General features: G+C 35.8%; 2 protein-coding genes across 5 annotated transcripts in view; both read right to left on the reverse strand.

Annotated features, from left to right (window-relative positions):
- Window positions 1-17,944: 17,944 nt before the first annotated feature.
- LOC141390657 (sodium-coupled monocarboxylate transporter 1-like) lies at window positions 17,945-52,445 on the reverse strand. Of its 4 annotated transcripts, none has more exons than XM_073963603.1 (10): window positions 52,365-52,445; window positions 38,460-38,868; window positions 37,994-38,153; window positions 37,870-37,935; window positions 37,758-37,809; window positions 20,216-20,283; window positions 19,432-19,586; window positions 18,610-19,243; window positions 18,365-18,543; window positions 17,945-18,226 (listed from the first exon to the last, which is right to left on the reverse strand). In XM_073963603.1, the coding sequence occupies exons 2-10, from the start codon at window positions 38,753-38,755 to the stop codon at window positions 17,986-17,988; spliced, it is 1,851 nt and encodes a 616-aa protein (XP_073819704.1). In that variant the 5' UTR covers window positions 38,756-38,868; window positions 52,365-52,445; the 3' UTR covers window positions 17,945-17,985. The 4 variants fall into 4 exon arrangements, with proteins under 4 accessions (XP_073819704.1, XP_073819707.1, XP_073819708.1 ...); XM_073963606.1 differs by having other exon boundaries at window positions 38,460-38,921; window positions 52,365-52,431; XM_073963607.1 differs by lacking the exon at window positions 52,365-52,445 and adding an exon at window positions 52,010-52,117.
- Window positions 52,446-61,160: 8,715 nt separating this feature from the next.
- LOC141402434 (sodium-coupled monocarboxylate transporter 1-like) overlaps window positions 61,161-72,089 on the reverse strand; it is a 150,895-nt gene continuing 139,966 nt past the window's right edge. The window contains exons 6-11 of the mRNA XM_073983778.1: window positions 62,754-62,821; window positions 62,536-62,690; window positions 62,225-62,474; window positions 61,783-62,163; window positions 61,558-61,727; window positions 61,161-61,494 (exon numbers count right to left, since the gene is read on the reverse strand). Of these exons, the coding sequence (XP_073839879.1) occupies window positions 61,263-61,494; window positions 61,558-61,727; window positions 61,783-62,163; window positions 62,225-62,474; window positions 62,536-62,690; window positions 62,754-62,821 (1,256 nt within the window). The 3' untranslated portion in view covers window positions 61,161-61,262. The remainder of the gene's footprint in view (window positions 61,495-61,557; window positions 61,728-61,782; window positions 62,164-62,224; window positions 62,475-62,535; window positions 62,691-62,753; window positions 62,822-72,089) is intronic.

A 72,089-nucleotide genomic window follows, 5' to 3' on the forward strand; every position in this document is an offset into this window, starting at 1 on the left:
TGACTTTTCTCCAAATAAGTGTTTGCCCAGTCCGACCCCTAATTATTATCCGACCATCACCAAAATCAATAGCCTTCTTCATCTATGAGACCCCCATTAACCCTCAAATCTTCGTGTCGATCCGATCAAAATTGCGACCTGTAGCGTGATTTCAAAAAAATAGAAAAATGGGATGTATTACCGACTATTGCGATATCTCCGTTATTTGGTTACCAACGCCGACCTAGTTTGCATCATTGTAAAGAGGGGATCTTCTACTGTCAGAGTCAGACTTTGCTTTTGGAATGTTTTCAACCAAAGCTGTGATATTCGTCAATATAATTAAAATCGCAAAAATGAAAATTGGGGTTTTATTTGCTTCTATTGTGATATCTTCGTTGTTTGATCACCTACGAGCACCTGCTTTACATCATTAGAAAGGTGATATTTTCTACTTTCATTGTCAGGTTTTGCTTTTGGTATACCCCATACAGAAGCTGAGATATTCACTTTGGAAAAAAACGTTGTCATTTTATCCACCTAAGTTTTTTGCCCTTTCCGACCCCTAAATATTATCCGACCATCACCAAAATCAATAGGCTTCTTCCCCTCCGGGACCCCTATCAACGTGCAAAATTTCGTGACGATCCGATAAAAATTGCGACCTGTAGCGTGATTACAAGGTTTAGATGGACAGACGGACAGACGGACGGACTGACGGACGGACACACATAGCCAGATCGACTCAGCTCGTCGAGACATTCATTTTGGTATATATATGTATGGGTCTGCGACCATTATTTCGATGCGTTACAAACTTTTTGGCCAAAACCAACTTATAATACCCTCCCCACATAGTGGTGTAGGGTATAATAAAACAGACTTTGTGCTGTAAAATATACAATTTTTGTTGTATTGCGTCGCTGCATAAATATACAGAAGTGAGACCAAAGTTTTCATGAATCGGGAAGCTGTTAATGAGTACTTTCATAACATTTACTAAAAGAACGATGGAATTTGTAAAATTAGCGTAATAAAATCAATGTTTTTATATATATTACAAATTATTTTTTACAAATACTTAAATATTCTTAAACTTTTAAAAAAATGTCCAAGTTTTTCCACCTCCAAATTGATTTTGGAAGATAGCTGGGGGACTGAACTAATAAATTGAGAAATAAATTCTTGCTCAAATTTGCCACAATTAAAATAAAGTGGATTTTTCTATTTCAAGATGGGAGAATTTTTTGTAAATACCTGTTGTGATTGTTCGTAGTTTCCAATTGAAATAGAACGGTAATACCCGCATCTATCAACCGATTTTCCTTAAAATTAATATTTAAGGGTTTTAGAGTGTAGAAAACAAGTATGTATAATTTTTTTAGAAAATATGTCCATTTTTTGTCATAGCCCCCACATAAAAGTACCGTCCGATTTGAGATATTTTTTGGATTTTAGCGACACTTTATGACCGATTCGTCTGAAATTTGGTATTTTCACCTCTTGGAAGATATGAATCCTTCGTACCAAAAATTATTAACATAGGTCAATGTTTTGGTTTAGACCCCACACAACGGCACCACCCTGTTTAACAAATGTTGGCAGTTTTTGGTCATTTTGGTCTATAAAACGTAAGAATTGCTGTTTGTACACATTTATTATAAATAATAATTAATTTCAATACTAAATGGACGTTGAAATAGTTTTGGCCAGAATATTTGGATTTGGGACCATTGTGCCTTGATTAAAATAGTTTTCCTCAAGGTCTTCAAAATAGTGGTTTACAACTGTAATTGCATCTTCATTTGAGTTAAACGCTTGCCAGCAAGAAATTTTTTTAGATTTGGGAACAAGTAAAAGTCACTGGGAGCTGAATCAGGAGAAGAAGGTGGGTGCGTTGTCTTGATGAAAAATTATTTTTTTGTGTTGTAAGCCAGGACGTTTTTCTCGAATTTGTACATTTAATTGATCCAAAAGGTTGCAATAGTACTCTGAATTTATTGTTTTACCCTTTTGCAGATAGTCAATCACTAAAATACCTTTGAAATCCCAAAAAACCGTTACCATAAACTTACCAGCCGATTGAGTTCTTTTTTGGGGCACTTCCTCCAGCTTCAGTCGATTGTTTGGATTGTTCTTTTGTCTCTGGAGTATACTGGTGGATCCATGTCTCATCAACAGTTATGAAACGACGTTTAAGATCCATTTTGTTTCGCTTAAAACGACCCAAACAAGCTTGAGAAATGTTCATTCTTATGCGGTTTTGATCGACTGTTAACAAATGCGGCACCCATCTTGCAGAAAACTTTTTCATATGTAGTTCTTCATGCACAATTAAATGGACTCGATCATTTGAGATGCCCATGATATTAGCGACGACCACGTTTAAATTCAGCAACCCAATTTTTTGCTGTTGCATATGAAGAAGAACTTTCACCTAACACATTCACCATATCATTATGAATTTCTTGTCCCGATAAACCTTTTTTGTGTAAATACAATCGAAATTGCTTATAACGTCGTCGTTTATAACGTCATATCGGTTATAACGACCATATCCAAAAGTCCCAAATCTCTGGATATGTCGAAGCTGAAAAATGTCATCTTCTGGTACTTTTATTGCGGTTCTTGAAATAAAGGACGAACAACAGCGAACAAAGATATAACGCTAATTTCTGATGGCTTATAGGGTCTCCAGTGAAAAATTCATCACGCCATAACTCAAAAGTTCCACTCACGGCGGATCTGCCCTTTGGGGTTATGTATGTACTCATCAAGGGCTTTCACCCCCAAAAGGAATTTTCCACCCCCCAAAATTTCGGTTCACAGTGTTATTTACCGGTTTCGAAGAGATTTCATTTCTAGGGACAACGGTATTTTCTTCATTGGGATTTATTTCAGTACAGGGTTGAGAAAGTTGAGCTCTAGGAATAGATGGTTCCAATAGGATATCAATATCCCCAAGCAAAGCGGTTCTGAGATTCTTGATTTGAGATTAATGATATTTGCAATGATTCACACATTCTCGGCCGTTTGGTTTGAGATCGACTACATTCGATAATATTCGTAATAGGAAATATAGAGGCTGTGTTAGAGAATCGTTCTCAATATTACAAACTGAAGAAAATTCATTTTGGCAAGCGTCAGCGCCAAATTTTCTGTCATCAATTGCTTTGTTTTTATTATTAGTTCGTGATTTAGTACAAACATGTTTTTGCCTCCAAATTGCTAGGCACAGTTTCAAAATTATCTATAGATTTTTCTTGGCAAGAGTCTGATAACGATTTTGTATGAATTCTCTTTGATTTCCTTATATCTGGGGCTACATCTTCTGATGGAGTCCGTTCCTCCGCAGGTATTGGTTCGTTCATGTTGAGATTAAAATTATTGAGAATATGAGCAATAAAATGTTTTTTTTTTTTTTCAAAATTGTATAAAATATATCGTCTGCTCCGTCGGAAGTTTCGAAATTTTAATTTTTTTTTGCACAGAAATAATAAAAAACACATCAAGTCATCTGAAAATAATTAGTTTTTGTGAATAACGTTAGTATTCGTTGATTGGCGCAGCACCAAAGTTGACACTTTTTTATGTAAAAACAAGTGAGCAAAGGCTATAGTCGGGACGGGGCCGACCATGTGATACCCTACACCACTACCCCTGTGCATAAACTTTTCACTGGTAAACATTTCTTTTAGGGAATATAATCCGACTACCACCAAAAATAATATGCATCTTTCTCTCTGGGACCCCCATAAGCAACCAAAATTTCGTGACCATCCGATCAAAATTACGACCTGTAGCTTGATTGCAAAAAATGGAAGATTGGATAGATATACCTCTTAAAGAAACAGAGATATTGGCTTTGAAATAAAACTTTGACCTTTCTCCAAATAAGTGTTTGCCCATTCCTACCCCTGAATATTATCCGACCATCATCAAAATCAATAGGCTTCTTTCTCTTTGGGACCCCCATTAACCCCCAAAATTTCGTGACGATCCGATCAAAATTGCGACCTGTAGCGTGATTACAAAAAAATCGGAAAATGGGATGCATTATCGACTATTGCCATATCTCTGCTATTTGACCACCTACGACAACCTACTTTACATCGTTGTAAAGGTGATATTTTCTACTTTCCTTGCCAGGTTTTGCTTTTGATATACCTCTTAAAGAAACAGAGATATTGGCTTTAAAATAAAATGTTGACTTTTCTCCAAATAAGTGTTTGCCCAGTCCGACCCCTAATTATTATCCGACCATCACCAAAATCAATAGCCTTCTTCATCTATGAGACCCCCATTAACCCTCAAATCTTCGTGTCGATCCGATCAAAATTGCGACCTGTAGCGTGATTTCAAAAAATAGAAAAATGGGATGTATTACCGACTATTGCGATATCTCCGTTATTTGGTTACCAACGCCGACCTAGTTTGCATCATTGTAAAGAGGGGATCTTCTACTGTCAGAGTCAGACTTTGCTTTTGGAATGTTTTCAACCAAAGCTGTGATATTCGTCAATATAATTAAAATCGCAAAAATGAAAATTGGGGTTTTATTTGCTTCTATTGTGATATCTTCGTTGTTTGATCACCTACGAGCACCTGCTTTACATCATTAGAAAGGTGATATTTTCTACTTTCATTGTCAGGTTTTGCTTTTGGTATACCCCATACAGAAGCTGAGATATTCACTTTGGAAAAAAACGTTGTCATTTTATCCACCTAAGTTTTTTGCCCTTTCCGACCCCTAAATATTATCCGACCATCACCAAAATCAATAGGCTTCTTCCCCTCCGGGACCCCTATCAACGTGCAAAATTTCGTGACGATCCGATAAAAATTGCGACCTGTAGCGTGATTACAAGGTTTAGATGGACAGACGGACAGACGGACGGACTGACGGACGGACACACATAGCCAGATCGACTCAGCTCGTCGAGACATTCATTTTGGTATATATATGTATGGGTCTGCGACCATTATTTCGATGCGTTACAAACTTTTTGGCCAAAACCAACTTATAATACCCTCCCCACATAGTGGTGTAGGGTATAATAAAACAGACTTTGTGCTGTAAAATATACAATTTTTGTTGTATTGCGTCGCTGCATAAATATACAGAAGTGAGACCAAAGTTTTCATGAATCGGGAAGCTGTTAATGAGTACTTTCATAACATTTACTAAAAGAACGATGGAATTTGTAAAATTAGCGTAATAAAATCAATGTTTTTATATATATTACAAATTATTTTTTACAAATACTTAAATATTCTTAAACTTTTAAAAAAATGTCCAAGTTTTTCCACCTCCAAATTGATTTTGGAAGATAGCTGGGGGACTGAACTAATAAATTGAGAAATAAATTCTTGCTCAAATTTGCCACAATTAAAATAAAGTGGATTTTTCTATTTCAAGATGGGAGAATTTTTTGTAAATACCTGTTGTGATTGTTCGTAGTTTCCAATTGAAATAGAACGGTAATACCCGCATCTATCAACCGATTTTCCTTAAAATTAATATTTAAGGGTTTTAGAGTGTAGAAAACAAGTATGTATAATTTTTTTAGAAAATATGTCCATTTTTTGTCATAGCCCCCACATAAAAGTACCGTCCGATTTGAGATATTTTTTGGATTTTAGCGACACTTTATGACCGATTCGTCTGAAATTTGGTATTTTCACCTCTTGGAAGATATGAATCCTTCGTACCAAAAATTATTAACATAGGTCAATGTTTTGGTTTAGACCCCACACAACGGCACCACCCTGTTTAACAAATGTTGGCAGTTTTTGGTCATTTTGGTCTATAAAACGTAAGAATTGCTGTTTGTACACATTTATTATAAATAATAATTAATTTCAATACTAAATGGACGTTGAAATAGTTTTGGCCAGAATATTTGGATTTGGGACCATTGTGCCTTGATTAAAATAGTTTTCCTCAAGGTCTTCAAAATAGTGGTTTACAACTGTAATTGCATCTTCATTTGAGTTAAACGCTTGCCAGCAAGAAATTTTTTTAGATTTGGGAACAAGTAAAAGTCACTGGGAGCTGAATCAGGAGAAGAAGGTGGGTGCGTTGTCTTGATGAAAAATTATTTTTTTGTGTTGTAAGCCAGGACGTTTTTCTCGAATTTGTACATTTAATTGATCCAAAAGGTTGCAATAGTACTCTGAATTTATTGTTTTACCCTTTTGCAGATAGTCAATCACTAAAATACCTTTGAAATCCCAAAAAACCGTTACCATAAACTTACCAGCCGATTGAGTTCTTTTTTGGGGCACTTCCTCCAGCTTCAGTCGATTGTTTGGATTGTTCTTTTGTCTCTGGAGTATACTGGTGGATCCATGTCTCATCAACAGTTATGAAACGACGTTTAAGATCCATTTTGTTTCGCTTAAAACGACCCAAACAAGCTTGAGAAATGTTCATTCTTATGCGGTTTTGATCGACTGTTAACAAATGCGGCACCCATCTTGCAGAAAACTTTTTCATATGTAGTTCTTCATGCACAATTAAATGGACTCGATCATTTGAGATGCCCATGATATTAGCGACGACCACGTTTAAATTCAGCAACCCAATTTTTTGCTGTTGCATATGAAGAAGAACTTTCACCTAACACATTCACCATATCATTATGAATTTCTTGTCCCGATAAACCTTTTTTGTGTAAATACAATCGAAATTGCTTATAACGTCGTCGTTTATAACGTCATATCGGTTATAACGACCATATCCAAAAGTCCCAAATCTCTGGATATGTCGAAGCTGAAAAATGTCATCTTCTGGTACTTTTATTGCGGTTCTTGAAATAAAGGACGAACAACAGCGAACAAAGATATAACGCTAATTTCTGATGGCTTATAGGGTCTCCAGTGAAAAATTCATCACGCCATAACTCAAAAGTTCCACTCACGGCGGATCTGCCCTTTGGGGTTATGTATGTACTCATCAAGGGCTTTCACCCCCAAAAGGAATTTTCCACCCCCCAAAATTTCGGTTCACAGTGTTATTTACCGGTTTCGAAGAGATTTCATTTCTAGGGACAACGGTATTTTCTTCATTGGGATTTATTTCAGTACAGGGTTGAGAAAGTTGAGCTCTAGGAATAGATGGTTCCAATAGGATATCAATATCCCCAAGCAAAGCGGTTCTGAGATTCTTGATTTGAGATTAATGATATTTGCAATGATTCACACATTCTCGGCCGTTTGGTTTGAGATCGACTACATTCGATAATATTCGTAATAGGAAATATAGAGGCTGTGTTAGAGAATCGTTCTCAATATTACAAACTGAAGAAAATTCATTTTGGCAAGCGTCAGCGCCAAATTTTCTGTCATCAATTGCTTTGTTTTTATTATTAGTTCGTGATTTAGTACAAACATGTTTTTGCCTCCAAATTGCTAGGCACAGTTTCAAAATTATCTATAGATTTTTCTTGGCAAGAGTCTGATAACGATTTTGTATGAATTCTCTTTGATTTCCTTATATCTGGGGCTACATCTTCTGATGGAGTCCGTTCCTCCGCAGGTATTGGTTCGTTCATGTTGAGATTAAAATTATTGAGAATATGAGCAATAAAATGTTTTTTTTTTTTTCAAAATTGTATAAAATATATCGTCTGCTCCGTCGGAAAAGGTCGTAAGTCCCTCTCAATAAATTTTTCAGGAGGAAGAAAAAACATTCCAGCGCTTTCTTTATTAAAGATTTTATTATGGTGGTAAAAGCAGTATTTTTCGTTTATTTATTCCGCTTCAATACCTGTACTTTGTTTGATAAAATTCCATCGCGTTTGGGAGATAATTGGATGTCTTTGGACTTACGACCTTTTCCTTGTACAGTTTTGTATTTTTGTAGGGACTTACGACCTTTTCCTACAATTTACGCACGTTTTTAAAATAAAATATGTATAATTTACAAAACAATGTGGAAAGGGTATTATAAGTTTGTTTTGTTCAATATTCGTGTAACATCGCGAAGTATTCGTTGTAGACCCCCTCCCATTTTTTCATATCTTGATGAGATAAAGCGATCTAGCTATGTGTATCCGTCTATCCATTAATAATTGTAATAAAACTCCAGGCCTCAATTTTGGACCGATCATCACGAAATTTCGTGGAGAGGTCGGGTTCCGACCAGAAGTGACCCCATTAGATGTTGGTTATGACCGAAAGGTGTGAAATAGACCAAACCCACCATTTTTACCCGACTTTGTAGCTGTCCTGTAGATCGCAGTAATATTCCGATCGGAGCGAAATTTTAAGAATGATTTGAGTTTAAGCTTGCAATTTAACATGGTGATGAGATAATTATTAGCGGGTTTAATGGACCAAAACTTTTGTGTGAAATCTTATGTATAAAAGACAATGTGTGTATGTTTGTATGTTCCGCATAGACTCAAAAACGGCTGAACCGATTTTTTTGTTGAAAATTTCAGAGAATATACAAGGAACAACCGAAGTGAAAATAGGCTTTATAGTTTTTGAATTGCGGAGAGGGGGGGCAGGCCCTATTTTTTAAAAAACGCTTTTTTGCAAATGTTATGAAAGTATCGGTCAGAAAATTAATTTGCGAGGCAACGGTTGCTGAATCTCCGACCCTATGTACTTATTCCATGTAATTTTCAGATTATGCACAGGAATGTCCCTTGGTGGAAGTAGGCTAAATAGGTTGAATTTCGGAGAAGCGGGTTAAAACTGCTCTATTTTTCAAATGCGCTATATATAAAACTTACGAACGATTCCGTTTCTCCAATTCTGGGTACATATTTAAGCAATTAGACCCGACCAGACTAAAATTCTAAGTCGGTATAACCATGACCCTCTATCCGTCTCGCAATTTTTAAGATAGATCTTCGTGATTTGGTATAGAAGTCTCAATTACTTCTAGAATGTTTCGTATTGACGTCATCAGAGCTTTCAGAATCACCGTGAAAACTATAGGGAACTAGACCCATGACACCATCGTTTAATTCCATTCCAAATTCATACTGCTCTTTGTTAGCAAAAACCATGATGTCTTCTTAGTTTAATAACATTTCAATCAATTATTATTTTAGAATCATTTAATACTATGAACATTGCACTTACCCGTCCGTGAGAAGGTATTACTTTTTTGAATTCAGAATACAAACTAATCTCGTTATGTGAATGTCCTATGAATGCCCCTAGAGAAACCACAAATGACCAGTTGATAAAGTTATGTAAGATATACGACAGTAAAAACAGTAAAAATTTTGATTTTTTTTTTTTAATTTTCAATATATGAGGTATTTGAACACATACAGCATCCCAATTTGTATCAATGAAAAGGCCAGAAGTCCATCTTTCATAATCAGTTCGCTTATAGAATAGAATAGATTTCTAATGTAAAATTTCGTTAAAATATAGAAATTATCACATTTTTTTTTAAAAGTTTGGTCCACAGGCTCCGCCAAATATCATCCGATCATCATCCAAAAGTGTATGATAGTTCTTTGCATTGTACACCAACCATGGATGCCGTAAAACATTATATCTGAGCTACATTAGCTGTAGTATTCTTTTAAAATATAAATATTCCTGTGGACTTACGACCTTTTCGTACTCAAATTTGTACGTTTTGTGGACTTACGACCTTTTCCGACAAAGGCAAAACATATAGAAAAACGCGACATACTACCATTTTCTTTGTATCATACGACGTGTTTTGACTTGTACTATCATCCTGTAACAAAAACGCGATTTCCAAAAAAAGTGGACTTACGACCTTTTCCGACGGAGCAGACGATATTTTATTTTAAGACATAAAAAATACGTCTATTTGTTTCGAAAACTAAAACGAGAATCCCAACATAAATACAACCGCAGACCAATTAATGTATAGATGAAGAAATCCTTTCAGTGAGTATGTTCGAATTGAGTCTGTTTAATATGCACTCAATTTTTAAAATGACCATAGCTATATATAGCTATTTATTTTGGTAAAATACAATATTTGGGTAGTCTTTGGCCGGATCTACACCCTCAAATAAAAATGTGGAACAAACTTTTGCAATTAACCCGCTAAAATTGTCTCTACTTAACATAAAATTGTTTTAATATCACAACAAGAGGAGATAACTCCTCTATCGATAATTTTGCACAATTGACATGAACTAATTACTGTATAGATGAAGAAATAATCATGTTATGCGCGGCGTTGTGACTCAAACCAAATATCTCAAAATTTTTTCGAAGGCAATTTTTGCGAGTCAATTGCAAGATTTTGTTCCACATTTTTATATGAGGATCTAGATCCGGTCAAAGACTACCCAAATATTGTAGTTTACCAGAATAAATAGTTTCACACTATAAATAGTTATGGCCATTTTAAAAATTGAATGCCTAGAGTAATGAATGTGTAGACGAAGAAATCCTCTCTGTCAAATTCTCTCACTCAATGAGAATTGAGTCAGTTTACGAGATACTCAATTTTTAAAATGGCAAGAACTATACATTTTTAAACTATTTTTGATGGTAATTTGGCCGGATCTACACCCTCATATAAAAAAATCAAAAAAATCTTGCAACCCAGCAAACCAATCGTACCGACACACAGAGGGGAAATGTGTGTTAAAAGTTGATCAAAAGCCCTAGAAAGCTCATTTACAGCCGGATTGATGCAAAATTTTGTACAAAGCATATCTTCTGTACAAGAATTAATCCTATAGAAAATAATGAAAATCGGTCCAGATTTAGATGCAGCTTCCATATATATTCGCATCTGATATGAGATAAAAATTCACCAAAATCACTGAAATTTGACACATGCAACCTGAACTAGCCTAAAAAAAACATTGAGCAAATTTTCAAACAAATCGGTACAGATGTATATATAGCCCCATATACATATATTTCATTCCAAATTTTATTTTTTGAAACTTACTTAAATTAAATTTTTCTCAATTCACATGGGAAAAGCCGCGAATGTTTCTGAATAATGCAAACATATTTGATAGGTAGTGGTTTAGTCAGATAAATAAGAGCCCCGGTTATAAGGCGGAGCAAAATTTAGTGTGAGTAAACCTTGCAATTCTATAAAACAATATTTCCTATTTTAGTTAAGAAAAATTCGATTTTTTCGGAATGGCGCAAATATGCGCAATTTTTTATGACTGAATCTGTTATTTGAGACTCAAGCGCATAAAACATAAGAAGAAACTATGGTCGGGAAACGACGGGGGAAATAGACTTTTTCACTATTGAAATTGTAGTAATCTTAAAAATTATCATAAAAAATTTTCATAAAGAGGATATGTATCACCATTATTAAAGAGCAAATATGTCAAATCAATCTGAAAACTTTAAATGCTAATCTTGTTCGGAGACTGTACAAAAACAATAAATCTTGAAAAATTTAAATTTTCGCGAAAATTATGTCATTTTAATGTTCACCTAATTTCTTAGTTTTCGAAAATTTACTTTTTGTTTTCAGTATGGCTGAGTTCAATTGACTGCTGCATTAATCTTACAAAGTCGAGGATGGTTATAGCAAATGTAGAAAAGAGTCTGGTTGCCGTTTATGAACATTTTTTTCATAAAAAACGATTTTCATATTTTGAGTTTTGAGCAACTTTAGGCCTAGGTTTCCCCTCTGTGCGACATCTTAACGAAATCGGAACAAAAGTCGGACGATAGGTCCGATGTCTGATCCGAAATCGTAACGATATCTTAACGAAAGTTGTTTGAAGTGGTTGACATCATTTCGGAACGAAATGTCGGAGCGACATCGTATCGATTTCGATCAGATTTCGTAACGAAATCTGTACAAGTTCCGATACAGGCGTATGGACTTGTAGGGGTTCTAAATCTACAGAGTAGTTTTAGAGCCGAAATTAATTGTTGTCCAAAGACGAACAACAACACTTTTATCAATAAAGACAACACAACAAGTATTCAGGCGATACTTACGTGTTGCTATTAGGAAACTGGTGGTGTAGGTTAAATGAAACACTAAGTTTAATAGACGCAGGCGGTCTGAACTTTGGTTTTATTTATTTTATAATTCTTTTGCGGCAAAGTTGCTGCTTCTGCTCAAAGCTTTTCAGATGATTGCCAGATTTGACGTTGATGACATTTTATATGGCGCCAATAAATACAAATTGTCGAGATTTTTGACAGTCGTCGGAAATAATGTCACATAGGCTCCAAACCTCGACATGCAGGGCCCCTTGCACTGGTGCAAAATTTAGTAATTGCTGATGGATGTGAAACAATAGGTTATGTCGGCTTCTGGTGCAGTATTTTATAGAACATTATTAAATTTGATTTGTCTCAAGTTTGATAAACAAAACAATTTTCAGCAAACATCTCAACGTCCACTTGTGCATCTTCTTCGTCGCCTTCTCCAGAGTTTGAAACACAGCATATTGTAGCCAAATGTGCAGATCGTCTTCTTTCTTTATAGCCCTCATCCGGAGATTGTAAACACAGTGTGTGTTCTATTTATTTTTTCGTAAGGAGTTCTTGATCCAATTTTTTTTTAGACTCTGAAAAGACTTTCAAGCAGACATATGCACCATACTCCATATGGTATATTAATATAAGTAAAACTCAAGCTTTAGATTCACTTTTCTGGCTAAAGTGAAACCTTTTTTCAAAAATAGGCTCTTGAAAGTATTTCTTTCAGTTCAATTTTCACCTCTAGTAGTTACATTTTTAAGCTTTTCTGGCTAAAGCGTAACCATGTTCATGCTGAAGAAATCAGCTCAATCTTTCCATCTTACCACCTCTAGTGGTTACATATATTCGTAAAAACATTATTTCAATGGAAATTTTAATAAGTCTGTTTTTTATATTAAACGGACACTCTTTGACATTACTGATATTATCCAGTGACATCTCAAAGTGTGTGTTATGCTTTTCAGGCTCAAGCGAAACCATTTTCTGTTAATAAACGATCAATTCTTAAAATCGTTATTAGAATAATAACCACCTATCATATTTTTAAGTGAAAAGTTTCTTGAGGCACCTCTAGTGACTCACTAATAAATTTGTTTTAGTTTTTTTTTAGGATCAATGCAAAACATTAACGATTCTGTTCATTTACATTTTTCTTTTGATTAGCCACCTCTACTGAAATTTTCTTCCGTTGAGGATCTACATTTAAAAGGCTGTTGTCTGCCAACCATAGCACGATGGGGCCAATAGCAGGTTTTCGAGGCAAAAAGTCAATTTTTGAAGTGCACAATTTGAAAAAAGTAATAACGGATTTCGATTGCCAACACTCTGAATCACTAAAAATAAAAAAACAAATCAATCTGGTAACATCACATAGCGACATACTGATCTGGCAATGGTGACATATTTTCTTATGCATCATTTTCCGACATTCATTATAAATAAGTAGTGAAAGCATTTTAGGCGCCAAAAAGAACATTTCAACATTTTTATATTTTTTAAACATGGAAAGCTCTTCAATGGGTATGTAAAATAAGATAGTGTTAACAAATAATAAAAATGTTATGTGTGGTAAATGTATTTTTGAGTTAAGATGTTATGTCTTTTTTTGAGTATTTTGCTTTGTTTTCCATGTGTTCTCTGGAGTATAACTTTTGAGATCTAGGTAGATCTAGGATATTATATATATGTGGTGAAAGGTATTAATGTGTACTATCATTTTGTGAAAAAATTGGCTGCGCCTATCTGCGCCTTTTCATAAAAATCTGATTTCAGATGTCGTAAAACTTAAAAATATGGACATTTTTATGTTTTGGTTGGCGAATAATCGGAAACCCATTAATGTTACCAATTGGATTTCGGAAAAATTTAATAGACGTATATAATAATAATAATAATAATAATAATATATAATTTCAAAGATATCGCAAACTTTGGCTTTTGTGGCGGAATCTTAGCCGATTTTTACTAAATTTGGAACCTTTTTTTATTAACTTATAACAAACCACAGACAAAACCATGAATTTTGAACATATGTATATAGGGGAGCTATTTCTATATCTGAACCGATTTCAATATAACTTGACAAACTTATTTGTAGTCCGAATTCCGTAACATTTTCCAAATTTTATTGTAATTTGATGGAATTTGCATGCTTGGCCAATCATTTTCCTGAAATCGGGCGAACATATATATGGGAGCTATATCCAATTCTGAACCGATTTCAATATGATTTGCCAAAAATGTTTCTAGACCACAATCCGTCACACATTTCAAATTTCATCAAGATTGGACATACATAGCGGAATTGGTGCACCAAATACCTAAAATCGGGCGAAAATATATATGGTAGCAATATCAAAATCTGAACCGATTTCAATATAACTTGGCAAACTTATTTGTAGTCCTAATTCCGTGGTATTTTCCAAATAGCATAAAAATTGGGCAGAATTTGCGTGTTTGGTCCATCAATTGCTTGAAATCGGGGGAACATATATACGGCAGCTATATGTATATATGAACCGATATGAACCAAATTTGGCATATTAGTTTCTAAGCCCATTATAAACATCTGTACAAAATTTGGAAGGTCTAGCTTGCCCCAGTGATTTGTTGCCTCGAAAACCTGTCATTGGCCCCATCGTGCATAGTGGCTAATTGTTTTTTACTTGTTCTTTTGCATCCACCTATAGTGGTGTCATAATTCACTTGATTGAAATTATTTTTAATTTAGATGTCACCTCAAGTGACTTTTACTTCTTTCATATATTCTTCTTACTCGGGTGATTTGCCAAAACCTAACCACCAGTTAATATGTCAACGACACCAGATCCTTTTTGAATCATTGTTCCCACAAGGGACAATAAAATATATGTATTTTATATTATTCATCAAACCTTTCATATACATCATTTTCAACATCACTTTCATCATTTTGTTCCAAATTACAAACACAAGTACCAATACAGTCCAATGAACTTGTACTTTGAAATTAAACAATTGATAAACATACATAGTTTCACATCTCAAATTAATACATCATTTCTGTTATTCAACAATATTCATCTATTGTTTTATGTCTCTTTTTGTTTTGTTTGCCATATTTTTCATATTTCTGTTGTTAGTTATGGGTCCATAGATATACCATCCAAAGATGGAATTTTGAGCTATCATGCTCCCAAGTATATTCCTTCTAGTTCCATTTAATAGAATATATGGTATTAAATCACTGCCTATTAACATATCAACTTGATCCGACTTTAGGAACGTTAAATCAGCAAGTTTTAAGTTGTTAATTTCTCTCATATTTAAATTATTATATGATTTAGAGGGAATTGAACTAGTCAGATTTTGCATTATTATAACATCTGCTGTTACATCTGAGTTCTCCCTATCTCCACACAAAGTTATGCTACACTTTTCGTTACTATGTGCGACCATAGACCCATTAAGTCCACTTATATTAACATTAGATTCTTTTGTTCTAATACCAATTTGTTTTACAATGCTGTTTGTTATGAATGATCGTTTTGATCCTGTATCTATTAAAGCCCTTGCAGTCAAAGTTTTTCCGGCATGTTTGATTTTTACAAGCGCCGTTGGTAACAAAACATCATCATCACTCATTGATAAAAGAGTTTCTATATTAGAGCTTTGAGGTGCATTATTATAAGTACACGGTATGTCATCTGTCGTGTGATATAGTTTGTCTATTTGCCTCCGAACGAGGACTTTGAGAAGCACGTGTTGGTGAGTTCGTACTTGTTGGAAATTGTGTCGCATTTCCAATATGCAACTTTGTGTGATGCTTCTTCTTGCAATATAAGCATCTATACATACTAAAACATTCTTGAGTTGCATGTCCACTTTTCAGACAATTATTACACAAACAATTCTCTTGCGAATATTCAATTCTTTGCTTTACTGACATATTATTAAATCTCACACAGTTCTTTAGTATGTGGTTTTTACCACACATGACACATCCATTAGATAGTGTCGTGTGCGCATTTTGATGCGCTGTAAATTCGTATTCATTGGTCGGAGGTACTTGTCTCCTCAGACTTGGGTAGCTCTGAATGTGATTCGAGCGATTGTTCCCAGAGGGTCAAAGTCTCAATCGGAAGTTTGGTTGAACACAAATAAATTAATATCGGATCCCACTGATCCACTTTTACATTGTGTGCCTTCAAAATAGCTAGACAGTCGCTAACTGTGGATTGAATTCTCTTTATATCTTCACTAGATTCAACCTTTGCTGGCGAAAGATTGAATAAAATTTTCAATTGATTATACACTAATTCTCTTAGATTTTCGTATCGCAATGATAATGCTTCCCACGCTAAGGGAAAATTCTGATCTGATAATGGATAACGATCAACAATTCTCCCAGCTTCACCCTTTGTTTTGTTACGCAAATAGTAAAGTTTTTGCGCTGGCGTAAGTCTGGGATGATTACCATATATGGCCGTAAACATATCTCTAAAAGTTGGCCATTCTTCATAACTTCCGTAGAAGTCTTGAGTGTCACAAGGTGGCACTTTAATACAAATTTCCGACATATCAAAAGCAGCTGAGCTGTGAAATAGTGACGGATTTGTAACTTCGCCTCTAGCGGTATTATTCTGATTTTTATCTTTTCTATTTTTTAAAATTTCTAATAAATTGCCCTTTGTCGTTTGATAAATGTCTCTGACGGACTCAAACCTTTGTTTGGCTTTCAATTTATATTTTTTCTCTTTCTCATCTTCTGTTGCAGTAAAAAAGACACATTCAAATGCACTGCGTACATTGTGCCAATCTTCATCAATCGATTCTATTTTAGTTTCTATTAAAGAATCCGAAAGATCTTTCTCTGGAGTATTTCCTAGTTTTCTGCACGTTTGCATAAGGCTGTCGGTTTCGTATTCAAATTTAGCACAAGTTATTGAATCCATATTGATATTATAAATTTATGAGTTTTTTATGTTATTATTTTTATGTAAATTATTTATCGTTATTATTTATCTGTTTAAATTTATTTCTTATTATTATTTTATAATTTTTTATTATTTATATTATACTATCAAACTATAACTATCGCTTTATTTATGTTAAAATAAAGTGTAATTATTTCGTAAATTGGTTTGTGTTTGTAGTATAATTTCCGTATTCTCAATAAAAATTTACAAGTTCCGATACAGGCGTATGGACTTGTAGGGGTTCTAAATCTACAGAGTAGTTTTAGAGCCGAAATTAATTGTTGTCCAAAGACGAACAACAACACTTTTATCAATAAAGACAACACAACAAGTATTCAGGCGATACTTACGTGTTGCTATTAGGAAACTGGTGGTGTAGGTTAAATGAAACACTAAGTTTAATAGACGCAGGCGGTCTGAACTTTGGTTTTATTTATTTTATAATTCTTTTGCGGCAAAGTTGCTGCTTCTGCTCAAAGCTTTTCAGATGATTGCCAGATTTGACGTTGATGACATTTTATATGGCGCCAATAAATACAAATTGTCGAGATTTTTGACAGTCGTCGGAAATAATGTCACATAGGCTCCAAACCTCGACAAAATCTGAAGAAAATCCTTGGGAAATTCGGAAAGGAAATTTCATTCCGACATTCGTTCCGAAATCGGAATGAAATCGGTACAATATCTGAACTATTTCCGAAAAACCGTTTAGAAATCGGAACGAAATCTGAACGACGTTGCTTCCGAAATTGTTCAGACGTGTCGGACATCCGACATTTGGTTTGCTGGGAATTTACCCAAAAACAAAATGCAATTGAGTGAACACACAGCATATTGGTTGTAAGAGCGACCCCTACAAAAAACAAGCACACTACAATTTTCTCTGTCTATTCTTTTATGTGTCTATGATTGAATGCATATTAAACATACTCTATTCGAACATACTCACTGAGAGGATTTATTCGTCTACACATTTATTAGTCTATGCAATTGACTTTTGCAAACTTGTTTATTTACATATTTAATTTGAGACTTAGCATACAAGAGATTTTAAGCTAATATCTGTTATAATTTATCAATATTTTCAGTCTATATACATGCTGATTTAAGAATTGTTTTAATGAACTTGTGTCTGATCCACAGACATCATAGCCAGTGACTCCTCCTGATTTTCACCTTGACTCGTTCTTATAAATTTTCTTACAAATGGTGGGAAAAGTTGACCATTCATAGTTGAAAGATTGTTACGACCAAAAATCAGAGTTGACAATTGAGCAACCACAATGGAAACGATACATCCAAAGGCAGCATAAAAGAAAAAGGACATTTGATAGATATACTGGACAAAGGTTTTGTAACTGGTAAGAGTAAAAAAAAAACAAATCAGGCAAATTAATACAAATGTTTTAAAATATTTGGATCCTATGAATATTTGGATCATAAATAGATGTGGAATATAGATTTCAGTGCAATAAAAATGTTGGATCTTAACTTACTTAGTATCAATACTGCTGACATTGGTCGGTGTCATTGTTGACTCGAATTCGTAAGTACATCCTTCAGTTGAAAATGGCTTCACCGGATAAACCAATTCACCACTAGCCAAGGCTATTTGGCATTTAACACAAATCCAGGTCATGACAACAAAAGATACAATGCAACCGGATATGGCACTCTGTAAAAGAAAACAATAACAATTTATTTCTGAAAATCTTTCAATTTAACAAGAACTTCTCCTCACCTTAGAATTAATCCATGGCATCAGCAAGCCCATTAAAAATAAACTTAGCAAAGGTCCGCCGGTGACAGATGTTAAGGTGGTATTCAATTGGAGTACAGCTTGACCCATTACCTCAATCAACAACACCAAGGCAACACTCAGCAGACCAATAATAACCACCGTGGAACGCATAATCCACGCTGTTTGCCTTTCACTCAAAGTTGTCTTTACAAATGGTTTGATATAATCCTCTAAACAAACGGCAGCCAATGAATTCAATACCGTCGACATAGAACTAAGTGCAGCACTGAAAACCCCTGCCACGAATAGACCCGCAATGCCAGGTATCAGTTGAAATGTTTCCATTATCATTAAGGGTACAATTTGATCTTTGTTTTTGGCCAATTTAGTAGTCAACGGATTACAATCGTAGTAATTGGCAAATATTACGAGGCCATTGTACATGGTCAAGATATTGATGAGAATAATACCCACGGTAAAATAGATACAGGCACGTTTAGCATCCTTCACGGAGGGTACCGAGAGATAACGTTGTACAATGTGCTGGCTGGCACAATTCACCTGAGTATACCAAAGACTGGAACCCAACAAAATCGATAGCAATGAGATGCGAACTGTGGGGTCTAAGGTTAATCTGAAAAGCGAATTTGAGAGAGTTTCTAAATTTTTAAAGGCGTGGGTACATAAGCGGTCTCGCCTGCTTGCCTTCCTTCTTAATTTTTTTTGTTTTTTGTTACGTCAGAAATTGCTTGCCTGCTTCAAGCAAGCTGAACAGGCGATGCTGCTTATGTACCCAGGCCTTAAATGTCTTTGTTTCCATACTCTGGTGCTTCGATTCTTCCAGTAGCCCAATTACGTTCCCAAACAACTCCCAAGCCACCAACATCTATAGTACCTTTAATAATCACGAATATTATGGCTCCAATCATAATTACGGTTTGTATGACATCGGTCCAAATCACAGCTTTTAGACCACCCTTTAGATTCAAATAAAATGAAAGATAGAATGAAAGTGTGAAAAAGGTAGAAATAAGAAAAACTTTTTTTTTGAAATTTTGTATATAGGGCGAAGATAATTTTAATATTAATTTTTATATACTTTCCAGTTAGGGTTGAGCTTAATGACCTATGATTTTTGCAAGTGAAAAAGGAAACCTTTAGGTAGCAGCTCATCAGACAAATCGGCTGTGGCTTCTCTGTAATCGAACTTTTCATTTCTCAAATGCATGTGGTTTTTTTTTTCAGTGATGAGCTTTTTTCTCATTCAACCTGTATGACTTTCCACGATAAACGCTTTAATCTTAATGGCCTATGATGTTTTGCAAGTGAAAAATCATAGGCCGTTAAGCTCGTCTCTAACGAAAAATTAAATAAGAAGAACTTAGTTTAGTTTTTTTGTTAAACATTTTTGGATTTTTGGGAGAAACCGGAAGTCCTTCTTGCCATAAAACGAAAAAATTCTCATAAACATTTTCAACAACAAGTTGAACAATTTTGTATTCTTTATTTCAGCAATTTCACAAATACTCACATATCTCCATCCCTCCCTTTTACTCACTTTCTCTATATAGATGACTTAACCTACAATTTCAAATTCAAAACTTACCACACAAGTATAGAATATGCAGACTATGCATACTACCGGTGTTATAATATGGATATTGACACCAGTTACTATAAAAAGGAAGAAATGAGGAAGATCAGAAGTTAGTTAGTTTAGGTACTTATTTAGCACGGGATCGAAGAGTCAATATTGTTACGGAATTAAGGTGTGACTTAACAACGTGTAGATTACGATTCGAAAATGTTTTATTGACGTCGTTACTAAGCACAGAGGTTAATTCCCCTAAGCACCCAGCTTTACTCAATTCAGGTTACTGTTTACTTACTTAAGTAACGGTTTTAATTCGCGGTCTGAATTAAAACTCAACTTATCCACCTGCTACTCTCCCGTATTTATACTAGTCTCCTGAATCTAAGAGGTTATACAATGTTCAAGCGAATTTCTAACCATTTGCAATTACACACATACAAACAGACGATTGAATGTAATCACCCAATGGGGCACAGATAATAAATAAAAGAGTAGTAGGAGTTACAATGAATGACGTCAAATGTAGCAAGATTATTATACAAAAACAAATATGAGGGAGAGAATTCAACATAAACAATAACAAAAAACCAAGTGAGCAAAGGATATAGTCGGGACGGTGCCAACTATGTGATACCCTACACCACTGCCCCTGTGCATAAGCTCTTCACTCGTAAACATTTCTCTTAGGGAGATTTTAATGTGTTCACCTTTCTGGCTTTTATACCAAATGACTACTGATTGAAAGCTTTGGATATAATTTAGCACATTAATTTTAAGACCGAATTCAGTGACACATTCCATATTTCACAGAAATCGGATATATATAGCGTGTTTGGTGCAGCAAATACGTGAAATCAGCCGAAAATATATATGAGAGTTATATCCAAATCTGAACTTATTTCGATATACTTTGGCACATTTATTTCTACACCGAATTCGGTCACACATTCAAATTTCTCAAAATCCTAAGTATATAGCGTGTTTGGTGCAGCAAATACTTCAAGTCGGCTGAATACATATATGGGAGATATATCCAAATCAAAGCAATAGCGTTCTTACTATGGCTAAAAAATGATATTCCCCAATTTTCAGCTGAATCAGACAACAAATGAGACCTGTACCACCTTCACCAAAAATTATGAAATTAAAAAATGTTGTGTAGCGTTACATAAAGCTATTTTAAAGGGTTTTTAGTTGAATTAATATGAAATATTGGCACAAAGTATATAATTTCAGTAATTTCAGTAGAGAGTTTACAATGTTTAAGATATAACTTTGAAATTTGGAACATAGTATAATAAATTAGTCTTTTGATGTTTACAATTGAAATGAACCATATCAGAACACGTTCAGTATAGTCCCCATACAAAAATTCCGCCAGGTATTTTGAATATTTTAACCAAATTCTCCAACAGAATTGACGCAATAACTAAAAAATCTTTCAAATGAATATTACCCATATAGGTTTACGTTTTAATGTATCCCAGAATTTTAAACCACAGTAGCTCTTATTTGGCATTTTCGATTCTATTTCAAAGATTTTCAGTATTTCTTGTTATTTAAAGTACATATCCATATATCACGACATTGGGTGACGTAGGGGATGGAAGACACCAAGCAGCGGTCCTGACCGGCTTTAACATGGCAAAGCCCAGGATTTATCTTGGTTCCTCTTTCATCCCAAGTGGACACTGACCTCCCCGTGGTGTCACCTGGGGAACTGCCTTTAACACCCGTTAAAGGTAATGAGCTAACATGTGCCGCGCGTTCACCCATAAGAACGTTAAAAACTTGGGTTTGGGCGTCGAGCTAGTAACCCCCCCTAGAAAAAAGCAGCCTGCTATGAAAAAACAAAAGAAAAGAAAAACAAAACAAACCCCTCTAAAGTTGACGACCCCCGCAAACGTTTTAAGGATCATGATCTGCGAATCTGCACCTGGAATGTTCGCACTCTTTATAGAGGAGGTGCAGTTTACGCGCTGGCAGATGTACTTGAAAAGTACAAGGCCGACATTACTGCCATACAGGAAACACGATGGACTGGGAAAGATGTCACAACAACACCTAAAGGTGACGCACTGTATTATAGCTGCCATGACACAAAACATGAGTTTGGTTGCGGTTTTGTAGTTGGTCAGAGGTTAAAACATCTGGTCTCCAGCTTCACCCTAGTGAATGATAGACTTGCTACAATTCGATTAAAAGCAAAATTCTTCAACATCAGCTTTATCTGTGCTCATGCTCCAACCGAAGACAAGGACGAACAGACCAAAGATATATTCTACGAGCGCTTAGAAGAAACATATGACCGTTGTCCTGCCCATGACATTAAAATTGTTCTAGGCGATTTTAATGCCAAAATTGGAAAGGAGAATATCTTTGGACAAACAGTCTGGAAATTCAGTCTACATAGTGAAACATCAGACAATGGAATGAGGCTGATAGACTTCGCAGCGTCAAAAAACATGGTAGTTAGCAGTACCAGATTTAAGCATCTCGATATTCATAAGGGCACTTGGCTGTCTTCAGACCAAAGAACAATAAATCAAATTGATCACGTTGTCATAGATGGAAGACATTCATCGAGCGTGTTGGATGTACGATCGTTCCGAGGAGCAAACATAGATTCGGACCATTACCTCGTTGCAGCAAAGGTACGTACCCGTCTTAACGTTGCAAATAAAGCACGGACAGACACAACACGAAAGTTGGACATCGCTAAGCTGCAAACACAACAGATAGCCACAGCATATTCCACTCAACTGACCCAATTGCTTAATGAAAGCGCTTCTCGTCCCGATAACATATCAGCACAATGGCAAAATATTGCCCACTCCATGCAAACTGCCGCCAAATCAGTACTTGGATACCAGACACCTCCACCAAAGGATCCATGGTATGTCCAGGAGTGCCGTGCTGCTACCGAAGAAAAAAATGCGGCATATATGGCTACTTTACAATCACTAGCAACGCGTAGCGCACGAGAGAGGTATCGGGAAAAAAGGAGAGAGGAGAAACGTCTTTTCCGCAGGAAAAAGAGAGAGATGGAAAAGAGGGAGTGTGAACAAATAGAGATGTACAGGAGACAGAACGAAGTCCGAAAATTCTACCAAAGAGTGAAGCATCAAACTGATGGCTTTGGTACAGCCATATCCTCCTGTAGAGACCAACAAGGTAATTTGGTAACTGATACAGATAGTGTGCTCAGGATATGAAAAGAACATTTTTCCAAACTGTTGGTATCCGATAGCAGTGAAGACGGCGAAGATACCACAGATCCAATCACAGAAGATGGTATTGAATGTATACCGCCCAGCCAAGATGAGGTAAGGACAGCAATAAACCGGCTAAAGAATAATAAGGCGGCAGGAGCAGATGGCCTACCAGCCGAGCTGTTTAAAACCGGAGGCGACACGCTGATAAGGTGTATGCATCAGCTAGTTAGCACCATCTGGCAGGAAGAACGCGTACCCGACGATTGGAACGCGAGCATCCTATGTCCAGTCCAAAAGAAGGGTGTTAAGACTGTGTGCTCCAATTACAGGGGCATAAGTCTGCTCCCTATTGCCTATAAGATAGTATCTGGCATATTGTGTGAGAGACTAAAGCCTATGGTCAATGAAATTATTGGACCCTATCAGTGCGGCTATAGACTTGGCAAATCCACCATTGACCAGATATTTACCTTGAGACAAATCCTGGAAAAGACCCAAGAAATGCAGATCGACACCTTCCATCTTTTCGTCGATTATAAAGCAGCATTCGACAGCCCTATACGTTCAAAGGTGTTCCAAGCCATGTCTGATTTTGGTATTCCTGCAAAGCTCATTCCGTTTTGTAGAATGACATTAACTGAGACGAGATCCTCAGTTAAAATAGGAAAGAACCTCTCCGAAGAGTTTATTACCAAAAGAGGTTTCAGACAAGGAGACGGCATGTCGTGTGATCTATTCAACATACTGCTGGAAAAGGTCATACGAGACACGAAGGTCAAAAGAAATGGAACCATATACACGAACAGCCATATGTTACTGGCTTATGCCGACGACATTGACATCATGGGTCGATCGGTCAAAAGAGAATCTGCTAAAGTTGGTCTGGCAGTAAACGGCGAAAAAAACAAGTTGATGGTATCGACGCGTAATATTACCACAAACCCCGCACCATTTGTGAATGTTGGTACCTACAATTTTGAGGTAGTAAAGGACTTTGTCTACCTCGGCACCGCCATAAACACAACAAATAACATCAGTTGTGAAATACGAAGAAGAATAGTGTTGGCTAACATATCCTACTTTGGGCTGAGTAAGCAGTTTAGGAATAAAGCCACCTCTCGTCAAACAAAAGTAACACTTTACAAAACACTGATACTACCCGTGCTAATGTATGGTTCCCAAGCATGGGTACTTGCTCAAGCAGATAAGGCAGTGCTTGGTGTGTTCTTCTTCGAAATTCTTCGAAAGATCTACGGACCAATCTGTGTTGACGGCGAATATCGGCGTCGTATGAACAACGAGCTGTACCAACTATACAATGACATCAATGTAGTTGAACAAATCGAGATACAACGATTGCGATGGCTAGGCCATGTTATAAGAATGAGTGATGATGATGGAGGTTCTCGCAGATCTGGAAGGCCAAAGCTTTCTTGGAGCGAACAAGTGAAACGAGATATCAGTAAGCTACATATCCCAGATTGGGAAAATACAGCAGCAAACAGAGAGGATTGGAGATTTTTTCTTAGTTCGGCTTATGGAACAAATGTTCTGTAAAAGGCCAGCTAAGTAAGTAAGTATCCATATATCACACATTAACTTCAATCCCATTAAAAAAGTTTTGTCTTATTTTTGTTTTATTAAGTTATCAATTGAACACATCTTTAACACGAGGACTGATTCTGATAAGAAGATCTATCTAAAAAACCTATTAATGTTATTTGTATACCATTAATTAATTGAAAAAAAATAACTCCACGAAAAGAGTAACTCGAATCCGCGAGTGCAGATTGCACTTGTACCGAACTATTGTAAGAAAATAATATTCTTTTATGTCAACACCAAAACTTTACTATTTTACCAGAAGTCATAGAGTCCATGCAAGCCAACTAAAAAATTCAGAAAATGACATTTATGGTCTGTTCCAGTACTGCAAGAATCTACTTATTTTTATTAGTAAAATGTGTAGATTCTTGCAGGTTCTGGAACAGGCATTTAGATACCAACTACGACTCATAAACTCCGAATTCTACTCGCAGTACTGTTTGAGACTACGAAATACACATTCGGTCTCGCCAAAATTTTAGATAAGTCCTTACAAAAAAGGTTAAGTCGAAAACCTTGATTAGTAGTGCGATTATCTAAAACATTTTTTTGAGTTAGCGACAAAAATCGGTAAAATTTAAACGCAAAATTATGAATGAAAAGTTCAATAAAAGTTGACAACAGTCTTGATATCGGTAGAACTTTACGACTGCTTTTTATTCGTCGCTAACTTACCAAAAAAATCGGTAATTACCGAAATTATGAGCATTTAAATTTTACCGACAATTGTCGGTAACTCAAAAAATGAGTTAGAGAATCGCTCTACTGATATCCCAATGGTTGTTGTTCAGCCTTATTTCTATCGTAATTGTTAGAGTTGGGCAATCTCGTTCTCGATCTGGCTCCTTGTCCTCGTTCAAAGACGAATGAATAACACCATAAAAAACAACGTGTGAAATTAAGTATACGCAGTTTTGTCAAAGTAATTACCGGTGTTCATTGAACGAGATAGTGATCCGGATCGTTCAATTGAACGATATTGCCCAACTCTAGTAATTGTACGATTAGATGTTATTAACCCGATGACATTTAAAACTTTCTAAAGACTATGACTTCTGTCGGCACAGCGGAAAATTTATAACTTTTGTTTTCTAGAAAAAACATGTAAAAAAGTATCAGTCGGGTTTGCCGACATAGATATACCCTCAGCCTGTGTGAGTTGAGACTTTTATCTATAGACAGATCGAATACGGGCATCATAACCAAAATCATTGTCCTAAAAATTGTGCAGTCAGGGAGTTTCAGAATTTCGTGGCCTTTTTGGAACGTATAAACTTTCCGACAAAAATATCGAAACATTTGGGTATAAAACTTCACGATTGTGGGCGTTGCGAATACATAAATGCTTATGTTGAGCTCATAGATTTGACTTCGATAAGAGCGCAAAAGTTTTGCACTGTTGTGGAGAAGATACCTGAAAGAATGGTCCATTTTGGAAGTGGACTTAATGTTGGAAGTCCTTCCTTTTGATAGTTATGGTGTCAATCCGTTATTTTATTTAGTCATGGTAAGATTTAGAGCTTTTGAACCTAATGTCAAGAAGCATGGACTTACCCACGAAGAATAGAATATCGCTTTAACCAAGACCGCAAGAAGTAGCATTGGTCAAAATGTCCAAAGGATTCCCTCTTCTTCTTTATTTGCCCATTCGTTTTACGAATTAATGGCGATCAATGCAAAACATAAAATATATAACATTATATTAAGTGCATATACATACATATGTATTTATAAGTTGTTTATTATTGCAGCAAAAGATTGTCGATTTCTGCACCTGCTGAGTAAAGTTGCAGCAACATTTATGCCGGTCCATTCCTGAATATTGTTAATCCAAGACTTCTTTTTTCCTCCCCTGGACTGTCTTCCTTCTATTCTGCATCGGATAATGTTTTGGAGTAGTTTGTATTTGCTGTTTCGCATGGTGTGCCCAAGATACGCTGTTTTTGTTTATTTATTTGTTTATTAAATTGCACTTATGTTGAAATTTTGTGAGGGAGGTATCCGAAGATGTTGTCGCAAATAGACCCTCTTGGTACTTGATATATATATATGTACGTCCGAAAGTAAATTTAGGGTGTTCAAAGTTTCAGTGAAATCGGATATTGTGTGGGAGGTACCTGAAGGAGTGAACCGATATAATCCATATTCTAACCTAATCTATGTCTCGATGAAATCGATTTGGACCTTCGAGAGTTATTGTGCGCACCATTTTAGCGAAATATTTTGTAGTCTTGTGGTAGTCATGCGCTCGAGCCAGACAGACGAACGAACTGGGCTAAATCGAACCCAAATTATTTGAAGCGGCATTTGTCGAAACACCTGAGAAGTCAAAGGCCATTATTTCGATGAGGTACATTTTTAACGTTAACCTAAAGGCCATTTAACCAATGTTTGAGAATTAATTTTGATAGGAAAAAATCGTAAGTAGCATACCTTACGAGTATAGCAGCTATTAGCATTTTATGCCGAACAACAATAAATTTTTCTTCATTAACTACATAATAAAAAAGCAAGTAAGAACGGCGTAAAGTTCGGACGGGCCGAACTTGTTATACCCTCCACCACAAGTTGTATTGAAGTAAAATGGAATAATTAGTTTCCTTTCGTGTATGAAGAAGACTTAATACTAAATTTCAGCAATTTCGGTAAAACAATGTGAGGCACCATTCTATGGGGCCTATTTTTTTTTTTTTTTTTTAATTGCTATTTATTAATGCTTTCTATCATAAGTTTGATATTTACATTATTCTTAATTAAATTGTACATTATTTTATTCAATAGGACCTACCCACTGGTGGGTCCATTATATTTAAAATGACATTACATAGTTGTTTAAAAATTTAAATATTATATTAGGTGCTCTATATTTTATTTTATATGAGATCTTGGGGCGCTATTCTTTTCAATCTTATGAATGTATCTGGATTTGCCATCAGATTGGTTGCAAGGTGGTTTGGGTGTGACTCGATTCTTAGTTTGTAGTTTTGTAGTTGGTGTATTATTTCTTCCTTGACTGTTCTCATTCCCAATTCTTCGTGTAATCGCTTATTGGTTATGTATTGTGGAGCATTTGTAATTTTACGAAGTGTTTTTGATTGAAATTGTTGGAGTAGTTTTATTGTTGTATTGGAAGCTGTTCCCCATAATTGGATGCCATACGTCCAAATAGGCTTGATGATACATTTGTATATTAGTAACTTGTTTTCAAGAGACATTCGCGAATTTGGTCCAATGAGGAAGTTCATTTTATTGGATTGAATTTCTAATGATTTTCGTTTGGTTTTTATATGTGTCTTCCAGTTCAGTTTCTGATCTAGGTATAATCCAAGATACTTGACTTCTTTGCTTTGTGGAAGTTCAATTCGGTTCATCTGTACAGGAGGACAGGTTCCACGGTTAAGGGTGAAAGTTACATGAGTAGACTTTGTCTCATTTGCCTTAATGCGCCACTGTTTTAGCCACTCACAGAGCGTATTAAGGTACGTTTGGAGGGTGTTACTCGCAATTGTAGGATTTTTATCAACAGCTAGTACTGCTGTGTCATCAGCAAATGTGCCAATAACAGCAGTTTCTGATTGAGGGAGATCGGAAGTAAATATAAGGTACAAAATTGGGCCCATAACACTGCCTTGGGGAACGCCGGCTCTTATGCTTTTAAGTTCGCTCATCTCGTTCATTTCATTGACATAAAAGTATCTATTTTGAATGTATGACTTGATAAACAAGTAGTAGTTTATTGGAAGAAATCTTTTGATTTTATATAGCAAACCCTCGTGCCATACTTTATCAAAAGCCTGTGAGATGTCTAGGAAAGCTGAAGTGCAATATTGTTTAGATTCATACGCATTGTTGATCGTTTCCACAAGGCGGTGGATTTGTTCAATTGTTCCATGATTTTTTCTGAATCCAAATTGATGCGGTGGGATAAGTTGTTTCTCTTCAATGATAGGCATTAGTCTTTTAAGGAATAGCGATTCTAAAACTTTGGAAATGACAGGCAAAAGACTAATTGGTCGGTACGACTTTGCTTGGTCCACTGGCTTTCCTGGCTTTAGGATCATCGAGATTTGTGCCACTTTCCACTGTGGAGGAATGAAATTTCTTGTTATACAAGCATTAAATATGAAAGTAATCAGTTTAATCCCTTCTTGTGGGAGTTCTTTTAGAATTTTTGGAGTAATGAGATCGTAGCCTGGTGCTTTTGCTAACTTTAATGAATTTATTGCTTGTGTAACTTCCGCTTTTGTGAATTTCTTTATTGGTAATTCAATTTGGTGGGGTTGATTTAAGAGTGATTGAATATATTCTGGTGTATCATCACTATTATTTGGTGTAAACACATCTAGCAAATACTTAGCAAATGTTGCAGCTTTATCTGAATTGCTTTTTGTCCAGCTATTATCATCTTTTCGAACCGGATAGTTTGTTTTGTCTTGCTTTTTTACCTTTTTTGTTATTTTCCACAATGAATAATCAGAGGACTTAGTTGGGCCCAAATTTTGGATTTCATGTTGAACTTGTCTGTCATTAATGGTTCTGAGAAGGTTTCGCAATTCAGAAGTTATCTTATTGAGCTTTCGTTTGTCTTCAGGGTGTCTACTCTGTTGCCACTGTTTCCGAGCTTTCCTTTTCTCTGAGATTTTTTTCTGTACAGAGTTGAGGACTTGAGAGTGATTTTCGAAACTTCTCTTAGGTGTTGAGTTCCATGATGCATTCTGGATGACATGTACAAGATGCTCTACACTTTCTGTAATTTCTTCTTCAGTTTTTAACGATAATCTCAGGTTCAAATTTTCTCGGATTTGATATCGAAAGTAATGCCAATTTGTTTTCTTATTGTGCAGTTTACATTGTTGTTCTTGTTTTGTGTATTTAGAATACAAAGTTAAGAATACCGGCGAATGATCAGATGATAAGTCTTGAGTGGTTGTACATGTTTCGGATAATGCTGGAATACCTTTGCAGACACAGAAATCTATAAGATCGGGCGTCTTATTTAGGTCAGTGGGCCAGTAAGTGGGGGAATTTGGGGTTATTGTTCTCAGGTTTAGCTCTTGTATAGCCCAGTACAGCTGCCTGCCCTTTGGAGTGGTAAGACGAGATCCCCATATTGTGTGTTTAGCGTTAAAATCGCCACAAGATATGAATTTATTGCCAAGGGTTTTAAAGTAACAAATATATTGATCTTTTTTTATATTATGCCTTGGAGGACTGTAAAGTGATGAGACAGTAAGAGGGCCATGAGGTCCTTGAACAATGATATTTGTCGCCTGTATTTCTTCGGTAGAGTAATGGGTTCCCTGGTGATGTTTAATATTTTTGTTTATAAGAATTCCCGATCCACCTCGTGCTTTTCCACTTGGATGCATCACATGGTAGAAATTGTAGTTTGGAATGGAAAAGTGGTGTTTCTGAGTAAAATGTGTCTCTGATATAAGAAGGATATCAATCTGATTTGAAAGGAGGAAATTTTTCACTTCTAATACATGTTGTGACAAACCATTTGCATTCCAGAAAACTATTTTGAGATAATCCATTTTTAAATATTAGAAAGTTTTTGAGAAATATTCACAAGAAGGTTTGTCACTTGTTGCATTAGCAAGTTCAGGTTATTGAGCATTTCTTGAATTTCAGAGTTTTTATTAGATGACTGGGTTTGTTGTTGGTTGTTCGGATTGGGTTTGGAAATTTGAACGTTTGCTGCATTTCTGGTTGCATTTGAATATGAAACGTTATCATTACGTTGTGGTAGAGTGGTAGAAGGTTGATTTGGTGTTTTTTCAGTGACCCTATTGTTTCTTAGTGAGGGAAAAGTTTGCGAGTATATTTGCTTATATACTGCACATCCCTTGTAGTTTGCGGGGTGGTTACCATTACAAAGAGCACATTTTACTTCGTTTGCCCAGTTTTTCCTTTGACATGATTTTGATTCGTGGTTTCCCGCACATTTTATACATACGGACTTTTTTCGTCAGAATGATTTTGTATGGCCATATTGTTGGCAGTTAGAACATTGAGGAACAATTTTTTTGGGCCGTGGAGGTTCAAATTTGATAATATTTGCCATGAGTCTATTGATCGAATATATATCTTTATTGTTAGATTTGGCCGCAAGTTCCACTTCAAACAAATGAAGGGGTTTTTTGGTATATCGACTCTTAATGTTCCAAATGTTGGTCACTTCATGTCCTTTAGTCGATAGTTCTTCTTTTAGGTGTTCTATGTTCACACTGGGATGCATATCTCTTAGGATCACTTTGAATCCTCTTTCACATTTAGGTTTGTAAGTGAAGAACTCGGTGTCCTTCTTTTCAAGTTCTTCTATAATTTTTTTGTATGCCTCATGAGACTTTGGTAATATTTTTACTTGTTCATTACGCAATGTTTTCATATCGAATTGATCAGGGGTTACTTCCGTTAAGAGAGTTAGTAATGGTTGGATATTAGAAACTTTATCGACAAATATTGGTGGCGGTTTTACCATATTTTCTGGTGGGTTCATGTTGGTGTTTGTTTCTTCTTCTTCCAAAATAGCAAATTGGTTTGAAGATTGTGGTGTTTTGCTTAACCAGTATTTGGTATTAGTGGCTACTTTCTTTGAGCTTGAAGCATTTTCTGGGCTTTCGTTTGAACGTTTTTTTCTATTTTGAACTTGCCATTCTTGTCCTAAATTGACATTACTTTCTTGAGTATTGAAACGACCTACTTCTTGCTGAAGTTCATCTTCGTCTGTTTCAAACGATTCGTTTTGTTTATGTAACTGTTGTTTCAGATATTCCATATCTCTTTTTAATTGGTTACATGTTTTCTCATATTCCTCGTTTTTTTTGGACAGCTCAGCATTAGCTCTTTCCAATTGCTGTAATTTATTTACTCGGAAAGCACTAATGCTTGTTCTTGGGGTTACTTCCTCGGATTCATAATGCAGTCGATTTGTCACAGGGTGGTTCATGTCGTTTTGTATTAATAATGTGTATCAAAGACACACACCAAATACAAGCGGCATTGCCAACCTTACACAATTCTCGTATATTACGATCTGAAGCAACTCTGTTCTAGTGAGGGCTAATAAATGCAACCTTACACCCACTATTTTGAGAGAATAGACCAGCTGATATTGTCAGTTTGGTAAACAAAATATTCAGCTGGCAGACGTAAATAGTTGTCTCTCTCGAAACAAAATTAATTTTTTTGCCTTTAAAAATCAATTTTGGCAAAAATTAAATTGGATGGCGTGCGCACTCACCGATGTTCTCGTTTTCAACTCGGTGTCCAGAAGTTCCTGGGGAATACAGCTCCCAATAAAACTACTTTCCACCAACTACAAAACGCTACAAACGATGTTATTCTTATGGATTGTTGCAGCAACAAGGAAGACGTCCGTCCACAGGTAACTACAACTTTTTTTTTTTTTTTTTTTTATTTCAAAACGTCGATCTATACCGACAAATTTCTGACGGAAAGTTTTTAGGCTCAAAGAAGACTAATTACCAAATTTCCTATATTTCGGTAAGAGAATGTGGCTAAAACTTAAAAAATACTGAAAATCAAGAAGTACGCTTCTATGGGGATATAGGAAGACGTGGACCTATACTGATAATACCCTTCTGGAATATTTTATAACTCTTGGAAGACGAAATAACGAATTTCAGCCATTTCGGTTGAATATTGACGTCACAATCATCAGTATTACTAAAATCGGGAGGTACCGTTCTATGGGGGCTATATCGAAATGTGGACATATACCGACGAATTTTAGTCAGAAATGGGGTAATATGAAAGCGTGGACCTATACAGACATATTTCTGGCGAACAGTTTTATATCACATTGAAGACTAAATAACAAATTTCAGCAATTTTGGTGGAATATTGAAGACACAACCTTCAAAATACGAAAAATCGGGAGGTGCCTTTCCTTGGGGGTTATATTAAGGCGTGGACCTATACCGACAAATTTAAAGGGGAAGTTTGAGTACCCCAACGAAGTGTAAATACCAAATTTCAGCCATTTCGGTGGAATATTGAGGCCACAACTTTCAAAATACCGAAAATAGAGAGGTACTGTTCTATGGGGGCTATATGAAGGCATGGACCGATACCGACAAAGTTCTGGGGGGAAGTTTTATACCACCAACGTAGACTAAGTACCAAATTGCAGCCATTTCGGTGAGATAATGAATATAAAACCTTCAAAATACCGAGAATCGGAGGTACTGTTCTATGGGGGCTATATGAAGGTATGGACCGATACCAAAAAAATTCTGGGGAAAAGTTTTATACCCCTAAAGAAGACTACGTACCAAATGTCAGCCATTTTGGTAGGATAATGAAGCTAAAACTTAAAAAATACCGAAAATCGGGAGGTACCGTTCTATGGGGGCTATATGAAGGTGTGGACCGATACGGACAAACTTCTGGGGGAAAGTTTTATACCCCTAAAGAAGACTACGTACCAAATTTCAGCCATTTTGGTAGGATAATGAAGCTAACACCCTAAAAATACCGAAAATCGGGAGGTACCGTTCTATGGGGGCTATATGAAGGTGTGGACCGATACCGACAAAATTCTGAGGGAAAGTTGTATACCCCTAAAGAAGACCACGTACCAAATTTCAGCCATTTTGGTGGGATAATGAAGCTAAAACCTTAAAAATACCGAAAATCGGGAGGTACCGTTCTATGGGGGATATATGAAGGTGTGGACCGATACCGACAAAATTCTGGGGGAAAGTTTTATACCCCTAAAGAAGACTACGTACCAAATTTCAGCCATTTTGGTAGGATAATGAAGCTAAAACTCTAAAAATACCGAAAATCGAGAGGTACCGTTCTAAGGGGGCTACATGAAGGTGTGGACAAAATTCTGGGGGAATGTTTTATATATCTAAAGAAGACTACGTACCAAATTTCAGCCATTTTGGTAGGATAATGAAGCTAAAACCTTAAAAATACCGAAAATCGGGAGGTACCGTTTTATGGGGGCTATATTAAAACGTGGACCGATATATCCCATTTTCAATACCAACCATCCTGCAAATAATAAAAACTTCTGTACCAAATTTTGACTCTCTATCTTTAAAATTGCGAGCTGTATCTTGATTTCAACAGACAGACGGACGGACAGACGGACATGGTCAAATCGACATAGAATTTTATGCTGATCAATAATATGTATACTTTATAGGGTCTCCGACGAATATTTCGATGTGTTGCAAACGGAATGACAATTTTAATTATACCCTCCATATGGTGGAGGGTATAATTAAGGTAGTAAAACAATTTTCTAATTGGGTTTAGAGACATACTCCATGGCAAACACTTGATATATCGTACCTTTTGTCCAGTAAACATGTAATTTCATGCACTTCCATATCGCAAAATACTAAACTCGTCATTTGAATGAGATGAATTCAGAATAAGTTTAAAGCCTCAAGACCTTTTAATTCATTACAGAATTCCTCGACCCATTATTAGTTGATAATGAAATTACATGAGATAAAGAAGTAAGTCAGAATATACTGGAAGTTTTTCTCAAAAAGAGTATTCAAAATAAACTATTTTAAATATTTCTTAGATAACTTGTTCATACAGTACATTTTTAGCACGTAACCTTCAGAACAATCTCTTTTCAAAATTCCAAAAATAAAAATTATTTTAGAGAAAAAACGTAATAATTTATTAAAGTAGCTCAACACTTTGTATTCGACCAAACCATTTCGGGGTGGCCCCAGAGCCCCCCTGCTTACGTCCCTCTTTGTGTGGGAGGTACCAGAAGGAGTGGACCGATATGGCCCATCTTAAAGTAAGTTTGGACAAAATATTACGATACCCGAAATTTGGTTCGAATCGGATGAACTGTTCGAGAGCTATCGTGCGCACAAGCCAGACAGACAGACATTTTTCGTATCAAAGTGTATATGGCAAAAACCAAAAATCATTCGCAATTCCATTTGAGAAAATTAAAAATTTTTTTTGCGAGCACATTTACAATTTTTGGTTAAGAAAAAAATTCTGGTTTCAAATCTGTTCGCGTTCAAAAAATTGGACGATGTGCGCAAAAGTTATAGCGGTTTTTATTCTCATATAAAGAAAAAATATTTAAAAATATCTTAGTTGTTGTTATGAAAAAATTATGCATAAATCGTTAACAGCATTCCATATCTATTCGTAGATGTTAAAATATTTATTAAATTTATTATTATTTTTGCGGAAAATCAACAAATAATAAAAAAAATGTTGAAGTAAATCCAAATTATCCTGTCCCAGAGTCCGTACAAACACTCAAAAAATAAATTAAAAAATATGTGCGGAATCTAGACAATGTGTAGAAAAATATGATACCAAATTTATAGGATTGGGTACATAAATTGCATATTATAGCAACAACAAAAGAGAAAAACTTATTGTTGGAAAATATTGTTGCAAATATATTTTTTGGTTTGATTCGAAAAATTATAAAAAAATATTTGGAAGTTCTCCAACTATTTCGCTAAAATCCCATACAATAATTAATGTATACTGCTAAAACTTCATCAAGAAATATGGTTTACCATCGTGAAAGATTATTTGCTTACTGTGATAACTTATAAGGATAGGAAATTAAGAGTAATATTGAAATTACAATGGGTGCCACCGTGGTGCAATGGTACGCACACCCGCCTTGCACACAGAACGTCGTGGGTTCGATTCCCCGGCCAGGCAACATCAAACACTTTTCAACGGTGGCAAAATACCCCTCAGTAATGTTGGCGACATTTCCTGAGTATTTCAGCCATGTAAAACTTCTCTACAAAAGTGGTGTCTTAGACACGCCGTTCGGACTCGGCGATAAACTGTAGGTCCCATATCATTGACCTAATATGAATCGGGGTGCACTCATTGATATGAGAGAAGTCCCCCTTGTCCCTCATGGGATGTTTGTGGAACAATTCTATTCTATTCTTATTGAAATTACAATCATTCAAAAAATGTGAAAATTAAAAGGCTTGTTGTTCGCGAATAAGTTAAAATCAGTTGATGCGCATCCGTTTTTGGATACATCAAATCAATCTCTTTCAATATTTATGCATATTTCGATGTTTCACTCATCGGCCAAAGTGTGACACAATGCAAAAACCTTAAAGTGGGTAAAAATCGCGCAATTTGCATACTATTTTGATGCGCACCCGGTTTCAGTAGCACCCATCAAAAATACGTCTATATACACATATGTATTTCAAATAGATTCTTCAAGAATCGCGGATGTGCCTCCGCATTCTATTTTTGGTAAAAAACCCATATTACTCGCGAATCTCTGTAATTTATAACACGCATTTTCGCACATATTATAAACGCGTATAAAGGATTCCATTTATGTAAAAAAATTTAAAGAAAATCGCGGTTTAATACGCCGACTTTGTATTTCCAAGGTATCTATGTCCGCGGTTTTAGTGGATGGATTCGATCGCGGAAGCTCTCATTAGATCTGTCGCGTAAAAAAACTAAATTTACGCTGGCTACAAAGGAAATTGAATGGCACTTGTAAATTTTAAACGCAAAAAATAGGTTTTTTTTAAAAAATTCACGCATTAAATATTGGCCTTTAGACTCCAATTACTAGGATGCTGTAAGGAGATATGCATTATCATGAGATATGCATTAAACGATGTAAAATCACGAGTTCTATAATCCTTTTATGAATATTGAATATTATCTCGTTGCGTGTCCGAATTATTAAAAAATTCAAAAAAAAAAACCGAAATTCCGGCTTCAAAATGTCAGCATCAATTTTAGGTGGATGCAGTAGATATATCGAAAAATGATACAATAGTATCATATTGCCCATGAAGTAGTCTTTGAGTCTTTATTTAAGGATATGCCTATAAAATGTAAGGTTAATCCAGAAATCTGAAGGAAACCTATTGACTTCAACCCATTTTTACCTGCCAACACAGCTTCCAAGTAAATTAATTTTAATGGTCGATATTAGCTGTGTTCCTTTACGTGCAAGAATCTTCAAGTTTTACTACTTTTTACTCGAAAAGCGTTCCTTTACTTCAGACAACATACAATTCATATGAGAGCAGTTTACACTTTTTCCTACTTTTGCCGGTTTTACCACTTTCAAAAGTAAAGGAACACGCCGATTATGGGATCCCTCCTAAAACACTTAATTTTAAAGAATGTATATCATACTATATAGAATATGTTAACAGTTCGCGAATTCTGAATGGGTGAAACTCGGATTCATCGATTGTAAAACATTTTTTGTTTTCGCCATATATATTTTCGACATATTTTAGGTTTTTGGTGCCCCAATCACGTCCAATTTTAGTGAAATTTGAAATGCGTGACGGAATTAGGTCTAAAATTAATGTTGCCAAATTACAATTAACTCTACAACGCTATGTATGTCCAATTTTGATTAAATTTTAAACGTGTTGCGGAATTAGGTCTGGAAAAAAGTATACAAACTTACTAACACACTGTCATAAATTGCCAATGTTTTGAATACATTTACGTTTTTGTCTGCCCTCTTCTTCGTCGACACTAGAGTTGTGCCAAATGAGCTATATGGAACTATCTAGTTCACTATTCCAATGGCCCATATCATTTGCATGAGCAAACTGTGTATACGTAATATCACACGTTAGATGTTATGACGTACTTATACCTTTTGGAACTAATACAGTGAACTAGGAACTAGATTACCCAACACTAGTTGACACTGATTGAAACTAACGTCACATACTTACCTTGATTGAACGCCAGTGCTGGAACATATATCACCATAGGTAGCCACGCTATCTAAATAGTTATGAGTAAAAAACCTTTAGTTTACTTTCACTGATTATTGCCACAACTTACCATGCCTAACGAGAATAATATTGAACCAAAGAGGCGTATTCCTTTGCCGAAGCGCATTTCAAAGTACTAAAAATAAAATAATATTTCAAATTTATAAAAACAAAATAATATTAAAATCACTTACTTCATAGGTTGATGTCAATTGAAGGTTGCACAGCACTGGTAAAAAGATAAACCATGAAATCGCCCCGGCTATGGCCATAGCAATTATAATAAAAGCATATTGGGTACCATAGACATAGATTTCGGTTGAGCTTCCCAATAGAGCTATGCCCGATACAAAACTATAAATAAACCAAAATAACGAAATGTTAACAAAATACAGGTACAAATTGTCCAACGCTGAGAAATATGATGAGTGAAATTTATTTCCGTATCCGTAAGGAACAAGAAGCACATGTAAACACATAGTAAGTTTACATTTACGATATACACTCGATTTTAACTGTTAATTCCATTGCTTTGAAATCCAATGGATTTCAGATGAGTTTTCATTTGAAGTATACGCAAAGGAATTAACAGTTGAAATCGAGTGGATTTCGTAAATGTAAACCAAGCATTACATACACTTGTTTGGATCGATTACTTACCTTGCTATCAATGACATTGATACTGGGAAAACTTTCATTTTACGACCACCAATTAAATAATTTAAAGCTTCTGTGTCACATTGCTGTTGTTCAGTATTTGTATTAAGCCGTTTTTCTGCACTCCTTTTCTGTTTCTTTTCGATGAAACCAAAATAAAAACCAATTGCGGCACAAATAACTAACATCAGTACAAAAACACAATAATCGACGACTCCAAGGTGTTTTAGAGACGAACTTATTTCGGCAACATTTGGTTTCGGGATATTATTGTCGGAGAATGCGTTGGAGATAGCCATGGCAACAGACAAATACTTAAGTTGTAGTGTAGAATTCCTGCTTTATTCTTTTTCTAGGTACTGGGAACTGGTTATAACTTTTACAATTTGACCATTTCATTAGAATGCAAAATCTATTTGAAAAAATCAATTAATTAGTTTTCTTTTATCGACCACAAAGGGCGACCTGAAAAAAATAATGAAAAACGCGTTTACGCCTAGTCTGGTCATAAAGTGTTTATCGATATCACCTAAGTCTTGAAAAAAATTACTAAGCCTAAAAATCTCACTTGAAAATTACCTTAAGATTTAATCTTTGAAAAAACAAACATTAAGAGACTGGTATGGAGGACAATAGTGTTTGTTTTGATTGTTTTTTTTTTTTAATTTATATTCGTTTATTTCTCCTAATGTGCAAACAAAATTGGTGAAAATTATATTATACATAATTATTAATTAACGTAAATTCTTTAATTCTTGCAGATTTTCGAAAATCGAAATTTTTTTGGGGCCTTATCAAGGACATCAAAATATAGTCCTTCATCGATCGGTTTTATTTCTAAATATTTTTTCCGGTTTTATGACCAAAAATTTCGGTTTTTTATTTTTTGCCAAAAATTGAAATTTTGACTTTTACGGTCCAATATACATATCAGTAATATATAAAAATTACAAAATCGATCGATAAAGGACTAGATCTTTATGTTCAGAATAAGGCCACAAAAATATATTAAGATCGGTTCATTAGTTTTGGAGCTAGATTTTGTAACGTGACAAAATCATCACGTACATAATACCAACAACAGCAACGTCCCACTACCCAACAACATCACAACCAGAGAAATGCAATTTGCCACTCATGAGCCACTTGCTAAAGAACAAGCCTACGTATTGATTGCCACCCAAACAAGTAAAAAAGTGTCAGTCGGCTTTGCCGACAGATATGTATATACCCTCAGCCAATGTGAAGTGAAATTTTCACCTACGGACAGATCGAATGTAATTAAGGTCTCTTCAGAATTTTGTGGCCCTGTTTGGACATTTGAACTTGCCGACAAAAATGTGGATTAGGAATTAACTGCACTAAGACACAAATGTTGAACTTTTGTAGGAAAGGTACCCTTAGGGAGGACCGATATGGGCTTTTTTAGAAGGTAAACTAAATTTTGATAAAATATTAAGAGATCCAAAGTTTGGACCAAATTGGTTGCCCTATTCAAGTTATATTGTCCTAGCATTTTAGTGACATTTTTTAAATATTGGGGAGAAGTGCCGAAAGTTGTGGACTGGTATTTCCCATGAAACTAAGTTTGGATATAATATGACAAAGACCAAATGTTGGACCAAATCGGTTGAACAGTTCGAGAGTTATCATGCTCTCTGATAGGGGTTTTTTACACCTTTCGGGCTGTTTTCCCAAGAAATATGGACTTGCCCCTGAAATAACTTTTACCGTCGTAATGAAGATAGCGAATGCAAATCGCTTCAACAAAAATCAAAGTGATACGAGAGCAGGTCTTAAAGTGAACTTATCCGAAATTTTATGTGAGAGGTACCAGAAGGAGTAGACAAATATAGTCCATATTCGAACCTGATCTATATCTGGTAGATATATTAGGATGTGCAAAGTATAGATTACATCGGTCACTCCCTTCAATAGTTATCGTGCGCAACATTTTTCCGAACATTTTTGAAGTTTTGTGGGGGAGGTACCTGAAGGAGTGGACCGATATAGTCCATCCTCGAATTTAAACTATATTTTGATAAAATATTACGAAGGCCAAATTTTGAACCGAATCGACGGATCCGTTCGAGAGTTATCTTGCGCTCCAACCACTACACAAGGTTCATAGGGGCGTTTTTGCACCTTTCCGGCCATTTTCTCAAGAAGTATGGACTTGCCCCTGATGAAACTTGTACCGTCGTATGAAGAGAAGTGAATACAAGTTGTTGCAACAAAAATCAAAGCGATTCGAGAGCAGGTCCCAAACTCAACTTATCCGTAATTTTGTGTGGGAGGTACCCGAAGGAGTGGGTCGATTGAGTCCATATTGGAACCTCATCTAAGTGTGGTAGAAATTTCACGATGTGCAAAGTATGGACCATGTCTGTTACTCCCTTCAAAAGTTATCATGCTCACAAATTTTCCGAACATTTTGGAACTTTTGTGGGGGAGGTACCGGAAGGAGTGGACCGAAATAGCCCATCTTCGAACTTAAACTAAGTTTGGACAAAATATTACGAAAGCCAAAATTTGAACCGAATCGGTTCATCCGTTCGAGAGTTATCGTGCGCACCAGCCAGACAGACAGACGGACAGACAGACGGACGGACATTGCTCAATCGACTCCAAATTGTCTGAAACACATTTCGTCCAAACATACTTGGGGTCTAAAACCATTATTTCGATGAGGCACATTTTGCCCGTATGAAAGTGTATATACCCTTTCTAGCCTAAAGGCTGAGGGTATAAAAAAAGTTATCTTAAAATACATAGTCATAGACACTCGGGTATACTTTGCCATGTCGGTTTACGAACTCGGCAACATTTTAGGCAGTGTGACCGCTGGATATTTTGAAAAAGTATCACAAAAAGTATCATTTCTGAAAAAAAGTGGCACAAGTTTTTTGAAAAAGTAGCACAAAAAGTGGCGCAGTTTTTTACTATAGTTAAGGGTTTATATTAAGCACCGATAAGCATATATTTAGTGGGATAAATTTCTTGTCCTTAAGCAAAACGGAAAATGTCGATTTCGTCAATGTTTATATCGCTCGATTTTTATATCAATAATAATAATCCCACAAAAACATATGACGATCGGACCATCTGTTTTCAAGCTACAGTGGGCACCGCTTTCTAATGATCTGTTCCTTTACTTCTGTAAATGGTAAAACCGGCAAAAGTTGTAAACTGCTGCTATATGAAGTGTATTGTGTCTGAATTAAAGGAAGTGTATCCGAGTAATAAGTAGTAAAACTTGAAGATTATTCAACGTAAAGGAACAGAGGTTACAAAAAACACTTCTTTTCTATATATTTAACTTCCATTCTGATAATTTTAAGTAATTTAATTCTTGATAAAATTTGATCACATTAATGTTGGTAATAGTACATTAAGTCTATGCTGGATTTAGCAAATCCAAACGATTTAAATTGTTATTTTCATACAGTATATGTCAAATAAATCGCGATAACATCGCCGTATAAGTGTAAAGATAGTTACATTTGTGTGCTCGCCTATCCCTGGTCCAAAAGGCGTTTAATGAAAAAATTTCAATAGCCGAACGCACACACATACTGCAACACACACTTAGAGACCACCTACGAGTCATTGTTATTTGACTAAGAACCCGTCAAGGATCAATGAATGCGATTGTCGAAATCTTATCCAAAATGATCAAGCCCACTGAGCCAGTCATATGATTGTGGCACAGTTCTTCCCGTGGGCTTCATCATTTTGGATAAGATTTCGACAATCGCATTCATCAATGCTTGCCGGGAAGTTTACATTACAATGCCTGTAGTTGTGGCACAAGGTATGAAAAAGTAGCACAAAATATCAAAAAGTGGCACATTTGGTATCAATATAAAAAGGTGGCATAAAAGTATCAATGCCGATAAAAAGTATCAAAATTGATACTTTAGTGGCACAACGGTCACGCTGATTTTAGGCACAAATGCCGATTGCCTTATGCTCTCTGAGAGATAGAGTGGCACAATTGGCTCAAGTACTTGTATGATCATGAGTTTACCCAAGCAACAAATAACATACCCCAATGTATAGCATAAACGAAACCACGCACAATATTTCAAACAAAACAAAAGCACGTGCAAAAAAACACAACATACAAAGGCACACAAAACACCATCCTCATACTTTTCACCTACATTCTTCGTGAGTATGTTGTGCCACTCATCTACGATTAGGAGAGCTCTTGTGAGCTTTGCACACAAGTCAAAATTCGTTTTACACTCATTCCACTCTCTAATGCTCAAGCAGCGACCGTAAAATCATCAAATGTTTTTTGTCGTGCGGTAAAATCACTAGAGTGGAGAACACACTCGCTATTAAAATTCTCGAGAACCAAAAACACTTGGGTGTACCTAAGTGGCTCGCTTTTGTCTGTGGCTTATTGAAGATCTCTGATCACAACCAACAACAAGGCCCCCCACTACCCAACGGCGTCACAGCCAGTCAACCGATACACACTGTTGCGTTTCTCACTCCATCGCCTAGGAAGTCACTCCGGAGACACGCCAAGATAGATCATTGGTGTATTTCAAAACCAATTTCTATAGCCTTATTGTGGTGATTACCTTTTATCGTGTATGTCGACACTTCGGAGTGACTTCTGAGTGACTTCCAAGGCGATTGTTTACATTTATTTAATGATTCAACACATTTGAACTAATATGGGACATTTTTTTATTTGATGATTATATGAGACGATGCCCTGCAAGCAAAAATTATCGCGGAAGTGACTTATGCGTGTCGCCCAGGGCGATGAAAACAGTCGCGGCGATAGTCGCAGAAGTCACCCTGAAGTGACCTCCGTTGTGAAGAAATGAACCACGCCGGCGTGTCGTCTTGGAAGTCACTCCGGCGACACTTCTAGAAGATCATTTTCGCGATAGTTCTAGAAATTAAAAAAAAAATATTTTTATTTTTTATTTTTCGTTATTTTTTTAGTTTTATTTTTTTTTTTTCTTCTCTTTTAGAGAAATTATTCTTTGCAATTTCCGCCTACATTAATATTGCCATTTTAAAAACGTGATGTTTTGTTGCCTAACTTGGGAAGCAAACACGGACCTTTAGGTTGCAAAGCGAGTATGCTTACCACTGTACCACCGCCTCATATAATCATCAGATAGAAAATGTTCCATATTTGTTCAAATGTGTTGAATCATGAAATAAATGTAAACAATCGCCTTGGAAGTCACTCCGAAGTGTCGGCATACGCGATAAAACGTAATCACAATAAGGTTATAGAAATTGGTTTTGTGTCTCCGGAGTGACCTCTTAGGCGAGGGAGTGCGAAACTCACTTCCAATTGCTGGCAGGGTGGTGCAGTGGTAAGCATACTCGCTTTGCACCCTGAAGGTCCGGGTTCACGTCCCAAGTCAGGCAACAAAACATCACATTTTTAAAATTACAAAATTAATGTAGGCGGAAATTCCAAACAATAACTTCTCTAAAAGAGCGTACTTCAAAAAAAAAAAAAAAATTATAAATAATAATAAATATAATAATAAAATATAATAATAAAATATAATAATATAATAATAAAATATAATAATATAATAAAATATATATATATATATATATATATATATATATATATATATATATATATATATATATATAATAACAAGTAAAAATTCGTTAAGTTCGGCCGGGCCGAACTTTTTATACCCTCCACCTTAATTAAAATGGAATAATTAGGGTCCTTTCACAATTTTAGGTGGAACAACTTTTCGACAATGGATAGACTCCTACTGCCTCCCACTATTGCTTAAATAACATTGTGAACACAAATGTTGGGACAGAGATAATTCCTTTTGGAGATGAAAGCCCTTGGTGTGTGTATATTAAAAACCTCGAAGGACATATGCGCCGTGAGTCGAACTTCCGCGTTATGGCGTTATGAAGTTTTTGCAAGAGACCCTGTAAGCCATCATGAATTAGCATTATATCTTTGTTTGTTGTTTTTGTAGAACACTTAAGAAACAGTAAACAAAGATATAACGCTAATTCCTGATGGCGCACAGAGTCTCTTAGAAAAATTTCATCACGCCATAACGCGGAAGTTCGACTCACGGCGGATCCGTCCTTCGGGGTTCATAATATACTCACCAAGGCCTTTCTTCCCCAAGATGCCCCAGACTTTCAGCTCCATTTTGTTGCACAATGTTATCTAATCTAAACTAAAAAAATGTGTTCAGCTAGGTGAAAGGTACCACCTACGGGGCTATATCAAAGAGTCAACCTATCTTTAAATTTTTTGGCGGAAAAGTTTTATAGCTGCAGGGAACTTCATGAGTCAAATTGAGGGTAGTTTCATCAAAACAATGTAGACCCTCAAAAATGGACCCATGTTGACGAATTTTAGTGAAGAAATTTCGTGACCACTGAAAATTCCGGAAAATCTGGAGGTACAGTTATATGGGGGGATATACCAAAACATGAACCTATATTGACGATTATTTTTGAATAGACAAAATTGTAGCTAAAATTCTCAAAATACCGATGTTTCATGACCACTGAGAACCTCAAATGTCAAATTACAGCTAGTTCGATTAAAAATTTTAACTAAAATTATCAAAATACCGAAAATCGGGAGGTACGGTTATAAGGGGGCCAGACCAAAACATGGACCTATGTTGACGATGAATTGAATGAATTTTTTCTTTCTTACGCTCAGTTCTCAGCAAATTTTTGTCCGATCGAAATTCTTGAAATATACCCTGTTCTACTACCTGTACTTTAAAATAAGCCAAAAATTTTCGATTTTGTAAAATTTGTTAGTGGCCATAACCCTTACATATATTCTATTTTATTTTTTTGTTTTTGTTGTTTTGTGATGATGATTTGAAGTAGTTTCGGTTACCCATGAATTGCTGCTATTAGATAGTAGGAAAAGCTGGATTTACGGAAAGTTAGAAGAAAAAATTCCCAAAAAACAGAGACTACAAATTCTTTGATATCACTGTGAAACGAAACATATTAACCATATTCTTACACCGCAGTGTGATAGAACACCAAAAATGAGAAAACACGTGGTTCGCCGTTTTCCCTATCTCATCAACTTTCGCGGTTATAGCCCTCCAAAGGCTTGATACTTTGATGTAAAAAGGGTCATATAGTCAGGTCTATATCTTCCAAACCGTTAGGAAATTTGAATTTATCTCATAGGCAAAGTTATAGCTTTTGTCTTAAAGAACTAATATTGTGAACACATATAATCCATCAAGCTTCATCTGCAAGGTCAAAATCGCCATGGTCAAATTTCTTTTAACATTTTTTCTCAAGTTTTGTTATACAGCGTTCAAACCGATCAAATTTGAAGCAAACAACCAACAACAAAAATGTACCTCAGATCTCAATAAACATCTTTATAGAATATACGAACTCTGTAGAAACGGACCTTAATGGTCAAAATAGCAAAACAATTTCGATTTTTATCCTCTTTTCTAGGATTCTGCTCCATAGATATTAAACCGTTCAAAATTCAAGAAAACAATCAACCACTATAGCGTAGCAAAGGCATCAATAAACAACTTTTTGGAATATGCGAAATGTGTATGAACGGTTCTTAATTGTAAAAATAACAAAAATATGTTGACGATGTTTGGTGGAGATGTTTCATGACCACTGAGAACCTCATATGTCAAATTGCTGATAGTTCGGTTACAAATTGTGGCTAAAATTCTCAAAATACCTCAAATCCGGAGGTACCGTTATATGGGGGCTATACCAAAGAGTGGACCGATATAGCCCATCTTCGAACTTGACCTGCCTATGGAAAAAAGACCCTCGGGTGCAAAATTTCAGCACTCTATCTCAATTATTGCGGACGCTAGAGTGATTACAACAGACGGACAGATGGACATGGCTAGATCGTCCTAGAATTTTAACCTGATCAAGAATATATATACTTTATAGGGTCGCAAATAATTAGTTCGATGTGTTACAAACGGAATGACAAACTGAATATACCCTCCATACTATGGTGGAGGGTATAAAAATAAATAGAAATTGAATCTAAAACAAGTGAGTAAAGGCTATAGTCGGGACGGGGCCGACCTTGTGATACCCTACACCACTACCCCTGTGCATAAAGTTTTCACTGGTAAACATTTCTTTTAGGGAATATAATCCGACTACCACCAAAAATAATATGCCTCTTTCTCTCTGGAACCCCCATAAGCAACCAAAATTTCGTGACCATCCGATCAAAATAACGACCTGTAGCTTGATTGCAAAAAATGGAAGAAGTGGATGCATTACGGACTATTGTGGTATCTCCCTTGTTTGACCACCTTCGCCAACCTGCTTTACACCAATGTAAAGGTAATATTTTCTTCTTCCATTGACAGGCTTTGCCGTTGGAATACCCCTACTAGAAGCCGATATATTCACAAAGAATAAAACTTTGAATTTGTCTCCAAATGAGTTTTTCCCCATTCCGCCCCCTAAATATTATCCGACTATCACCAAAATTAATAGGCTTCTTCCTCTGTGGGGCCCCCATCTACCCCCAAAAATTTCGTCACTATCCAATCAAAATTCCAACTGGTATCGTGATTACAAAATCCTTTTGGAATACTCCATCCAGAAGCGGAGATATTCGCATAAAAAAACGTTGACTTTTCTCCACACAAGCTTTTCGCTTAGTCCGACTCCTGAATATTATCCGACCATCACCAAACTAAATAGGCTTCTTCCTCTGTGGGACCCACATCAACTCCCAAAAAATTCGTGACGATCCAATCAAAATTGCGACCTGTAGCGTGATTACAAAAAAATCGGAAAATGGGATGCATTATCTACTATTGCGATATCTCTGTTGTTTGACCACCTACGACAACCTGCTTTACATCCTTGTAAAGGTGATATTTTCTACTTTCCTTGCCAGGTTTTGCTTTTGATATACCTCTTAAAGAAACAGAGATATTGGCTTTAAAATAAAATGTTGACTTTTCTCCAAATAAGTGTTTGCCCAGTCCGACCCCTAATTATTATCCGACCATCACCAAAATCAATAGTCTTCTTCATCTATGAGACCCCCATTAACCCTCAAATTTTCGTGACGATCCGATCAAAATTGCGACCTGTAGCGTGATTTCCAAAAAAAATAGAAAAATGGGATGTATTACCGACTATTGCGATATGTCCGTTATTTGGTTACCAACGCCGACCTAGTTTGCATCATTGTAAAGAGGCGATCTTCTACTTTCAGAGTCAGACTTTGCTTTTGGAAAGTTTTCAACCAAAGCTGTGATATTCGTCAATATAATTAAAATCGCAAAAATGAAAATTGGGGTTTTATTTGCTTCTATTGTGATATCTTCGTTGTTTGATCACCTACGAGCACCTGCTTTACATCATTAGAAATGTGATATTTTCTACTTTCATTGCCAGGTTTTGCTTTTGGTATACCCCATATAGAAGCTGAGATATTCGCTTTGGAAAAAAACGTTGTCATTTTATCCACCTGCTTTTTTTGCCCTTTCCGACCCCTAAATATTCTTCCACTCCGGGACCCCTATCAACATGCAAAATTTCGTGACGATCCGATCAAAATTGCGACCTGTAGCGTGATTACAAGGTTTAGATGGACAGACGGACAGACGGACGGACGGACGGACGGACTGACGGACGGACACACATAGCCAGATCGACTCAGCTCGAGACATTCATTTTGGTATATATAAGTATGGGTCTGCGACCATTATTTCGATGCGTTACAAACTTTTTGGCCAAAACCAACTTATAATACCCTCCCCACATAGTGGTGTAGGGTATAATAAATAGAAAGTGAATATAAAAATAGACACAAAGCACCGTGGACAATTGGTTGTTGTTATTTTTCGACAACTATCAAAATAGTTATGTGCATTCTCTGCAATGTGGAGACACATGACAGTGGGAGTAGTTAATTTGGTTTACATATGCGGCTACGAGAGCTTTTAGGTGTTTCGGTTGAATTCGCATTTAAACGAATTCATCAGTCACACTTATTCGTGAGCTCAAGTCGTCATAATATTGGGAAAGAACTGAGAGAACTGATGAGTCCAAGTGACGTTGGACGAAACCAGTCTTCTCTGCCATACCCTAAAGGGATCAATTTTAACTACATCCCACTTTAAACTTGTTGTTTTTATACCCTCAGCCTTTAGGCTAAAGGGGGTATTTATAGGAGGAGGTATTTATATACACTTTGATACGACCAAAAATGTGTCTCATCGAAATAATGGTTTTAGACACCAAATATGTTTGTACGATATCCGTTTCAGACAATTTTGAGTAGATCTAGCAATGTCCGTCAGTCTGTCTGTCCGGCTGGCTGGTGAGCACGATAACTCTCGAACGGATCAATCGATTCGGTTCAAATGTTTGGTATCGAAATACTTTGTCCAGATTTGATTTAAGTTCCAAGATGGGCCATATATGTCCACTCCTTAAGGTACCTCCCCCACAAATGTTCAAAAATTGTCGCAAAACCAAACTTTGCATATGGTAAAACTACCTCTAGGCATACATCAGGTTCGAATATGGATTATATCGGTCCACTTCTTCAGGTACTTCTCACACAAAATTTGAAAAAATTGCAGTTTAGTGACAATTCACGAATCGTTATGAAATGTTCGTGCGGCCCCTGCTACGTCATTGTAATTTTTTTCGAGGGCAAGTCCATAGTTCCCGAGATAATGGCGCATAACCTCAAAAAACGTTGCACTATGTCGCGAGTTGAAATAAACGGTGACCAAATATAAAAGGAGTTGGCGTTGTCAGATGAATTTTGGTATAAATACTTATAGTTCACTGACAATGTCGAGAGCAAAAAATTGGGAAGGTGGGTCCACGTTTTGGGATAGTCCCCATACAACAGTACTTCTTAATGTTTCGGTATTTTGAATATGTTAGCTAAACTTATCAAACAAATTGGTTGAATTTTGAGATGCGGGGTTTACACTTTACAAAAAAACTTTTCCGATAAAAATTATGGACATAGGTCCACGTTTTGATATAGATCCAATAGAAAAGTATCGCCAGATTTTCGGTATTTGCAAGGTGGCACAGAAGTGTAGAGGCGAAAAAAAGTGTAACAAATAAAAAAGTATCAGTCGGCTTATGTATTTTGGTGGGTTTTCAAAATTTTGGACGTATGTACCGACAAAAAAAAATTTATAGGATTAAAGCTCAAAAATTTGTGGGGACATCGACAGATAGGGCTTTTTTCACACTCGCCTACGAAAAACGTAATATCGCTGTTAACAGGGACACAAGGAAAACCTTCAGTAAAAATATCCAAATGATCCTCGAACAGACCCTTAACCACACAAAAATGTTGAACATTTGTGTGGGTGGTAGCACAAGGATTGTACAGATAGGGCCCAAATTTGAACGTAAACTAACTTTTGACAATATTTAGAGATTTAAAGTTTGGACCAAATCGGTTGCAAAGTCTATGAGACATCGTGCGTACCATTTTAGCGAATATTTTCCAACTTTGTGGGGGAGGTACAGGAAGGAGTAGACCTATTAGCACCACCTTCGAATTTCATTTAATATTCAAAGAAATATTACAATATCCAAAGTGTGGACGAACGCAGTATTCGGTTCGAGCTCTCCAGCCACTATATATGTACATATGTATGGTGGCATAGGGGTTTTTTACAGCTTTCGGGCTATTTTCTCAAGAAGTAATTTTGGCAACGTATACAAGTTGCTGCAACAAAAATCGAAGTGATTCGAGAACACTTCTTAAAGTAAATTTATCCAAAATTTTTTGTGGGAGGTGCCCGAAGGAGTGAGCAAATATAGTCCATATTTGAAACTGATCTATACCTGGTAGATTTATGAGGATGTGTAAACAAATCGGTCACAACCATCAAGAGTTATCGTGCGCACAATTTTTCCGAACATTTTTGAACTTTTATGGGGGAGGTACCACCTGAAGGAGTGGACTGATATGGCTTATCTTCGAACTTAAGCTAAGTTTGCACAAAATATTACGAAATCCACATTTTGGACAGAATCTGCAGATCCGTTCGAGAGTTATCTTGCGCTTCAACCACTACACCCTGTGTCATAGGGGATATTTGTACCTTTCAGGCTATTTTCTCAGGAAGTATGGACTGGCGCCTGATGAAACTTGTGCCGTCGTCTGGGGACAGTGAATACAAGTTTCTGCAACAAAAATCCAAGTGATTCGAGAGCAGGTCCTGAACTGAACTTTTCCGAAATTTTGTGTCAGAGGTATCCGAAGGAGTGGACCGATTGAGTCCATATTGGAACCTCATCTAAGTCTTGTAGAAATTTTACGATGTGCAGAGTATAGATCAAATTTGTTACTTCTTTGAAGAGTTATGGTGCGCACAATTTTTGCAAACATTTCCGAACTTTTGTGGGAAGGTACCGGAAGGAGTGGACCGATATGGCCCATCTTAGAACTTCAACTAACTTTGGACAAAATTTTTTCGAAAGCCAAATTTTGGACTAAATTGGTTCATCCGTTCGTGAGTTATCGTGCGCACCAACCGGCCAGACAGACAGACGGACGGACATTGCTAAATCGACTCCAAATTGTCTGAAACACATTTCGTCCAAACATACTTGGAGTCTAAAACCATTATTTCGATGAAGCACATTTTGCCCGTATGAAAGTGTATATACCCTCGTTAGCATAAATGCTGAGGGTATAAAAATTGATACTTTAGTGGCACAACGGTCACACGAATCACCAAGTGGCCGAACACGGAATCACCGAGTGACCGAACACAGACGAACCCCGAGTGGCAGAACCCCTAACACCGAGTGGCCGAACACATACGAACTCCGAGTATCCGCACATCTACTACACGAATCACCGAGTGGCCGAACCCTGAACACCGAGTCGCACAACACATACGAACCCCAATTAGCTGAACATCTATAACACGAATCATTGAGATCCCGATTATCTTCAAATCGCCTACTATCGAAAAGCGAATCATCGAGTTCCCGATTATCTTCAAATCGACTACTATCGAACAGCGAATCACCGAGTTCCCGATCATCATCAAATCATTTACTACTATAGCAACGAATCTCCAAGCCGGTCATTCTACCGTCTATTACTGAACACCGAGTCATCCATCCAGCCACAGGGCATCTTCTAATTACGAGTCGTTGGTCCCTACCACTCCTCCAGCCACGTATCTCGTATGAAGCGTCCAACCACAAATACTGAATCCAAATTGCCGATCCCCCAGTCAATTATCGGATATACCATTTGCTATTTAAACAACAACAGAATAAAAATCCAGAAAGAATATTAAGATATGCTCTTTCAGACGAAAAAAAAATCTACCAAACACGTTTCGTATTTTCCTTGGAAACAAATCAAAATGACCCTTATTGGGCTTTACAACTGAAGGTCACCACTTAAAAACCACATGTAGAGAGCAGAGGAACAAAAATGTATTTTATATTAATTTTTAGCCATTCTAGGAGAAGTCCTGTTATTTTTTCACCAAAAATGTTTATTAGTTTTTTCTGCGAAACATTACCGTATTTATTTATTGCTTTTATTTTTTTAACGTTTACTTCATAATAGCTGACGGTAGTTTTTTAAATAAATTGTTATTTTTTCCCCGTATTGAAGTGTTGAACAAAACAGCTACACTTTTGAATAACACAGCCGAAGATCAAAACATTTGTGAAGTGTTGCGCTCTGTCTACAAAAAAAAAAAACGATAATCATAATAAGCCAATATTTGCTTATCATTCAAAAAGATGAGGGTAATTGCATACGGTTGTTGTCTTAAAAACACCTAACTTGGAATACCCCCTGTTTGAAATATGAAATATTCAATAAATAAATTAAATATTAATTTGTGTACAAATATATAACAATGTATATACCTGTACTGGTTAAAAGAGTGAACTAACAGTAACACCGAATTATACCGACGTATTCCACGCACCTGCAATGAACCAACTAACAATTCCCACTTAGCGATGAGAAAATAATTTTAATACTATTAAGTTACTTTCGGAATATAGTTAATAAGAATTAGTTTTAGTTTTTGGTTGGAATCAATTTGAATCGGTTGCGCTTATTTTTTTATTGATTGATTTGTCTCACATAGGTATGTATCTACATATATGTATGTAGGTGTTTCCAGATGTTGTTGAATTATTTGGCGGTACATTAACTAAATTTTCAACATAGCAACGTCCATTCATATTTACATCTCTACGTATTCTAATGTTTTTAACACATTTCTGTAAGTTGTACATACATCAACGAATACAATTATACATACACAATTAGTTGCACAACATTAACATTTCTCCGCCAAGATCTAAGAAATTATCTATTAACATAGGCAACCAACCACCCCTTATTAATAATCACTCAAAACTGATGTTGATCTGCTTGTGTGGAAAAAAACTGCAATAAAATGAAACTAAAAATAAAATTCTGACCATCCATTTATACCTACAAATGTATAGAATTCAACATCATAAAATCGAATAAAGTGATGAAAATATATGTTTGTGTTTCTTCCACATAAATAGAAACAGTTTGTCAATTAAATGTTTTCAAGTTTTTCTTCTAAATTAAAAATAATTTTTTTTCAAACAATTTAAAATTTGTTTAACAGTTAAAAAAAACTACTCCTCAGTTTTACAAAAGACACATACAACACATATAAAAGCTCATTAATTTTATAAAAATAGGTAAAATAAAAATAGGTAAAAAAACTTTTTAAGTTAAACGGTTTTATGTTAAACATACATTGCAATGTTTAAGATAAATGTACTAAAAACCAAAAAATAATAAAATAGATATAGTCGTGGGAATTATAAACATATGCATTGACTAGACTAAAATAAAACCGTGGGGCACGTCAATTGTCTTTATTTTTTTAGTTTTGAAAAACTTTGTGGAATATTAACATGTTTACTGCTGGAGTTTTTGCACACAAATCAAAAAATTTAGATTTGGGAAAAATTCGTAAAAAAGCCTGAAGTGTCGCAAAGCGCAAATTTCAACAAATTGGGACAAATGATCATAGTATATCTTATAACCATATGCCGACGGATCCGAAGACGTTTGCCGTTTGCTTATAGGAACGGCAATTTTAATGAGAGTAAATGTGCCACCAGATAGGTCCCGATCTACATTAGACTGATTTCAGTGAACAAATTTAATGAAATCAGGTTCCTCACTACGGCAATTTCATAAGATTACTCTAGTATGGAACTCGATCCAAGAACGCATAATTTCAATCAAAATTTGCAATTAAATCGAGCTAGTGTGGAACGGGACTTAATGGATATTAATTGCCGAAACGATGTTTGATCTGCCTGTGGGACATATTGGTCCACTCCTTGTGCCTCCCCATAAGCGACTTGAGATCCAGTGAAAGGTCTAGTTCTGTCTTCGTTTTTGTTATAACTTTAACGAATGACTAAATTGAACTTATTAGAACATTTTGTATGGGGCATTTACCGAAAAAATAATAGCAGTCCCAAAAAAAATTGTGATACTAAGGGCAATTATTACATGTACCCTTTTACTATCTGATGGATTTGAAAACGTGAATTAAGCCAATTTGGAGGCAATAAAAATATGATTTTCACACTTGTAATAATGGGGGTAAATTTTATTAATTTTAAAAATTAATAGTACATGTATATTATATATTATAGTATATATTTAATAGTCTTTTCTAACAATAACTAAATAAAAAACGAAGGAAAAATAAATTATTTGATTATTTCAATGTTTAAACTTAACGTAAGAAGAACAATTCCGATCGTATTTATTTAACGTTAATATACATATGTATGTAGGTACTTGAGTAATCATAGGAACATCGGAGATCAATAAAGTAACTTGAAATTTTTAAAGTAGTATAATAATAGCCTGTTTCACAATCTCCGCCGAAAATTAAAAATAATAAACTACTAAATCGTTTATTTGTTTATCAAGGATTCGAAATAAAATTCGCTCGCTTCTTTGGATATAGTGAAACAGACCCCAAGTATGTTTAACTTTATTATTTAAAAGAATAAAAAAAAATTGTTAAGATTCATATTGCTATTATTTTCGAACTCCTCGTATCCGTCAATTGTACTAACTGGTTCACTTAAAGATGAAGTAAACATTGTATCACATGGTAATCTAAAAGATTCGTCATCGGGCGAATTTAGAGTTTCGTCAACAGGCTTATTTGGGCGATGATTAATATTTCGGAAAGAAGCATTTGGTCGATTTTTTTTGGCGTTGAGCTTAGGATAGACACGTCATCATGCGAGTTTGTGTAACGATTAATATTTCTGATAGAGCCATTTGATCTGATAGAGTCTTTTGATGTGGAGCATAGTTGAGATTGATGTTCTTTCGAGTTTGAAAAATTATTAGTATTTCGGTAATTTTCACTTTGCGTTGTACACTACTGTCCATTGTAAGCATGTTTAACTCCCCTTGAAAAATAATTTCATTGATGAGTCTGTCCGCAAGCTTGCTTTGTGTTGAATCTATTTTTCGGAGTCTGGAAGCCCATGTTTTTCCTGCCAGATCAAAGCTATCACTTTCCTTCTGCAAGAATGACAAAGCCGTATCTAGGGTGTCCAAAAAACCGGTTTTTCCAAACAAAACGGTTTTCGGTTAACCGAAATTTTCAGTTTTTTCAAAAACCGGTTTTCGGTTTTCAAAAATTTTCAAAACCGGTTAACCGGTTTAAACCGGTTTTGTAAAATAGGTACAAAATTGCTCATAATTGATAAATATTTGATTAAAAATGTGCGGCAAGGGGTAAATTAACTATAACTAATTCTTTATTATATAATTATCTGATAATATCCTTGTTATTTTACATTCAACCTTAAAGTGGAGACAGCAAACATAAGTCAGAAATTGTGCTCTATGAATAATAAAAGCCCTTACAAATATACGATTGTGTACCAAAGGAATTAAATTTACATTTTATTAAGTCTGGATTCTCCTTCTTGCATTGAGAACCTCAAATTATTGTGCCGGAATCAAAATGTACTTTGTTATCGTTACCCTTTACAACCTTAAATTCGACAAGTTTTTAATTTACTGTAATAATTCAAAAACGTATGAATAACGTCATTCAAACAACCGTGCGATATTACGTATACGCAGTTTTTTCATAGATCGTCCAATTGAACTATATTGGAGTTGTGCCATTTTACACTAAATATTTTCAAGTTTAAAGGTATCTGACATTTATAATTTAGCCGTACCTTTTGTTAGTTATGTTTAGTTTACTTTCAAGAATACAATTGTAATGAAATTTTAAAAATATTACTACTTTTTTAAAACCGGTTAACCGACACAAATAACCGGTTTTTTCGGTTAACCGAAAATTACGTTTTTGGCGAAAACCGGTTTCGGTTTTGTAACTCAAAACCGGTTAACCGGTTTCGGTTTTGGACACCCTAGCCGCATCCAAAGCACTATTTTGCTTGATTGTTCTTTTAGTTTTGATTGATGGTTCGCACACAGTATCATCAGGACTATCTTTCAACTGCAATGGAAAATTATATAATTCGTTATGTACAAATATATTTTCAGATGCCGACATCAGCAGGCGATTGGAGAAATGTGGCAATAAATTTTGGGAAGAAGTGGAATTTTTTCAACTGCCTAGGAGCCATTGAAGGGAAACACGTTGCAATACGGAAACCAGCAAATTCTGGATCAATGTACTACAATTACAAGAATTTTTTCAGCATTGTTTTAATGGCTGTTGTAAATAGCAAATCCAAATAAAGCAGCAATCATTACGTTGACATGCTGTCACCTACATAACTTCTTAATAAAGCACAACAAAAAAGATTATGCTTCACGATCAATAATGGAGTATGAGAATGTGGGAACTGGAAGTGTACAGCGTGGCAAAATTTTAATGACTCTCACTTTATGCCGCTGCAACTATCCAAAGCGAACACTTCATACCAAGAAGCAAAAAATGTTCGAGATACATTTTGTCGCTATTTTAATAATGAAGGCCAAGTTCCATGGCAATGGAATATTGTTAATTGAATTATTTACGACTATTGTTTTAATTACTATAGTATTACTCTCTTATATGAATTCTAAACCATGTGAAAAATTAATTTTCTGTGTTGATAACACAAAACTTATTAAAAATGTACATTTATAAAACTTAATAAAATATTCGTATTTTATTTTTGATTTTTTATGACTGGTTAAAGGTAAAAGGTACTTAAAAACAAGTAAGAACGGCGTTAAGTTCGGCCGGGCAGAACTTGTTATACCCTCCACCACGAGTTGTATTGAAGTAAAACGGAACCATTAGTTTCCTTTCAGATATGAAGAAGACTGAATACCAAATGACAGAAATTTCAGTAAAACAATGTACCTAAGCCACAAAACATCGGGAGGTACCGCTTTTTGGGAGCTATATCAAAACATCAATCTATGCCGACAAATTTCGGGTGGAAGGTTTTTAGATTCAAACACAGAACATCAAGAGGTACGCTTCTATGGGGGATATAGGAAGACGTGCACCTATACTGGTAATTCTCTTTTGTAATATTTATAGACTAAGTAACAAATTTCCGTCATTTCGGTGGAATAGTGACGTGACAACCTTCAGAATTTCGAAAATCAGAGGTACCGTTCTATAGGGACTGTATCGAAACGTGAACCTATCCCGATGAATTTCAGTCAGCAATGTTTTTACCTCCAATGTAGACTAAATACATTTCGGTGGGTTGTTATGCCCACAACCTTCGAAATGCCGAAAATCGGGAGGTACCATTCTATGGGAGACTAAATACGAAATATCAGCCATTTGAGGAAACAGCCGATGATCTATTCCTGCGAATTCCAGGCGAAATGTCTTATGACCCGCCGAATACTACATGCCAAAGTTGGTGGGATAAGCTAAAACCTCCAAAATACCGAATACCGGGAGGTAACGTTCTATGGGAGCTATATGAATACGTGAACCAATACCAACAAATTTCAGGTGGGATGTTCTATACATCTAACAATGACTAAATACCAAATTTCAGCCATTTTGGTGGGATAATGAAGCTAAAACCTCCTAAATACCAAATATCGGGAGGTACCGTTCTATGGGGGCTATATCAAAACGTTGACCGATATATCCCATTTTCAATACCAACCATCCTGCAAGTAATAAAAACTTCTGAACCAAGTATTGACTCTCTCTCTTTAAAATTGCGAGCTGTATCTTGATTTCAACAGACGGACGGACAGACGGACATGGTCAGATCGACTTAGAATTTTACCCTGATCAAGAATATCTATACTTTGTAGGGTCTCTGACGAATATTTCGATGTGTTACAAATTTAATTATACCCTCCATACTAAAGAGACAGTTCGTTCCTATATTCGAAACCTATGAAAACACGTTGAAGCAAGGAAGATATACAAGCACAGTTGCTTCGTCAGTGTAAATACACAATTTTGATTTTAATTTTGCGTAGTACTCTTAGATTTTTAGGACATTCGGACCATAGAATCCAAAAACTCGCAAAACGAACCGAGACCTTTCCCTTAACTGCACTTGTGCGGAAAATTTTATGTGGTTGGTACCAATGTTATCCATGTTAAACATTTTTGCAGATTCCGACTAGATTGATTGAATCAATAGGAAAAATAATTTATTGAATTTCATTTAAATACGGAACAAATTTCTTTTACCGACAGTTCGCAACAATTTTTTTCTAAATTGTAAGTTTCTCTTAATAATTTAACACTTTCTCCTATGGACAGGAGCAAATCTCGGGAATGGGAACCACACTTTCTTTCTGTACATTTCCCCAACAAAAATTATACAGCGTTGGAATCAGCACAAAAAGCTCTATCTGCGGTAATTATTTCATATTTTTCTGGATACTGTCGGTGAAGGAAAGATAAGCCAAAATACTTACCAGGTCATCTACGGATAATGTCGATATGCTTCCTGTTGGCTTCTCATAACTCTGCAGAAATTTGCAGGCATCAAACCACCAAATCTTTGGTTGGTAAACGCTGTCCACTCCAGCTCCAGAAAATTCAGATTGCTTTATTTTTTCAATTCCCTTCTGTACGATGAGCGGATTATGTTTATTTTCTTCCTGACGTCGTCAATAGAACAATCCTTCTTGTATTTCTTCATAACATTTAGTAGTTCTCCATATGCTTTTGTTTTAATGTCGCGCATCATATATTCTGGACTGGTTATGTCCCAGAGGCTTCTTTGCATTTCGTAGCAACATAAAAATTCCTTTAAAAATTAATTTTCGTTGTCCATGTTTGTCGTTTTGTTTGCAATTTTTTGTTTGGCCGATATTAAAATGAAGGAAAAGATTTTTGTCTGCTATTTTTATCTCTTATTTGCAATAATAATCAATCAAATTAATATAAACACACGACTTTTTTAACTTTTATTTGATATTTACTCTGCTAATTTATTCCTTGACTGACGTTGTTTCGTTCACACGGTCAAACAAACAAACAACCAACAGCTGACTGTCCAACATCCACAAAAAATTTTGTGGTTGCCTGATGACTGACAAAAATGAACGACCACACTGGCAAGCAACCGATTATTTGAGCAAAGCTGTCAGTCAAAACTGATCGTCTGAACCCCACTTAAAATATTTTGTTGTTATTCAAACAATTGAATTACAACAAAATATGGACTCAAGCTGAAATAAACACAAAGATGTAAAATTCTGCAGTCCAACAATAATAGGCATCAGCACGGCCTTGTTGACCAATGCGTAATGCAAAAACAACTTTCTTGTTGTTTTTACTCCCGCTTATTGAAGCAACATCCCTATGTTCGTATTCTTTGCGAAGCAAAGACGACATAAAAACAGTGGTGGATATGAAATTCTTTAGTTCGACTCAAATTGTAGGGTAAACAGCTTTAGGGCCATACAGCAAATTTCTCATTTTATTTAATTTGCTAGATGACTTTATTGACCTGTTTATCGATACAGAGTCGGCGAAAAAGGGAACTGATGAAGTTGTTTGGTGACAACTGAAACTATCCCAGCAAAATGTTTGCCTCCAAAGATGCAGTTAAATTATATGTACAAGTAATCTGGAAGTGCATCCAATTATGCATTTTCACTCATGATTTTTACAAAAGCGTGACTACTGAAAGATGCACTCCATAGCACTGCATTTTAACTAACCCTTTGGCACTGCATTTTAACTGACCCTTGGCACTGCATTTTAACTGCAAATGGATGTGATTCTTTTTCATGACTCCGTTTGAACTGCATCAAAACATGCCGTGATAGAAGTAGTCTACATTGCACTGCTTCCAATTTATTTTGCTGGGATAGTATTCCCTACCCTACGCCCGCAACTAATCGATTTCATATCCACTTTAAAATATGTTGTTGTTATTCAAACAATTGAATTACAACAAAATATGACTCAAGCTGAAATAAACACAAAGATAAAAAATTTTTTCTTCATTTCACTGAATTTTTTCAAAAAAAATAAAAATTGAAAGTGTTTTGTGCGGAACCTTGTTTACAACACAATGAAATGAATGTTATTTTAGGCATTAATAGGCAAAAGTTCATTCATTCTCACTACAGGATATCATTTTTGAGAAAAACTTTCAAAAAGTCATAACCCCAATGTCCGTCCGTTCGTCCGTCTGTGGTAATCCCTCTAGCATCCACAAAAATGGAAAAGGACGCTGAAAATTTGGGAAGATGCGTCTTTTTGTTGCAGGCAGGTCAAGTTCGATGATGAGCTACATCGGTCCACGTTTTGGTATAGCCCCCATATAACGGTACCTACCGATTTTCGGTATTTTGAGAATTTTTAGCTACAATTTTTAACCGAACTAGCTATAATCTGACATTTAAGGTTGCCAGTGGTCATGAAACTTCTCCACTTAAAATCGTCAACATAGGTCCATGTTTTGGTATAGCCCCCATATAACGGTACCTCCTGATTTTCGGTATTTTGAGAATTTTAGCTACAATGTTTCACCGAACTAGCTGTAATTTGACATTTGAGGTTCTCGGTGTTCAAAAAACTTCTCCACCAAAAATTGTCAACGTAGGTCCATATTTTGGTATAGCCCCCATATAACGGTACCTCCTGATTTTCGGTATTTTGAGAATTTTAGCTACAATGTTTCACCGAAATAGCTGTAATTTGACATTTGAAGTTTTTAGTGGCCACGAAACTTCTTTACCAAAAATCGCCAACATGGGACCATGTTTTGTTATAGCTCCCATAGAACGTGTCCTCCAGATTTTCGGTATTTTGAGGGTCTTAGCTACATTGTTTGACGGTACTACCCATAGTTTGCAGTTATAAAACATTTCCACCAAAAATTGTAAAGATAGGTAGACACATTGATATAGCCCCGTAGGTGGTACCTTTCACATATCTGAACCTATTTTTAAGATTAAATTAGATAATTTAGGCATTTGGGGTATCCATGCTTGTCATCGTGATCTTGATCATAATTTTGTTGTTGCAAGGGAAGCCATTACTTCCCGCGATTAGGCTGATGAAACTTCCCAATATTTAAAGCCCCTCCTTTATACAAGTAGTTTTCAGTCGTCTTTAGTCTTTGTTACCACGCTGTAGTGTTACTTCCTATACTTCTTTCGATGAAGGCCTGATAGCTTTCCCAAAGGCCTAATGATAAAACAAATAATTTATACTTTATTTCAACGGTGATTTATTTCCCAATTTTAACCTAACCATAATATATTGAATAGACATATAGTATACGTTTAATTTCACATTTAAACTGCTTTTACTGGACGTCCTTCAATGGCAAATCTTTTTCCACCTTTACTTCGCAATAGGTATTCTTCCTTATAAACTTAACAATAAACGGTGATACAAGTTTCTCATCCATTTTGGAAATATCATTGAGGCCAAAGAACAGGCTGGCCACATTTGAGGCTATCATTACCAAACAGGCACCCAAACCGGTGTACCACAAGAAGGAGATGTGATAAATGGAAGTACCATGGGATGGCAAACTAAAAACGAATTGGGAGATATTCATAAGGGGGGGATACAAATTGCGTTATAAGTGCACTTACTATTCCGAAGATGAATTCAAATATTTTGACATATCGAAGTCATAATCACAACCCTCCACCGAAACTGGTAACTTTGGGTGGCGAAAGGAGCCTGTAACATTGGCAATCTGGGCATTGACACAAATCCAAGCCATGCTTAAAAAGGAGCAGATGCTGCCAGCCAGGACACTCTGCAAAAATATGATTAATTATTCAATTTTGTGACATTATGTGCTGGTTCCATACCTTTTCATTCAACCATGGCATCAGCATACCCACGGTAAAAATACCCAACATCGGTCCATAGACAATGGACTGCAGTGTGGCCGATAATTGCAACACCATACCCAGTTTTTCGACAACATAAACCAAGCCTATTGAACTAAGACCACACACCACTACAACTGTGCGCATAATAAAACCTGTGGTACGCTCACTTATGTCCCGCCTTGAAAATGGTTTAATGAAATCTTCCAAAACAACTGCTGCCAAAGAATTTAAATAGGTTGACAAAGAACTTAAGGCTGCACTGAAGACACCAGAAACAAAAACTCCCGGCATACCAGGAAATTCACCCAAGACATTCATTACCAACACCGGAACCAATTGGTCACGTGAATTGCAGAGCTATAAGAAAAACTCATTAGTATTTCAGATCATTTTCCTTTTTCATATTATAATAACTTACCCCCGTGGAAATGGGATCACATTCATGAAATGTGGCAAAAGCCAACAGACCCACATAAATACACAGGCAATACAATAAAGTCAAACCAATCGAAAAGGTCCACAAAGTCTGCTTAATTTTCTTCAAATCCGGTAGAGACATGAATCTTTGTATGGTGGGTTGATTTATCGATGTATTCTGCAACTTAAAGAAAGTGCCGCCAATGAAAACCGGCAATATGCCCATGCGCACCGTGGGATCTAGGGTAATTCTGAAGAAATATTGTACGATTTATTTCGATTCGGAGGTTATTTCAAAAATTACCAACTTACTCTGGAAAATTAAGTCTACCTCCATCCATATTCCTTTGCCACACCACACCAAGTCCACCTACGTCGATTGTTCCTTTGATGATCAGCACAAACATGGATCCAAACATAACAAAACTCTGTATAACATCAGTCCAGACAACACCGCGAATACCACCCTAAAAATTTATCTTACATTATAATAAAGGTTTGTTGTGTAAATTTATTTGTACAGCACTTACCACCGTGGTGTAAAAGGTACAGATGACTATGACAATGGGCACAATTGTGTGTAGGCTGATACCGCTGACTGTGAAAGAAATTTTTGAGAAAAGAATAGATTAATTAGGATTTATTGGGTCAGTAACAACAATTTATGTCCGCTAACAATAGCCATCCATTCTCCGATATACATATTGTTACGGAATTAGATTTAACTAATGTCCGTGTAGACGTTGTTTTATTTCCCAGTACGATTTGTACCAAATAAAACAGGGTTCGTTTTAGATTACGTTTCTACAATGCTTTATTTACTTTATTACACTTAATCGTAACCGACTTTAATTACTAAGCACGCAGCTTGTCTCTAGTTAGCACGCAGCTATTCTTTTACCGATCTGTTCAGTTCAACGCTCAAAACACAACTACTCGTCATTGCCAGTTCCAGTGCATTTATATCCCAAAGTCTCCCTGTTCGAGAAATATCTAGAGCATATGGCAACACCTCGAATCTGTACAACGAACACACAGACGCACATTCGCACTAAGCGAACAACCATACTCACATACATACATGGGGGATGATCAATGACGTAATTACAACAACAAATAAGTGTAAGAAAAGAAGTGACAAACTAAACAATAATTACATGACTATGGCAAAACAAAATAAAAGCACATTAATGAAAGGTAAAGAACATCTAGAATAATGAAGATAATTCTACATGATAATTGTTGTTGCTTAAATAAAGTAACTGCGTAATACAAACTTTACGTTACAATTCAAATTTTTAAATTAACGGAAATTAAACTAAACTAACTTAAACCTATCAGTTACATTCGTAACAATATATTACCCTAACGTCCATGGCATCAATGGCCAAGTCTAAGGTAGACAGAAGCAAAATTTAAGCATTTCATTTTCGCATTCAATAATTATACCCTCAGCATTTATGCTAACGAGGGTATATACACTTTCATACGTGCAAAATGTGCCTCATCGAAATAATGTTTTTAGACCCCAAGTATATTTGGACGAAATCCGTTTCACACAATTTGGAGTCGATTTAGCAATGTCCGTCCGCACGATAACTCTCGAAAGAATGAACCGATTTGGTCCAAAATTTGGCTTTTGTAATATTTTCTCCAAACTTAGTTTAAGTTCGAAAATGTCCGGAAAATGTGTGCGCAGGATAACTCCTAAAGGGAGTCACCGATTTGGTCCATACTTTGCACATCGTGAAATTTCTACCAGACTTCTACCAATCCTTCGGATACCTCCCACACAAAATACTCTTTGATTGCAAATAGCACGAAAGTTGTAAAAATCCACCATGTGTGGTGGCTGGAGAGCACGAAAACTCTCGAACTAACGAATTTGGTCCAAACTTTGGCCTTCGTCATATTTTGTCATAGTTTCAGTTCGAAGATAGGCAATACTGGTCCACAACCTCCGGTACTTCCCCGAATATTTTAAAAAATTCAACTTAAATGGTATGCACGATATTTCTTGAACTAATTTGATCCAAACTTTGGATCTCCTAATATGTTGTCCAAATGTTGTTTATCTTCTAAAATGTAGTTACATTAGGGTACCTCCTCCACAAAAGTTCAACATTTGGGTCTAAGTGAAGTTTTATGTCTTTTCGAAGATCCTTTGGAAATGTATACCTATGATGTTCGTTGTATTCCTGTTTACAGCGATATTATGATGTCCGTGGACAAGTCCATGCTTCCTGGCATCTGGTCCAAAAAAGTATACGATGACCCACTAAAATGATAAGTGGGCGCGCTATCCTATCTATAAAAATATATGACTCCCAAGATAAGATCCACTTCTATAATGGACTATGTCGGTCCATTTCTTTAAGTACCTCCTCTGCAACACTTTTGAACTTTAATCCTTATCCATATTTTCGTCGGCAAGTTCAAATGTCACATTCGATCTGACCGTCGACGAACGTTTCAATTCACATAGGCTGAGGGTATATCTCTGTCGGCAAAGCCGACTGATACTTTTTTACTTGCTGAATTTTTAATTTTGGTTTTTCATCGCCAAGTAATGCATTCAGACACAATGGTGTACTATGGAAAGTCCTTAGTAGGAAATTCGAAAATCATTAGATTAAGATTCATAGATTTTAAGACGGTTTAACGTAAAATTCTGTTTAGTAGAAAGTCAACCCATCTATCCCTAGTAGACAACCTCGACATTTTAAATCATTCACTCTAAAGTAGATTAAGATTAAGATTAAATTTATTGGGCCTTTTTTTACAAACGTTATAATAAGATAGAGTTGTTATAAAATTATGTAAAACTTAAGATTGTGTATACAGCACCGTGCTTTTACTGAATAAGTAAAAAGTACATATGTGAATCATGACGTAATTTAAAATTCCTTGCTCCCGGGAATACAATGTTTTAAGTGTTAAAACTTAATTAAACTTACAAACTAAAATAAAAAAAACTAAACTAAAACAAGTGAGCCAAGGCTATAGTCGGGACGGGGCCGACCATGTGATACCCTACACCACTATTCCTGTGCATAAGCTTTTCACTGGTAAACATTTCTTTTAGGGAATATAAACCGACTACCACCAAAAATAATATGCCTCTCTGTCTCTGGGACCCCCATAAGCAACCAAAATTTCGTGACCATCCGATCAAAATTACGACCTGTAGCTTGATTGAAAAAAAAATGGAAGAATTGGATGCATTACCGACTATTGTGGTATCTCCCTTGTTTGATCACCTTCAATAGGCTTCTTCCTATGTGGGACCCGCATCAACTCCCAAAAAATTCGTGACGATCCGATTAAAATTGCGACCTGTAGCGTGATTACAAACAAATGTGAAATGAGATGCATTACCGACTATTGCGATATCTCTGTTGTTTGAGCAGCTACGACAACCTACTTTAAAGGTGATATTTTCTACTTTCCTTGCCAGGTTTTGCTTTTGATATACCTCTTAAAGAAACAGAGATATTGGCTTTGAAATAAAATGTTGACTTTTCTCCAAATAAGTGTTTGCCCATTCCGACCCCTGAATATTATCCGACCATGATCAAAATCAATAGGCTTCTTTCTTTTTGGGACCCCCATTAACCCCCAAAATTTCATGACCATCCGATCAAAATTGCGACCTATAGCGTGATTACAAAAAAATCGGAAAATGGGATGCATTATCGGCTATTGCCATATCTTTGCTATTTGACAAACTACGACAACCTGCTTTACACCGTTGTAAAGGTGATATTTTCTACTTTCCTTTCCATGTTTTGCTTTTGATATACCTCTTAAAGAAACAGAGATATTGGCTTTGAAATAAAATGTTGACTTTTCTCCAAATAAGTGTTTGCCCATTCCGACCCCTAAATATTATCCGACCATCACCAAAATCAATATGATTCTTCATCTGTAAGACCCCCATTAACCCTGAAATTTTCGTGACGATCCGATCAATATTGCGACCTGTAGCGTGATTTCCAAAAAAATAGAAAAATGGGATGTATTACCGACCATTGCGATATCTCCGTTATTTGGTTACCTACACCGACCTAGTTTGCATCATTGTAAAGACGGGATCTTCTACTTTCATAGTCAGACTTTGGTTTTGGAAAATTTTCAACCAATGCTGTGATATTTGTCAATAAAATTAAAATGAAAATTGGGGTTTTATTTGCTACTATTGCGATATCTTCGTTGTTTGATCACCTACGAGCACCTACTTTACATCATTAGAAAGGTGATATTTTCTGCTTTCATTGTCAGGTTTTGCTTTTGGTATACCCCATATAGAAGCTGAGATATTGACTTTGGAAAAAAAACGTTGTCTTTTTATCCACCTAAGTTTTTTGCCCCTTCCGACCCCTAAATATTATCCGACCATCACCAAAATCAATAGGCTTCTTCCCCTCCGGGACCTTCATCAACATCCAAAATTTCGTGACGATCCGATCAAAATTGCGGCCTGTAGCGTGATTACAAGGTTTAGATGGACAGACGGACAGACGGACGGACACACATAGCCAGATCGACTCAGCCCGTCGAGACATTCATTTTGATATACACTCCACGTCAGTAGAATAGAACACCTACATTTTTGTTAATGTTAGCTTATTTATCCCAAAACGAATGAATCTGCGTTTTCAATCTTGTGGGGATGTAAAGTCGATAATGTTCCATATCAAACACAGAAAAAATTATGTTTCTAGTTCTTCTCGAAATGATTTTCTGATCATTTTTCCGATAGTACTATGAAAAATAGGCATTTATTTTTGGTCATCAGGATAGAACAGTCACTTTATTTTCGCGAATTTTTGAGATATTAAAGCCGAATTTTCTTTCAGTCGATAAATCAAGGCTTTCTATCATTTTTCACCAAAGAAAACCTATAAATTATTCCGCGGACACCGAAATAACAGTGTTAAAGGGTTTAAATTGACAGATATTGGAAACATCTCGGAATATCAATAGGAGTCGCGCAATTATGTCATATTTCTTCACAACAAGATAGAATATGATACAGACAACCTCGACGGATACAATCGAGTGCTTCGGATGCTGATAAGATGGAATATTTTCAAAATATTTATGAAAAAGGTCAAAATTTCTTAAAAAAACCATGATGATTTGTTCAATAAAATGGATTTTCCGCGAACAAGTCTGCCGTTCAAAAGTTTGGAAATATTCTCCAGATTTGAAGGAAGATAATCTGATACGAAAACAACCGTTATTTTAATACACTGAGGGAAATTTTATTCCCTTATAAAACAACATACGAAACCTAAAACCTCAATTTCCATGACTGTGTTTTCCCGCAAAAACGGGGCTTTTACATTTGCGATTTCAGTTAAAAAAACTACTAATTCGTAAAATCCGGTATGGACAGCATAAACTGGTCCATTTATATTGGAGCATAACACTGTTAAGAACAGTCGCGGACACCGAAATAAGAACACATATAAAATTCAAAATCCAAAGGGTGTGTTCAATTTGAAAAATGTGCTAAAATTTCCCTCAGTGTATTAAATAGCGGTTATTTTCATATCAGATTATTTTCCTCTAAATCTGGGGCACATTTCTAAACCATTAAATGGCAGACATGTTCGCGGAAAAATCATTTTATTGAACAAATCATCATGGTTTTTTAAGAAATTTTGACCTTTTTCATAAATATTTTGAAAATATTCCATCTTATCAGCATCCGAGGCACTCGATTGTATCCGTCGAGGTTGTCTGTGTCATATTCTATCTTATTGTGAAGAAATATGACATAATTGCGCGACTCCTATTGATATTCCGAGATGTTTCCAATATCTGTCAATTTAAACCCTTTAACGCTGTTATTTCGGTGTCCGCGGAATAATTTATAGGTTTTCTTTGGTGAAAAATGATTAGAAAGCCTTGCTTTATCGACTAAAAGAAAATTCGGCTGTAATATCTCAAAAATTCGCGAAAATAAAGTGACTGTTCTATCCTGATGACCAAAAATAAATGCCTATTTTTCATAGTACTATCGGAAAAATGATCAGAAAATCATTTCGCGAAGAACTAGAAACATAATTTTTTCTGTGTTTGATATGGAACATTATCGACTTTACATCCCCACAAGATTGAAAACGCAGATTCATTCGTTTTGGGATAAATAAGCTAACATTAACAAAAATTTAGGTGTTCTATTCTACTGACGTGGAGTGTATATAAGTATGGGTCTACGACCATTATTTCGATGCGTTACAAACTTTTTGGCCAAAACCAACTTATAATACCCTCCCCACATAGTGGTGTAGGGTATAAAAAATCAAAGGAAATATATATCAAAATAAACAGCCTGCATGTTACCCCCTGTGTGTACCAGATAAAGCTTTTTCGTAAAATGCATACCGAATATTGACATTAATGTCAAAGTTCGGAGGCATTTCATTTATATATCCAATTGGAGACAAATAATTTGTATTAGACCAGCTATAGTGTTTTTGTGTGTCATAGATGAGAGATATGTAGCTGTTTTCATGATCGCGAATTCGCTGAATAAATTTTGAAATAATGTCACAAATATATAAACCAACAGGTGTAATTTTGGATTCCCCATAAATTACCCTATTAGAATAGCGTTTATTGTTTGATTCAAAATATTTCCCAATACAGTGTCTAAGAACTTTTCGTTCCAAAATTTCAATTTCACCGATAACTACAGGGGATATGTTAAACCATATCGGAAAAGCATACATAAAAACTGGTCTTATACTTGTTTTATACAACAGTAATTTGGTCTTAGTTGGAAGATCTTTATTTGCCAATATTTTAGAAAAAGACCCAAGTATATTATATGCCCTTCCTAAAACCTGCCTGGCATGTTTATTAAATTTCAATAAATTATTAAATGTAATGCCTAAATATTTCATAGTTTTTCCTACATTAATATCAACCCCATTTAGAGATAATTTTAAAGATTTACTTTCGGGAACCACAGTTCTTTTGCATTTCCCGGAAGCGTTCCTTATGCATATGGCCTCGGTTTTAGAAGGATTAATTTTGATGCCCCAATCATGGTAAAACCTTGAAACTTTTTCTAAGTGATGTTTCACTTTGCACAATGCTGTGTGGGGTGACTCATCGTGAGCATATAGAAGAGAATCATCAGCATATAGAATCCCACAAGAATCTGTATCTATATGAGGGAAATCATACATAAATATACTATATAAGTGTGGCGCCAAGATAGATCCCTGAGGAACGCCACATTTAACGTCCCCTAACCCAGATGTTACTTGATGAAATTGCACGCAAAACTTTCTATTTGAGAAAAAACTGTAAAATAATTTAATAACAAATGGATCGAAGCGAATTTGAACCATCTTATACAATATTCCTATGTGTGATGTGTGATCAAAAGCCTTTTCGACATCCAGTGAGAGAGCTACCGTACATTTCCGTTCTCGCAGTTTACAAACAATATCGTTTTGAAATTTCAGAAGAGCGTCCGTCGTAGAATGACCTGCTATAAAACCGAATTGAAGTTCTGGGATATATGATGTACTAATCCCATGATCCATCTTAATACGAACAATTCGCTCGAGTAACTTTCCTAAATTGGATAGTAGAGAAATGGGTCTTAAATTGTTAATGTCAAATTGTTTGGCTTTTTCACCACAGGGACTATTTTAGAAATTTTCCATTTATCTGGAAAATATGAGTTGTTCAGACAATTATTAAATATAATAGTTATATATTCTACAGCTTTAGCAGGGAGCTTTTTAATTATAAAATTGGATACATTGTCTAGCCCACAGGATTTCTTATTATTTATGTCCTTGCAAATGCCGGCAATTTCATCCATTGTTGTTAATCTAAGGTTTCCCATATTATTAAGCGATGTTTCAGTAACATTAAAAGTAAATATGTTAGACTCATTGGCTACATAACTACTGACAACATTCTCCATTTCGCTAATGGTTTCACTTGTAGGCAAATGATTATACACATTACCAAAGTATTGTTTTAAACATTCGCATGCTACTGAATTATCTTCTATAATAATTCCATTCTCGGATAATCTATTAATATTTGCTTTTCTTTTGTAACCGATGATATTATATACTGCTTTATGTGCCCTAGGTCCCGGTTTTATTTTCTTAAGCTTTTCGGAAAATAATCTAGACTGTTCAATTTCGACTTGCCGTTTGATGATAATATTTAATAATTGGACTTGTTTTGATAACAAACGATAAGTTGCATCCAATCTATTGGAATTCCTGTTATATAATCTTTTCAATTCCTTCTGCCAGGAATATTTTAATTTAAAAAGAGCTTTTATGGAATCTGAAACTACGACCCTTTTGTTTACATTAATGCATTCAGCATGTCGGGTCTGGTTGCAACTTATAACATCAGATAAATTTTCGATATAATTATCAATTTCAGAGTTAGAAAGATTTATGTTTGGATTGGGAAAATTTATCAGTAACTCATCCCTTACATCATCTCGGAAGGTGTTCCAATTAGTATTTTTATATGACGTATAATATCTTGGTGGATTTAGGAGTATTGATAGGGAAGATAACTTTAAATGTAATTTGAGGGGAAAATGATCTGAAAACGTAGGTAGTGTATTTATATGAAAATTTCGTGACACTGGATCAACCAAATTTGTACTTACTAAGAAGTGATCTAAAAATGAATCTCCATTAGGAAAAGATGGAGTTGTATCTGAGATTCTTACAAAATCTACACTCTAAAGTAGATTATGAGGGGAATTAGCAAAGTTTGCGACCTAGGCAAAACGTAGTGTTTCAGACGCCACTTTTTTGGAAAGTTTGACAGTTTTTACCCTTAACGTACTCAGGACAGTTGCAGAAAATGGAATTTACTTGTGAACATTTTCATTCAACCATTTGTCACAATTTTCGACCTAGATACTCACGGCAAGAGTGCACCGATCAAATTAAATCTTTGTATCTCGATAAAGGACCATCCTATAGCACTATGAAAAACTGGTTTAATGAATTCAATCGTGGCCGACGCTAGCTAAAAAACGAAGGTGGTGAGGGCATTCCAAAAACGGACCTTGTGCTAGAAAAAAATAAGCTGTGCGTGAACGGATAATGCAAGATCACTATGTCATATACCGTGAGACAGAGGCATCCTTGGGTATTTCTTCCACCAACTAACATATGATATTGCATGAATACCTGGCCGCAAAACTTGGGTTTTCTCGTTAGATGCAGCAAAATTTGAAAATAGCTCAAAAAAAGGCTCTTGTCAATTGGTGCAAAGAAATTGTGAATAAATACGATCGCGGTGCATATAAGATCGTCACAGACGAATCTTGGATCTATGCATATGAGCCCAAAACAAAACAACAGTGGATCTAGGAAGGTGAGCCAAATCCTACGAAAGTTGTTCATGAAAGAAGCACTTCGAAGCAAAGGTTGCCTGTTTCTTCGGCAAAACTGACCATGTGTCGACTTTACGGTTTGAGCAACGTAGGACGGTTAATTCTGAGTGGTACAACTGGTTTGCCTGAAGTCTCCGGAGAAGTTCGAAAAACGTGTAACGTTAAAAAAAATGATTATGTACATAAAACAACAACAACCCTTACCATACAAACCAGCCATCCAATAAGCATCACACACTACATCTTTGCTACTCACCCGCTCTGAGATAACATGTAGTGCAAGGGAGAATTGCATTTCAGTGTAACTTTTAAACAACCGTCGTCAGTGCCTTCGACTAATAATTCTCATTTCTCATGGTTGAGAAATTGCGAGCTTACTACTGCAGGGAGTTAGTTACACGGGTTTGAACAAAATACTGTTCTAAAACCGCCGACTTACACCTCGTTGTTACAGCGT

This window comes from Musca autumnalis, unplaced genomic scaffold (genome assembly GCF_047663935.1).
Source record: "Musca autumnalis isolate F117 unplaced genomic scaffold, ASM4766393v1 scaffold_1, whole genome shotgun sequence".
Lineage (NCBI taxonomy): Eukaryota > Metazoa > Arthropoda > Insecta > Diptera > Muscidae > Musca > Musca autumnalis.

Bases quoted from the DNA above. Each gene is read 5' to 3' on its own strand.
- LOC141390657 (XM_073963603.1), bottom strand. From the start codon at position 38,755: ATGGCTATCTCCAACGCATTCTCCGACAATAATATCCCGAAACCAAAT. The intron at 37,810-37,869 runs GTAAGTTGTGGC...ATAACTATTTAG, and splicing joins TATTATTCTCGTTAGGCATG to ATAGCGTGGCTACCTATGGT. The intron at 19,244-19,431 runs GTATGGAAACAA...TTCGCTTTTCAG, and splicing joins GGAAGAATCGAAGCACCAGA to ATTAACCTTAGACCCCACAG.